Source organism: Neltuma alba, unplaced genomic scaffold, assembly GCF_004799145.2.
Source record: "Neltuma alba isolate B1F8T4 unplaced genomic scaffold, ASM479914v2 tig00010172_pilon, whole genome shotgun sequence".
Lineage (NCBI taxonomy): Eukaryota > Viridiplantae > Streptophyta > Magnoliopsida > Fabales > Fabaceae > Neltuma > Neltuma alba.
Window position 1 is genome coordinate 98,621 of NW_021635115.1, and position 69,466 is coordinate 168,086.

General features: G+C 32.6%; 1 protein-coding gene, 1 long non-coding RNA gene and 1 pseudogene across 2 annotated transcripts; 1 reads left to right on the forward strand and 2 right to left on the reverse strand.

Annotated features, from left to right (window-relative positions):
• Window positions 1-16,859: 16,859 nt before the first annotated feature.
• Window positions 16,860-17,459, reverse strand: LOC114754609 (espin-like). Its single transcript, XM_028943407.1, has one exon. It carries the CDS (start codon window positions 17,457-17,459, stop codon window positions 16,860-16,862), a length of 600 nt encoding a protein of 199 aa, XP_028799240.1.
• A 10,958-nt stretch (window positions 17,460-28,417) lies between these two features.
• LOC114754612 (uncharacterized) lies at window positions 28,418-55,933 on the forward strand. The gene is made up of 3 exons (XR_003741217.1): window positions 28,418-28,429; window positions 30,686-30,693; window positions 55,796-55,933. It is a non-coding gene; the product is annotated as an uncharacterized LOC114754612 (long non-coding RNA).
• On the reverse strand, window positions 52,642-56,359 carry LOC114754611 (linoleate 13S-lipoxygenase 3-1, chloroplastic-like; annotated as a pseudogene).
• Window positions 56,360-69,466: the final 13,107 nt, after the last annotated feature.

A 69,466-nucleotide genomic window follows, 5' to 3' on the forward strand; every position in this document is an offset into this window, starting at 1 on the left:
GCTTCTAGCTTTTGAATGAATCATGCTGACCAGGGGAGTTTCATTTGCTCTTTCTTTTGAAAATCTTATGTCAATAATTGAATATTGATAAATTCTGGAAATTTTCCAGATTAGGTGTAAGGTTCTCAAAACATTATCTATTTAGGGGAGTTGAATTTGAAGGTGTTTTGGAAAGGATAAAGAGAATCTGGGAACTCCTTTGTATGTATATGTTGTTAGGTTAGATATACAAAAAAGGGGGGGCAAAATATGTAAGAATGCTAAGGGGTTGTTATAGATGATCAACTAAATATAAAGATGCTAAAGTGGTGATTGGGATGCAACCGTTTGTGAATTAGTGAAGATAGGGAATTTGCTAATTAATGTTATATAGTTAGTGGAAGTTGGACAAGATTATAGGAAGTTTTAGTACTTATAAGAGGGGAAGAGAAAAACATATACCCAAAGGTTTTTAAGGTGAAATAAGGATAAATTGGAGCGTTTAAATAAGATATATGGTATTTAGAGTGAAACCTAAACAAATTAGATTCTTGGGTGTATGGGAACTAAGAATTTATATACTTAGGAAGCATTGGAATTAAGAATAATCACATTGATTATATAGTGAATACAAAAATACATATATGGCTTGGTTAATGTATGAAGTTTGAGATTTTCAGTTTTAAGGATAAGATTGATTGAGATTTAATTACGAAGTTTTTAAATTTAGTAGGTGTCTTGATTGGAATTAGCTTGATATAAGATTTCAAATTTATGGTTCAAAGGTATTTTGGAGGTATTTTAAAAGGGTTTTAAGAAAGGATTAAGATAGAACTTAGAAATGAATTACTACAATATGAAGTGATTTCCATGAGCTTAAGAGATGGGGATATAAAGCAGACAATTAGTTATAGAACGAATATAATGAGAAGTTTAGAGATTGAATGATTGGGTTTAGAATTAAAGTTGGTGGCTGCTTGGTGGCCAAAGAAGTTAAGCTAGGTATTCCTCTAAGGAAAGTTAAGATTAAAGAACGATGCTCAATTAGTTATGGAAAGTTATTTTGGAGGTACTTTCCATAACTGTAATATCCCAAATTTTAGACCTACAAGTACTAGAACTAGGCTAAAATAGGCGGGTTATTAAACCTCTTTTGGCAAGAGTTCCTAAAGTTCCCTAAAGGGTAAGAGGATTTTCATGTGCAAAACTGCAAAGTAAAGTTTTTTGAAACCACGAGATAAGTAAGTTAGAGACTTCAATGAAATCTTAAGGGCTCTAGTATGGTAATTGGAGATAATTAAGGGCCAAAGGTTGTGTTGGGAACCTCAGTGAGATGATACATAAGGCTAAACTGGAGTAGGGACCTAATCGTAAATTTGGAAAGGGCAGTGATGGAAAGTAGGCACAAAAATTTTAGAAAAATCTAAAAAAAAGGGGAAAGAAGGTTCTAAGGCCTGTATGAGGCTAAAAATAACAAAAATTTCCTTATAGCAGATTGATAAAGTTCCCAGGGTTTTGGCTAATTATAAATATTAGCATAAACTGAATTAGTTAAATTATAAGGAGGCCTCAAACAATTGGAGAAAAATAAGAAGTAAATGCTCGAGAGATTATCACAAGTATTAAAAATAATTTCGTCCTAGGTAGCAGAGAAATTGGCTTTAACAGAATTTAAAACTTATTTATGCACCATCCGAGGAAAGTCAAAATAAGCCGCCTATGGGTTGATTTTTGAGCTATGAAAAATTAATGAAATTCTCCCTGATGAAAAGGCAGTATTGGTACCTGGGGATAGATATTCCAAGTTATAGATTAGTAGAAAGAATTTGGTCAAATTTACTCTAAAATAAATATTATTAAATGTTTAATGGAGAGATAAAGAGGAAAGCACCTATCTCCCCATGTACATGCATATATAATGACATATGAAGTTATTTGTAACAAAAAAGGGTGTCAAAGCATGTCTCAAGTTACCCGATGAGTCAGGACCTAGAAATGTACTTGATGCGGTGTAAAATTGTGAAATAAGTGGAGGAATAGTCAAAGGAGAGAGGGAGAACGAATTTCTCCCCATTTTAATGTAAATTTGAGAAGGGGACATGGATGAAATTGTACAATTTGTTAACAAGCATGCTTGGAAGAAATGGAATTATATGATAAAATGTTATTTTATGATCACATGTGTATTAAGTAGAATAACACATGGCAAGTGTTTAAACAAGATGGCTTAGGATTTGTACATTTTGCAAGAGGCTTGAATAGAAGGTGAGAGATCAAGCCACAAGACCCTTGTAATTTCAAGCAACTTTAAGGGCAAAATAGGAAATCTAAGCAAAAAAATTTTCTATAAATACCCCCAACTCAAATAATTCGGCCAAAAATAGAAAAATAGGGAGGGAATGTTTTGCTCTTTAGTTGAAGGAAGAGGAAGAAGAAAGGACAAAGATCAGGCAACAACCAAGGTATATAGTACGATTCTAGCTCTTGATTCTAGTATTGCTTGTCTTTTTGGGCTTGATTTTGAGTTTTATGGAAGTTGAAAGTATGAAATCCCTAAGAGGAGGTGCTTCACGAAATTGATAAAGTAAGGACAAGAGGAAATTGATAGTAGAACTATGTTTAAAGGATAGAAAAGAACAAGAATCAAGTGGTTTTGTAGTGAGATTATAAAGAATCCAACCTTCCCTTAATCTTTATGTATTTTCGGTCATAGCTAGGATTTGAGTTAGGATTGGATTTTGATAATTTTGATACTTTCAATGTGTTTAGAATGAAAAATTGTGTGAGATAAAGGTTAAAAAATAAGCTTGGAAGCATTGGAATTGAAACTAAAATTTTACTCCAAAAACCCTAAGTATTTGGCCATCTCTAAATGAAGGGGAAGGAGTCATATTTTATTTGATTTGAGCTTGAAAATAGATTCCACATGCAAAATTGTGGGAAAATATCATGTGAAATTAATTTTAGAAATATTAAAATTAAAACTCAAAAGTTAGAGGTTAAAGTATTTTAAAGAGCAAAGTATAAATGTCATTGATTCTATGGCTCTAATAAATGAATAGCAATGATGTGTTAATGTGATTAGGGCCATGTAATATCAAGGAAGATGAATATCAGAGGTTTAACAAGAAACCTTGATGATTGGAAGAAGAAGGAAGCAAAAGAGGGCAAGAAGAAAGCTTAAAGTTACAAGTTAGTGAACTTACCCTATTTGTATGCTTGACATGTATACTTGTGTGCTGGTATTGCTTGATGATGATTTGAAATATGAATGATTAAATGTTGGTATACTTCTTGCATCTTCCATAGCCATGTGTGAATGAAACATTGAGCATAGAAGCATCTTATTTATTTATTTATAAGCATGAGAGCATGTATCAAGCATGTAATCCACCTAGCATTTACTCCTAAGAGGTGTTAATAAGTAAGCAAGAGGATATAAATGTTGGAGTATCTTGCATACATATTGGGCAATGCTCACTACTAAGATTCTTTTGAATCTTACCCTCCCTTAACTAACCCTAATAGGTGTTAATAAGTAAGCAAGAGGATATATAAAGTGGAAGCAAAGAAAAGAAGAGAAGAATCAAGAAAAATGTGCTTTATTATGTTATGTGAATTCTATGTTAATGTATATATAGATAATGCTAATGATATTATGTAATGATAAATGATGGTAATGGCATGAATGATGTAACATGTTAATATATGAGAATGAATTATGCAATGTTGGAATGATTATGGGTATGCAAGGAATAATCATGATATCTTACTTCAAAGTAAAAGAGATAAATGACTCTTAACATGTAGTAAAGTTGAGACGAAGCAAAAGTGAAGTAAATGAATGAATCTACTCTTGAACCTTTGTGACCAATTAGTACACATGTCAAGCTTTAAGAAAAGTGCTATATCACATGAAATGAATGTGTGTGCTAAGAGATATAATTGCTTAAAATTAGGATAGAAAAACTGAAAAGTATTGTTTGATCAAATAAATAGTATGCTTTCACATGATTTACTATATTAATTGGATGAGTAAATGAACTAATGAGTTTTTTTGTTCTATAGATAACTAAAAGAGCTTTAAATAGAGACTTGAATCACCACAATATGATTTTTTTTATAATTAGTCATAAATTTTTAAAATTGAAGGAAAAATTTGAAATTTACTACTATTGGAATTCCTTTAACAAATCATCCATTGGGGTCTTTATCATTTACTTTATTAGATGCTATGGAGGAGCATATATGCTCAGGTTTCCTTCGCTTCATATCACCTTGTAGGAACTAGTTCACTTGGAAGTCTCTGGTTAATAGTTTCCTTAGATTTGTCTCCCTTTACACAAGCCATAATAACTATTTTCCTACAGTTCTCTAAATATATAACTTAATATAACAATCCTAACACATCCCGAGCATATTATACAAAGCCAAAACCTTTTTTTTATATAAAAAATATAACACCTTAATTTATAACCTTATATGGAGCCAAAAGATGTCAAATAGAACCACATTGCATAGCCTTAGGCTTAGAGAACCATGCTTTGAAAAATCACTTTCTCGGGTTACTATTTACTTGGTAACCCTAAGATTTTAGCTAACTTTGAAATTCATAACTAATTCTAGAAAAATTAAAATAAGGTGGTTGTAAGTTTTATTTGAAGCTATTTCATTTCTTCACATGGAACAAATAGTCGCTAGTCCATTAATTATTCCATTCAAGCTCCATTTTGTTCTCAAAAAGCACTATTCATTTGGTAAATTTTTATTTTTCAGCTTTTTATGATAACTTCAAAAATTCATAACTTTTAGCACATAGCTCAAAATTAGGTGTTCTGCCACTCCATTTGAGGCATAGGATGTGCACTTTAAGATCACCGAATATCATGGCCAGATTCCATCATTTGGATAGAAAAGTCATAGCCTCAAACACAAGGTTTTCCAAGTACTTTTAATCCCTTTTAATTTCATTCCTTTATGGAATTTAGACCATAACCTTTATATTTACCCAGCACCAATCATGCTATCATGTTCTTATGCTTCATAATATCTCCCAAGAGTTAGGAGCATCATCCTATACAACATTAATCATAATATACATAACATTACATAATTCTAAGAAGTCATAATTACAAAACATATGAAAATGCATAATTGCATGGCATTTCATGCAAGCCTCTTCATGCATCCACATTCTCTTTTTCTCTTGAAGAGTCAATGCTTGGTGGTTTCATTTAAATATAAAAAGGGTAAAATTTCAAAGAAATTTTAGTAACAGAGAACAACAATCATAATATTAACAGTACAATGTTAATTCATGCTATGTGTAATCAATATTCTCATGCATTCATCTATATCATCATACCGTGGAGGGGGAGCACATAAATGCACTATTAAACAAATCAACTATACATATTATCAAGGCATAAATATACGGAGTTAAACACATTTTATTATAGCTAACTCAACCACATCATGACATAAAACCCATGGTAAAAACAACTAATGCAATTCAACACTACAATTGTAAGCTCTTGCTACCTCTTATCAAGCTTTGATCCTTAATTCCTTTTCCTTTTTCTTTATTCTTCTCTTGTCCAAGCTCAATGCCTATCAATTGCATAACAATGGCACCCTAAATTTCAACTCAAACAACTTCATTCAAACCTTAACCTAAAACTCTAACCCTGTATCCTTAATTTTAGGGTTCTTGCATATATTTCTTAATAGAACTTTCATTATGCTTTTCCTACATAATTTTTTTTAATAGAGAATTCATATTTGAACTTAGATTTATCAAAATCCAATTCCTTCCCCAATTTTTACTCTTGGTCGAGACTTTTATTTTCAATTTTAATGCTTCCAAACACATTTTCTCAACATAGTCCTACAAAATTTTACTAACATAAATCAAACCCTAGCTTTGTGATCCAAGTTTGACCAAATGGTATGCATAGGCGTCCTAAGTTGGAATCCTTTTTATAAACCATAATAAAATGCTAGTTTCCAACCATTTTCTATTAGGTGAAGGGGCAAAATTACCTATTATAATTTTAAGAAGAAGCATCAAGCACCATAATAAAATATTGGGCACAAAAATGTACATTGATATTTCAAAACGAAGCGAAAATACAATTTTTGTAATTCTTGCTAATGTCTGTTACTTTTTTGTGTGTGGGTCCCATCCAAACTCCATTTTTAAATGCTTTTATGAGGCAGTACCATCTCATTGTCACCCTTTCTCTCTCTCTTCCTCTCTTCCTAACACGTGACCACTTCCCCACCAACACACATTATGGTTTCCTCTTAACACCCTCCTTCTATCACCATTCTTTCTCTCTTTACGCTCTTTCTTCTATCACCATTTTCTTCTATCACCAATCTCTCTCTTATTAGTTTAGTTATTTTCTATTGGATTTGTGTGGTCTACATTAGGCAAGGGAATGATCGAAGTTGGTATCCTTGGTTATGCTGAAACATACCACTGTGATAGTAGGGACACCTAACTTGATGCTGTCACTCTCATTGACATCATCAATGAGGAAAACCAGCTTGATCCAATATCCTTAGAGTAAGCTAAGCTTATTCAATTTTGCTAGAAAATTAGTTAAGCTTAACAAGTATACTATTATTACCTTGTACATTTCATCAACTGGGAGCAAAGGTTCTACCTTCTTGGAAGCCCAGAAGAAGAGCACCCAAAGACCCTACAAGGCAAGCATGGAACACAACAAAAAAATGCTTAAACATGTTAAGTTGATTTAAAAAAGCTTTCAATGTAGACAAAGAGATAGTGAGGAACCTTTAGTCTTATGGTAGCCGAACAGACCAAATAATAACAGCTAAAGGGGGCAAGGTCTTAGTTTTAGTCCATAGTCTCAACAAAGATGAGAATAAAGCCATTTGCTTGTCGATGATGATAAAGATGATGATTGTTATTGGTTCCTTTTGCTCCTCAATGGCATTCTATTTTAGCCTATTCAAACACGTCTCTCTTTAAACCAGCCACTGACATTCACTTCTCTAGTTTAGCTTTGTGAAAATGATAATGAACAGTGCTCATCCCAGATCAAAGCATGCTCATGTGATGAAGCTCATTATTCTAATCATTCTTTCAATCTTCTCATTTGTATGGGTGTCGCTGTCGAATGAGAAATGGGTAAAAGAGAGAGATGCTGGACAATTATGAGAGAGAGGGAGAAAGGGTAAGAAGGAGAGAGATTTACCATGGTAGGAAAGAGTAGCTGACTTGGACAAAGTGGGTCCCAAAAAAGAAAAAAACTAACAGATGTTTAAGAGAATTAACAGAGATAGTAATTTTGCTCCATTTTGAAATGTTTGTATGTACTTTTGCACCCAACATTTTATTATGGTGCCCAGTGTTCTTTTTTGATATTATAATAGGTAGATTTGTCTCTTCACCCTTTTCTGTCCTCTAATTCCACTACCATCTTTAAATGATTCATATCAAGTTATGTGGCATTTTGGGTAGCATGGTTCTCTTAAGGTTTTAAACATTTTCAACTGTTCAAATTGATCCTAGATCATTTACTAATCAAGATAATTAAATCCTTAATGAGTGCTTTAACTTACCTTGGATGATTACTTGATAATTCTTGCTCTTCTTCTTCCTTTTTCCTCTTTTTTTTTTTTCAAATTCAAGAGCAAAACCTTTCCTCTCAATTTCTCAAATTTTTGAAATTTAATTTGAATTAGGGCGTATTTATGAACAAATTCTTGGCTTGGATTTCCTTTTTTGCCATTGAAAAACACTAAAATTCCATGTATACATGGCTCTTGATCAAACCTTCCATCATAAGATCATGCCATTTGTCCTCCCAACTTGCCACATGTCCTTTCACCTTGCCATTTGTCCTTCCACCTATCACACATGTGCTTAGAAAAGTAATTTTTTATTGAATAATTTTATTTCTTTCAAGTTTTCCCCTCAACATATTGTATAATTTCATCCATATCCTCTCCCTCATAATTGGCACCAAAATACGCAAAAAAAAACTGGGGGGAAATTTGTCACACCCTTGGGTTATTTCACTGCATAAGCTTACCATATTGATTAAATTTTTTCTAGATCTTGTTAAATCCAATAACTCTAAAAATTTATTTCTCTATTCTAATAAGTTTCTTTTATTGGCCTCTTATCTAATTTTTCTCAGGTCGAAATTCAACTTGTAACTCCTTCTATTCAATTTTGCTCAAAATTGGCTTTTTACAAATGTAATTTAGATTTAAATATTTTTTAAACTAGCTTTTGCACTTCCAGAGGTTAGGAAAAATTTTCAGCCTATAATAACCTCTTATCTAATTTTTTTATCATTTTTATCAGAATTAATGAGGCCTTTGTATAGTTAAAATAATTCATTTTGGCTAAATTTTTCTTAACTAGTAAAAAATACCTGTGATTACAAAAAATTCCAGAATAAATTATTTTTATTCTATTTTTACTTTTTAGGCCTCAAATACTATTTTAGACCCTTTATTCCATTTTTCATGAATTTTTAGAAATTTTTATAAATTTTGCGCATAATTTTCACTACTGTAATTTCTTGACCAAAACTTTTCAAAATGACAGTCCCATCCCTGCCTGGGTTTCACTTCAAAAATATTCTATGTCTTCCTCTACTACACTATCTAGCCTGCAATCATTTCTAAATTTCTCATTTACCAATTTAAAATTAACAGAATATGATAAAAGCCTATATCTTCATGATAATTATCATATATATGAGTTGAAACACCAAAGGCTAGAGGGTGAAATCCAATATGATTTGTATTATTTTATTTTCTTATTGTTTTTCTTTTGTCCTGTTTTCTTTTCCATTTTTCTTTTCTTTTCTATACCTAAGGAATGCCTTGATCTTATGGTTGGTATCACACAGGTGAACCTTAACACTGATGGCTAGAGCGTATAATCCCACATAAATTGGATTTTGTTGTATTATTTGTTGCTTTTCTTTTCTTTCCTTTTATTTTCTTCCCTTCCTTGTTTCTTCATCTTCTTCTTTCCTTCCATTATTTCTCATTAACCACTTTGTTCTTTTGTTTGTTACAATCACATCTCATTGTTCCTCTTTTTATCCTTTTTATTTTCTTTGTTACCTTTATCTCTTATAATCTGTATATTCATTTGTCTTTTTCGTTATTTTATTTGATTTTTGTTTCCCTCCCATATTTTGTCAATTTAATTTCATCCCTTTCATTATTATTTTCATGATCTAATTCCTTTGGTGTTCTAATAATATGTCTTATGGCATTTGTTGTTGCATATCAAGTATACAAGGATCTACAGTTATATACTTGTTTCTCATCATCTCCTAGAATTATCTCGTGTTAAATTGTATTGAATTTCATGAAATTACTTGCTTTTCCTTATTGGATTAAATGGTTGAATGAAGTTTTATTTATCTTGATCTACTTTTTGCCAACAAATAAATTTTGGAGAGAGAGAAAAGTTTCTTTTTTAAAAAATAATAAGTAATAAATTGTTTTCAAAAGAGTTTTATGCCATGTGAAGTTTTTAAAACCTCCTCAGGCAAATATAATTTAATTTTTTTGTGTGAGATTATTGGAATCTCCCTAAAAAGCTTAACCTCAAATGTTTCGGAAAGAAATGAATAATTTTCGAAATGATTTTATACCGTGTGAAGTTTTTGGAAGCTTCTCATCATTTTTCCATGTGAGATTATGGCAATCTCCTCAAAAGTTTAATATAAAATATTTTCAAAAACTTTCTTTTTCTTCAAATAAAGATAAAAAGATTGTTATTTAAAAAAAAAACAAACTGACAAAAATATTTTTTAGTAATTGAATAAATATTTTTTCTTTAAAAAAAAATCAACTAGGTGACACGCATTTTTATCTCCAAACTATGTTGGCCTTGATCCCCCTAAAGATACATAGGCCTTAGGTTTTATCCTAGGTCAAGTCTAATTATGTAAATAAATAAACTATTTTTTATTTTTCTTCTTGTAAATAAGGAAGTTTTTCATCTTTTATTTATTTCTTTGCTTTCTTGGGTAATTAAAATATTTTTAAAGGCCATATTATTTTTATAACATCTTAAGATAACTGTTCTTATGAACGAATACTGTGGGATGCCTAACATCTTCCACACAATTGACTTTCAAACCTTGTCATATTTTTGTAGACTGAGTTTTTCTCTTAAGGTTTCCAAAATTACCATCCTAAAATTTTGGTGGTGACTCCTTTTTATTTTCCTTTATGAGAAGACTGGGATTCAGACATGACGGTGTTGTTCTTGAGTCTAGGAAGAAACATGATATGTTTTCTTCTTCTACAATTCTTGGATTCGGGACCTTCTTAAATACTACTCCCTCCATCCTTTATTATAAGCAACAACCATCATCCCCCTCTTGTCCCTAAATATAAGTAACATTGCAAGTTGTCTTAAATTTTTTATAGCAAACTTCCTATTGTTAAGACTTATTTTAATAGTTAATATCTTTATTTTCCCCATATCATTTCTTAGATAATAAACATTCTGAAGATTATATTTTAAGATAATCTCTCTCCATAACATATTCTCTCTCTTTCATAATTTTTTTATTACAATAATTTCTTATTCTCTTTTTATACTCTCTCTCATTAATAAAGGTATTTTGAAAACAAAAAACTTTCAATGTTTACACATTTATTGTTTAAAATCAATTTTAACAAAAGGAACGGAGGGAGTATGAAAAGATTCAAGTATAATGCAATTTCTGTAATTATATATAGCAACGCTACTAGAAATAAAATGACCACATAGGATATGATCATAGGCTTGTGCTTCTCTTTAGATTGAAAGTCATGAGATAACGCAACATAGAAAGAAACTAGCACTGAGGTGAGGAAAGCAAGGAATGAAGGGAGATAAATTCCCAGAAAAGTAGTCAATAAAGGATAGATAATACTCCCTCCAACTCAAAATATAAGATAAAATTTATTAATTTATATTTATTAAGAAATTAGTTAAAATCAATTTAAAACAATAAATATGTAAGGTATATATTTTTTCTTAAATATTCCCTTATTAATGAAGAGAATAGATCAATGATGCAATAAATGAATGAAAGATAAAAGAGAATATATTTTAGGGATAAAATTGAAAAACTATATTAGATGCTTAAATAAAAATAAATATTATCTTATAAAAAATAAAGCCACTTCAACAAAATTTATTTTATATTTTGAACAAATCAATGAAAGTCTTGCTAGAAGCATGCAAAAAAGGCAGAACCAGTAACGACGGTCGATGCAGCAACGTAAGATCCACACGTGTCCTTCACTGATTCGTTGCAATCATTGATGAGATTCATGTGCCCGTCGGTGAAGGTCTCTCCTAGAGTCTCTCGCTTGCCAGGTTGGAAAATAAAGTGAGATGGCATACATTCTTTCACGTATTGTTTCCCCATAAAATAATAAATTTCATAACTAATGAACAAAATCCACTAGAAAAAAACTTCAGTTTATGTAAACGAATTTTAATTCAACAAAAACTTTTTAAAATTTCTCTCCCATATGTTGGGGGTTTTTATATGTCTCTCTTCCGAATCAGCTACATCTGATGTTTTTGTATCATACATTTATATTTTTCCCGTCCAAACGGTACAAACCATGTGATTATGTATATAATACCTCTTCTCCTTAATATAAAATTTAGTTAACTAATTTGAAGAAATTAAAAAAGTTACTAAATTATTTTAAAGTATTTATATACATCATTTTTTTCCAAACTAATTTGATTTACTTATAAATTAATATATAATCTAATTATACATATAAGTATTTTAAAGAGATCATATAATTTAGTAATTTAATAACTTTTTTAATCTCGTCAAATTAGTTAATTAGGCCTTTTATGCATTAAGGAAGGGAGGTAAAATATATACACACACACTTATATATGTGTGTGTGTGTGTATGAACTCAACTGTTAGCAACATTACAACGTCAAATAAACCACATCAGTGCTTCCAAAGCGCAGTAGTTATGTTGACAATAACATACACAGTAGGGCTCAAAAAGCGATCACACGCACTCACACTTGTTCCACAGATATTATTTAAAAAAAGAAAGCACTACGCTTGAGAAACTCGAACTGATCAAAAAGCATATATATATATATATATATATATTCTTGTTCCCCACATCTTTTTTTTTTTCCTTTATTTTTCCCCTAGTGAGATGAGCATTAGTTGAAAAGAAAAACAGAAAAACATGTAGTTCTCAGAGGTAGGTAGAGTTCCTTTTGTTGTACTCCAAGGAGGCTTTAGTATTTGTTTTCCTCCTTCTCCATGATTGATACATTAGACTGTTAATGATCTTGTTCAGAACATGAATCATGAAAGAAATGTGACAGTATCTTCTTCCATGATTCTTGGTTTCGGTACTTTCATAATTAACGAGGCTATGAGAAGATCCCAGTAGAATGGAATTTGTGTGAATAAATATAATCCTCCTGCCGGCAATATAATGATACTGTGACCAAGAATAGCTTGATACTTCTCTTCAGGGAGAAACTCAAGGGACAAAGCAGCATAGAAAGAGACCACCATGGAGACAAGGGAGGCACAAAATGAAAAGAAGCCCAAACAAAGCTTTAATGGCAGACTTCTGCGATAGCCTCTGGGTCGTTCATTTCCAGTGCTATAAATAGATAGAAAAGCAGCCAAAGAAGTGATTGAGAAGCAAAATGAAATTAACAGTGAGATAGAAAACGTGTGACCTAGTACTGTGCTGGGAGCTTCGTAGCATGCAGAAAAGGTCGCACCAGTCACTAGTGTGGCTGCAACAATGTAAGATCCACAAGTGTCCTTCACTGATTTGTTACTTTCCTTGATAAGCTTGTGGTGCTCATTGGCAAAGATCTCCCCTGGAGTCTTACCATTGTTGTTAGTCTGGGAATCGAAGTAAGGGGGCATGGCTTTTTTCACGTACTGCTTCAACGTAAAATACAAAATTTTACAAACAATGTGTTTGTTTGCAATTATTGAAGCGCAACAAGTTTGTATGATATAAACAAAATTGACACTTCTAACGTGCATTATTTGTTTAAAGGGTAAAACAGCTAGACATATTACTACGTACTTCATGTCCTTCTTATAAGATTCAATTAATCAAATACCGTGGCTTAAGAAATATGCTAATATTAATTAAAGTGTGTACTATTTTTCCAAATATCCCTTATTCATAAGAAGGTAGGTGAGAGAGAAAAACAATGAGAGAGAAGATGAAAAACATATATTAAAAAAAGATAATGCAGTTAATTAGAGGTAAAATTAGTAAAAATACATTCAATGTTGGGACAATCCCAAACTAGACTTCGTAAAAGGTGCTAGACTAATTCAAAATTAGGAACTTATTAAAAGGACTAGCAGAGTACGTCCAATTCTAAATATAAGAACTAGATAAGAAATTTACTTAAGTCCTAAATATAAAATATTTCAATCCACTTTACCTCTTAAATTAATAATTTTTTCTCAAAGTATCCCTATTGAATCCATTGATGAACATAGTAATAGAATTTCCGTGAATAGGTAGTTACAATATATATGATTAAAAAAGCATATTTTAGATAAACCAATACCCGTTTGTTATAAATAATGGATTTAATTAGTTTCTTTAATATTTATAAATTAGTTATTTAGTTTTTATATTAATAACTGAAGAGAGTAATAACTAAATTTTAAATACCTCAAACCACATGACTTCCCATTGCATTTGCATAACATATCCTCGTATTTCCCAGGTGGTATGTTTTGATAATTGTGCTGCCAAGTGCAATGCATTGTTTCCATCAGCATCCACCTTTTCCCTCAATACACGCCAAAGTTTGTGGCCTTTTATTGCCTCCAAGACTTGGCTTTGCCTCTCCGCTATTGCCACGTGTACTATGTTCCTTTTCTCTATAAGTAATTGATCATGGACAGACACTGGGATATCACGCAGGATTTTGTTCACCTGCTTGGTCAGACCGTTTTTAGCTGCGATCAGTAGTGCTGTTGTTATCTTGATTCTGTCTGCCAATTACCGTTAACTCAAAGGTTACGTTAATATAAAGGGAAAAAGGCGTATAATAGCCTTCCAAATATTTTTATGAAACTTTTGGGAACCATTTTGAAATTAAATCTTTTTTTTTACATAAAATGACCTAATTACTCTCAAGTAAAAGGAAAAATCCACCATCACCAGTTGCTGGCTGCTAGAGTTTCAAAGTGGTTGAACCTAGCCAAGGTTGAAATTTTTCCTTGTATGAGGACAATTAGATCATTTTTTAAAAAAAGGGGGAAATGACCAAAAAAAAAAAGAACCTGAAAATTGTGAAATCCCAATTTAAGCACCTAACACTTCAAAATCCTATGAGAAGAAGTGGTGCTTGATATGATGCTTTGCGAATTTAATTAAATGAATAAAATGCCTTATTTCAAAAAGTTTATTAATAAGTATTAAAGTGACAATGACAAGTGTTCAATAACAAATGACAAGAAATGTACTGGCCATAACAAGTTATTTATTAACAAGTTGTGAACTAATAATAACAAGAAATATAATAACAATTTTGAAAGAAGGGCATTTTAGTCATTTAACTATATTTACAAAATATCAAATTAGACACCACTTTCTTCCCTGGGGTTTTGAGGTGTTAGGTTCTTGAATTGGGATTTCACAATTTTCATGTTTTTTTTGTCTTTTTTTTCCAAAAAACAATTTTAACTCTAGAATGGTCCTTGGAAACTTCAAAGAAATTAAGATATTTGGAGAGATTATTTTGGGATTATCGTATTTCGGAGGTTTTTATATGTCTTTCTTCCAAACAGTAATACTTTTAAATTTTTCTGTGGGGTTATACCTTCCTGTATTTTCATATCTATGAGCGGATAATATTTCATGTTTACAATATTCTGCATTTCTTTGGCATTGTCATTTTCTCGATACCAAGGATCTTGCTTTACAAGTTCATCCATGATAAGGCCACACAGCGCGTGATTCTCTTTCAGCTTCCTAACAGAGCCTGACCAAGTATTTGCAGACACCAAAACATTAAATTACAGATTCAAAACTTGCACAGGAAGACAAAAAAGAAAGGATAAATTAGATAAAACATTTTCATATTTAGGACCATGAATAACCTTCAAAATTTAACAATGAACCCTCCTAAATTTTTATGCAGATAACCCCAAACTAATCAAATGTATACCCTGTTAAATTTTATTTTTGTATATACATATAACGCCTCAAATTTTGAATTATATGCACGATAAACTCTTTAAACTTTAAGCTATTTACAGATAAATAATAATGAACAAAACCAATAGTATGAAACGTATCTGCCCAAGTGTAGAAGTTTATAATGATTTGTTATATAATTTCAAATATTAGCTAGGGAGATCAATTATTTATGTGTGACATAAATTTCCGGATTTTTCATACTACCTTTGATCCTAATTATAAGACCTCGTTTGTAGTCTACAAAGGATATCTTATAATTAGAAGCGGAGGTTGTATAATTTACCCAAAATAATTGCAAAACAAAAAATGACAATGGTAATAGTAAAAGAAAAAACCAACTACAACAAAATCTTCATTAATAACAGACAAGATAATGTATATGTCACCTGGAGATTTATTGGAATGGACTTGGTTATTGCCTAGATTTGATGATTTATGATTCTCTTTAGACTTCGATCTCTCTACATAAAATTTTACTTAAAATAAATATGATTATCAATCCATACAGGTAGAATTTAAAAGGAAAAACTGCAGGTAGGCCGCGCGAATGGATAATGGTGAATTTAACATGTACAAGAATAAGCATCATAAATAGCAAACAAGAATATATGTCACCTGGATATTTATTGAACCCGCAACTTTTGTTACTGACTGGATTTGATGAATCGTCTAGATTCTCAACAAACTTTGGTCTCTCTCTCTACGCAAATAACTTTGAAAGGAAAAAAATGATGCTTATTAGAACATACTAACTTTAATTTGTACGCTTTAAAATGAGATGATTATACTTACAGTGGTAGAGCAATCTGTGCCACCATCTGAGGCGAATACCATTCTTAAAAGCAGAAGGAATCATGAGAAGCTCGTTCAGAGGTAATTGTCCATGGATATTGAAACAGCTGCCAATCTTTTGGACCTTATAAAGCTCTATGATTTGGTATGACAGTTCTAGCAAGCATTCCATTCCCCAAACACACACATATATTTTGTTAGTTTTTTGTTGATTAATTTGCAGCTAACCGGGGCTTTCTCAATTTTTAGGATGATTTAATATTTTGATTATTCAATTATACATTGCAATCAAATGTTATTAGATATACAGTTCCATACAAAATTTTATTCAAATAACAAACATTTTGGAGAAAGAAAATTGAACCATATTAAAGTGCAAAGTATTAATTCAACATAAAATAATTGCTAATTAGACATGTTCCTCCAAGCATTAGGCGGAGCTGAAGATTTAATTATCAAAAAGAATGAGTAACATCCCTGACTTATATATAGTTTGAATTTCATGCTCCCTCCAGTTCTAAACGTAAAAGTTGATAAAAGGAAATTTGTTTTAATCCTAGAAATCTATCTCCCAAATTCATAATCTTTTTCTTTAAATTCTTCCTATTTATTGCACATATTAATGGGTTTTCTACCAAGAAAGTAATTTCTCATGCAAATTATTATAAGGATATTTAGAGAAATCAATACTCGTCCTTTTACAAGTAACCAATTTAATTAATTTTCTTAATCTTTACAAGTTAATTATTTAGCTCCTATATTTATGATCAAATGAAATATTATATATTGAATATTCATTGTGACTAGGTGATGATAAAACGCAGCATAATTAAAATAAATTTACTGACCAAAGTGTTTTCTCCTAATGGTAAAGTGAAGTATAGTATCTCCATCATTTCTTTTCCAGATTGAGGCAGGCAACATTGGTTCCACCTCCATGCAAGTTGAATGCAGATAAAGGAAAGTCTGTTGGTGACCATTAAGAGCAGCCAAGAACAACGGCGTCTCTCCAACGTTGTTGCGCTCGAGAACCAATGGAGGACAGACACATGTAATGTGTCGACAAATCGCGATAGACCCTCGTGAGGCTGCACAATGCAAGGGAGTATCCCCTTTATCATCCTTGGCTTGAAGAGTCTGTGAAGCCCTACCATTTCCAGTATTGGCTATTTCATTAACCAGTTTCTCAACAATAGATTCTGGAGCTTCATTAGTGATAGCCCAATGCAAAGCTGTGTCGAACCGAGACTCGTCATAGTGTGAATCAGGGCTCTCATTTTTTGGCATAACCATATCTGCCATCTTCTTATCATGAACCAGTGGATGGTCTCTGAAAATATTTACAACTACATCCCACTTTTCTCTCATTAGGGCAATGTACAGTTTTTCCTCAAGACTCTCTTCCTGCCTTGCACTGGAACTACCAACATTGGTTCTCATTTCTCTATATATCTTATTTCAACTGAGGTCAGTCAAACCCTAAAAATTAGAAGAACAAAAGGAACAATCATGTTTGTGAAATGAGAAGTATGTACGGATTGGCAGAAGATAACACATAATGGAGAAATTCAGAAATTAGTACCAAAGGAGGGCTGGTTCGAAGTTAACAATGTTGTTGAATTGAAGGAATTAGTATGTAAAAGTTGATTCAAATTCTAAAGAATCAACTTATATACAGATAGGACATTGAATAGATAAAAGAATGAGTCAATTTTGCCGTCTCTTTTAATTTGGAAGAGGATTTGAATAGTGATAGATGCTAAGTTGAACATTGAAGATAGCTGAGTGATGATGAGCTGTAATTAGTTATACATTGTAAATGCTCGTTATAAACCATGCAATATAAAACTTAATTTAAGGTTTCAATATTTAGTTTGATCCCTTATTTTTATCTTATGCTTTGCTTCTATTCCATTACATTATTTTCTTAATAATTCAACTTTATTTTGGCTTCATTAGCCGCATTACTTAATTTTATTTAGTTACAATCCCCTATATTTTCCTAATATGGCGTTTTTGTTTCAAAAACTATCTTTTATGGAAAAGAAGTAATATTGTATTATAAAAATTATAAATTATTTTTCCTCTTTAACATTCTTGAATTGAAACAATTAAACAAAATCTTTTCGTGGCCCCTGTCAAAAAATTAATTTTGTTGGTCAATAACAAAAGAATTATTTATAACATTAGAAGCTACAACAGACAAAAGAATTATTTTGGCGGTTAGAAATTTCCAAAATGCGCCTCTAAAATCTTAAACCATTGTATTCACCCAAAAAAAAAAATCTTAAACCATTTTTGACAGTCAAAAAATACTCATGCCTGATTAGGATGTAAGTTGAGGGCTACTAAAAGTGATGAGTACAAATTATTTTCAACATTAGCAAATTTTCAATAATAGTTTATAAAGATATGCTCAACATTTTCCCTTTTTGTGTAAGCAAATAACTTTCTAGTTGATAAAATCATTCACAAGAGAGTGCAGCTACTGAACATTAACATCTACAGTCATATATAAATTATTGTAAATATAATTTATACATACTTTTGTATATATAATCACAAAAAAAACTCAATATACACAACTCCATCATATCAAATTAATCCAAATGTCAACAAATTCTCGAAGCCCAAACATTCCTAATAAGTGCAAATAAATGTTAGCTGTAGAGAACTTATCCACGTTCTATGTACGAAGAAGGGGAAAACATTCGAATTTGATCATATCAATAAATAGTATATATAATCCTTAACTTTAAAATGAATAGAACGTAGGCTATTTTAATAGAACATGGGCTATTTTAACGCTTCATTGTGACCGAATATTATTTCAGTCATAAAATATAACCACTATATTTTGGACAGAAAATATATACAGTATATTAATTATATAGGAGATGCGTGCGCATAGTGAAAATCGAACATATATTTCGTCAATGCCAAAACCTAGGAATTGCCAAGGGAACCAATTACAAAGAAGTTAGGGCTTATCCTCTATATCGTGCATGAGACAAAAGTAAAGCTGGAACATGCTAGCTTCAAGAAGACAAAGCTAACTCAGTGTATGTGATACTTCGACAACCTCCTAGATAAATTATACTACCTTCCTTCTTTAATACTACCTCTGCTCTTTAATATAAGAGATAATTGACCAATATAAGTAAGTTAAGAAAATTAGTTAAGTTAGTTATTTATACTAAATAAATGTGTTGTTTTTCCTAAAATACCCTTGTCAATCATGTGTATTAGAATAGAAATCCTTTAAAATTTGTAAATACAATGAGGACTACTATTGGGAAAAATGAATAAATATGGGAAACAAAGTGAATTGAGATATTATATTTAGAACCAAATTACATCTCTATCTAGTCCTTATATTTAGGATTGGAGGTAGTACAAGATAACATGGTGATAAATGATGATACATAGCGACCCATAAAACAGCCAAAAAAAAAAGATGATGATGGGAAAAGAACTAATTGATAAAAAGTAATCTTTCGCTCCTTAATACAAAACCTAATTGGAAAGTTGATATTAGTCATATATGTAAGATTTGTTTCACATGTTTATCAAACTTTTTCCAAATTAATCCTATTAATATTCTCCTAATAGTAATCGAGTAGAAAAGGAAGGGAGGGAACTAAGGAAGATGCTTGGAACCAAAATCTAAACTATTCAGATAGAGTCCTAATGGTCTAGATTTAGATTTAACTAAAAGAAATTATTTTTTGAAAAAAATTATAGTTAAGGATTATATTATTTTGGATTATGTACTTATTACAGAAAAATATTTTTTAAGAAACCAAAAATATTAAATATTAAATTTTAATGGTTGAGTTTGATGAGTATCGTGGTGCTCATCATTGTGATCAGCATTAAAACTCGTTCCAAAGATGCTCAGGGTATTTTAGAAGAAACATACCATATTGACTAATTTAACTAACATTTTTAATCTACTCAAATTAGTTAATTAGGTCTTACATTAAGGACCAGATCGAAGGAGCACTTGTGATGATTGAATAGTACAAACTTTGCTAATAAGCCAATAATTCACCTGAGTAAAAAATAAAGAAAATTAGGGGAAAAACCACATTGCTCTTACTTAAAACATTTATAAAAATGAAGTTAAAGGTTTCATATCCCAAATTTTGAACCTAGAAGCTTAAGAATAAGCCTAAATTAAGTAGGCTATACTAAGCCAAATTTAGTAGAAATTTCAAAAATGCCATAAAAAGATGAAAGGGAAAATGGGAAAGAAAGACCTCTGAATATATGAAATTGTGAAATGGGTTCCTAAATTAACTTAATTGCCTTAAGAGACCAGGTCTTAAATTGTAAATATAAAATGATGGTAAAAAGACGAAAATGCCCTTCTTTTTCTCTTTCTTCCTTCTCCCATCTTTGTCCCTTTCCTTCTTTTCTTTAGCTCCCTCTCTTTGTCCTTCTTTTTCCTCTAGTTCTATAATAATTGCCCAACACACCATATCTTCTCTAAGCTTGTGATTAGAATAACTATGATGATTGTATTATAGTGACAGCTTTAGTGGCTTCATCTATATATTTGCTTTAATGGTTTATTACCAAAAAGTGGAGGGTTTAGTTGAGTTAATTTAAGCTTGTTCCTATGGTGTGCATGGCTCTGGGTAATTCTACCATCTTTCTTACATCTGCAGCCTCATCCAAACTTTTCATCTAAAGCACATAAGCTTGACAACAAGACTTTAAAGGTTGAAATTGAAGAAGCTACCTAGCAAGCCCTTCCCTTGTAGTTATATCTCCATGCATCCTACATGCCATGGCCATATTCCATTACTTTTTTCTTTCTAAGTGGTTACAGTTATTTTGAGGTGCAATTGTCACCAAATCTTGCAAAAACTAGTTGCTATCAAAGCACCTCTGGCTTTTTGTTATTTGGTTACCATTGTTGTAATTCCGCTTAGTAATGTTGTAACTATAGAATTGTGGCTATGATGGCAACAACATGATATAACGATATAAAAATGTTGGTCTTTTATTTATGGGTACAACAACGTTAATATTTTATATTTATTAGTTCTAAATTGTAACAATACAGATCTATTTAATGTTCTGAAGTTAATAAAAAACCGAGTCACAGACTTGTAATTTTGCTTATCAAACTTGTTATTTGGCTTATCACTCTTGTCATTTGGAAATAAAATGTGGAAGTAATGGCAACTTATCATGAAACTTAACTTCATGAGAAACTTAATTATAGAACTGTTGTTTCGCAAGCCACTCTTATTATTTTGCTTACTGCTCTTGTCATTTGGCAATAAAATTGAAACTAATGGCAACTTTCCATCAAACTTGATTTTATGAGAAACCCAATCACAAAACTGTTATTTCACTTACCAAACTTGTTATTTGGCTTACCACTCTTGTCATTTGGAAGTGAAATGTAAAAATAATGAAAACTTTTCATGAAACTTAATTTTATGAGAAACCCAGTCACAGAATTGTTATTTTGCTACCAAACTTGTTATTTGATTTACCACTCTTGTCATTTGGTAGTGAAATGTGAAAATAATGGAAACTCCCCATGAAACTTAATTTTATGAGAAACCCAATCACGGAATTGTTATTTCGCTTATTAAACTTGTCATTTGGTTTACCACTCTTGTCATTTGGTAGTAAAATATGGAAATAATAAAAATTTTTCATGAAACTTAATTTCATTAGAAACCCAGTCACATGATAGTTATTTTGCTTACCAAACATGTTATTTGGCTTACTACTCTTGTCATTTGACGGGGAAATGTGAAAATAACGAAAACTTTTCATAAAACTTAGTTTTATAAAAAATCAGTCATAGAATCGTTATTTCGCTTACCAAACTTGTTATTTGGCTTGCCACTCTTGTCATTTGACAGTGAAATATGAAAATAATGACAGCTTTTCATGAAACTTAATTTTATAGAAACCTAATTACAAAATTATTATTTCGCTTACCAAACTTGTTATTTAGCTTACTACTCTTGTCATTTAACAGTGAAATGTGGAAATAATAGAAATTTTTCATGAAATAATTTCATTAGAAACCCAATCACAGGCTATAACAACTGTTACATTGAAAATAACAACATTCTTATTGCTAATAAATAAAAACCAGTATGGCTATGACAACAACTATTTTTACAATACAAACAAAATATTCTTCTCTCTCTCTCTCTCCCGTAAGGATATTACATATAATCGAGTTTGAACTTAGAAATTTTTCACTTTTTTGTTCAAGCACAATAAGGGTCTTAACAGAATAATAATGATGGCCACCAAGATGATGATGATCCTTTTGCTAGTATAATGGATGATGCTTCTCTATTCTATGTAAATGATGACTTCTTATCTTCCAAATTTCTCATGCATGTCATTTTGTTCATGTTCATCTTCTCCCCTGGAAGTCATAGTCAAAACATATCACATGGGACATCATATGCCCATAGTCTGTAGTTACAACACTTGATGGGAAATAACAATAATGTTATCACTGATAACAAAAACTAGTATGTGTATGACAACTATTTTTTGCAATATTCACATGGAAGAACTGTAAATCACGTTGTCATAATGTACAAAGCTACATAAGCAAACTTCGTAAATAACAAGTTAAGGCATGGAAATAACAAGTTATATTTTTGAAATAATAGTTAAGTTTTGGAGCAAACAAGTTAAGTACAATATTAGAAATTACAATTTAGTAGGTATTCGAAATAACAACTTTGCACTTGGAAATAGCAAGTTTACTTCTACAAATAAAAGTTAACTATTGGAAAGAATAAGTTCATTAGTTTTGCAAACAACAACTCCATAGTTGGAAATAACAACTTCTATGATTGAAATGACAAGTTAAGTACTGGAAATAACAACTTAACTTTGGTGATTATAATTAACTTCTCTTGACAGATCTTTTCAAACTTGACAGATGCAAACATATAATGTTCTTTCTCTTGACAAGTCTTTTATCTTGACAGATGTAAACTAAAATATCCTACCTTTAACCTCTCAGAGTACGCGTTTGGAAGCGTTATGGTTCAAGCGATTCACAAAACAAGCCCGTAGATTGAACTATGTGATTGGTTCTCGGGTTACTGTTTATTGGTAAATTTTGTATTTTGAGTCCAACTTTGGGCAATCATAACTCTTAGCACCTACATCCGTTTTAAGTGATCTACCACTTATTTTAAAACCCAGGATTTGTACTTTAATCATGCCAAATTTCATGGGTAAAGTCACTCATTTGCCATACTTCTACTCTGTCACTATTTTGTTGCTTAATTAGGGATAGCCTGTCCCCTGACTTGCACTAACAATTCATGATCAAGACTTTCCATACATAATACCATTCCATTCATACACTAACCATTCCCATACATTATCATAGCTAATTACACAAGCCAACATCATCATTTATCATCACATACCATCAATGGCACATTTACAACATACATTGGTATATACAGTGTACAACGAATACAACAAATTTCCTCAAATCTTTTCTTCTTTCCTTGCTTCCCTGTCATGTATCGTTCGCTTGATCATATCACCTATTATGGTTAGTTAAGGGAGGGTGAGATTTAGGAGAAATAAGTAGCAAACATTGCCATTTATGCATGCAAGATAGATGCAAGTGTATGACATGCTTCTGTGCACATAACTTTATCATTTATGCATGGTGAAATGCCATGAAAAGTAAGCCAATTCATTCATATTCACATAACATAATGCCAAGGCATGCTTAACTAAACATAGCAATCATAATTCAGCAGCATAACTTAGTCACATCATGGCATTCATAGCATATACACACATACACATCAAGCACATAAGAAAGGTAAGTTCGCTACCTTGTATCATAAGTTTTCTCTTGCTCTTCAACTTGCTCCCTTTTGCTTCCAACCATTAAGGTTGCTTGTTCAACCACATCCAAACCTTCTCTTGGATGCATCAAGGTCCTAATCACAGCCACAAGGGTCACATTACTCATTAGGACCAAGAATTACACAACATGAAAGACTTGTGTCCTTAAACTTAATCTCTTTTTCCTTAATTTATAATGTAATGTTCTAGCATTGTAAAAATTGTTCTCTTAGGCCAATCCTGCACAAATTTACCCAAGGAATCCAAGTATAAGCTTAGATCCATCAAAATCCAGCACCTTCCCTTGGTCCTAGGCCAAAACCGGAATTTGCCACTTAATTTCTAGTTTTGAAACCAATGCTTCCAACTTCATTCTTTCATCTTATCCCTACAAAATTTTTCATTTTAAACACATTGGAAGCATCAAAATCATCAAAATCACATCCTAGGCACAAGAACTAGGTTTGACTGAAACATTTTCTCAAGTTACTGATAAACCTTGTCGCTAGGTAATCAAAGTTTTACTAGGGAAATGCAGCAAGTGAGGCACTACCTAAGTCATTCTTCTCAAGGAGCCTTAAGTTGTATTTCAATTCTTGACAATTCACTTTTAATTATCAAATTACCAAGATGAAAGCTCGAGTTTCAGAAAACAGAAATTGAAACAAGAAACAAATCTAATGAAAGGTAAAATGCCAAAGAAGATTCAGATAAGAGATTGTAGTTCCCCTAGCAATTTATCCAACCTTCCTTGTTCAATCTTATAATTTGGAGTCTCTTAATGTCAATTAAATAGATAGATTCAGCTACTGCTCAAATCTCTCTTAACACAGATCAGAAACAACTATCTTACTAGATTCATTGTTTTGGTCTGTGAGAAGGAAAATCAATTGACAAGAACACTTGAGAAGCGAGTTGCAATTCTCTAAGAATGATCACAACTGTGAATCATCAATTTATTCAACCAAAATTCAGATTTACAGAACAACAGTCCAAGTAAAAACAAATTAGATTTACACATCAACAGAGAATCCTCTATTCAACTGAATTAAAGGACACAACTCACATTTGAATGTTCAATCAGATCTAAATTCCAAGAAACATAAATCTAACCATCCAACCTTCATTCTAACCACAATTGTTCAACTGAAACAAATGAACCTTAGAATAGAAAGTGGAAAATAGATCTGAAACGACTCCCTGTTCAGCTCTATGAACTCAGGTCATCTTCATTGCTAGGAAAACTTGGAAATTCAGCTACTCATACTCTAAAAGATTCATGGTTGATCGGTGGAAATTGATGAATTTGGACGAAAATGGAAGAAGGAATTAAGAGAAGGCGGAGAGAACAAGAAAATCGTGTCTGGAGATGAATGAGAAACTGGAATCTGCTATCTGGTTTAAAGCGCACGACTCTGCATTTAAATCTGGAATTTTTCGTCATCCGCCGCGACGCCTGGCCTGTACGGTGCCATTTTGATTAGTGATCTTGAGTTTCATGTAAATACCAATCTGCCGTGGCGCCTCTGTCCATCCGCCGCGGCGCTTTTTACCGAGAATCCCCTTGGAAATCCACCGTGGCGCCTTCCCAAATCCGCCGTGGCGCCTCAAACAGAACTGAAACTTCCTGAAATTCTCACCAAAGCAGGGATCAAAAGTACACACATATAAAATCATATAAAAACATGTAAAAACACCTGCAAAACCTCACAATTCCTCTTACCAACTCTTATACACAATGGAAGCTAATTAAGCCCAAAGTATGCAAATATAGATGGCAAAAGCATGAGTTTAGGGTTAGAAATGTATGCAAATAATGAGACTTATCAGTTACACAATCATGAAATTCAACCAACTTCAGCATAAAACCACTTGATTTCTGTTCCTTTCAAGCCTTTGAACATTATTCTAACATCAATTTCATCTTTCCTACTCTTAAGAATTTTGTGCAGCATAACCCCCTAGGGTTTTAAGCTCCCAAATATTATTAAAATCCATAACCAAGTTCAATAACAATAAGGGTGGTGAAAATTACATAAAAAACCATAAACATACTTTGTTTTAGAGCTTGATCTTGCATGGGACCACTTGGCCTTTCTTTCTCCCTCTTCTTTCTCTCTCTAAAAACCATTTTCCCAGAGCTTCCCCAAGGTTTTCTCTAGGTTGGAAGAAAATGTGGGAGGGGAGGGGGTATTTATAGAAAGCAAGACTGAATCTGCGCTGTTGATCTTAAAAATGTGTGGCTTGATCTGGATCGTCAATTTTCTCTTTTAATCTTATGGTGACAAGTGTCTTATGACATCATGCTTACCTCATCATGATGACATAATGCTTACATCATCAATTCAAATGCTTTTTATCCAACTGTACACATGTCTTGCATCTGACTGTACATGTGTCTTACATCCAGCCATACACATAATACTTTCTTTTCCCATCTAACCGTACACTTGTCTCCTCCATATTCCTACATCATTTTGGTATTAAAATAGAGAGAAAATTAATATAAAATCCATGCAAAATACGACCCTCAGGTATTCCTCCACCTATCTTGCCATTCTACACCATATAAGGTACTTTTTCGGCCACTGACTTACTCGGGGACCACTAGGACATGTTCTAGCACCATTTTCTCACTTCAAATAAATTCACATGGCATTATATAACATGTCCAAAGAGGGAGTGATGCTCTTCCTTTATTCTTCCATTAAAATAATTAATAATATTTATTTCGAAGTGAACTTGACCAAATTCTTTCTACCTGTCTACAACTCCGAGAATCTATTTCTAGGTACCAATACTATTTATTCATCACGAGAAATTTCTCTAATTTTTCTTAAGTCAAAAGTCAACTTCTAGACATTTGACTTTGACTTTTCCTAGATAGTATGTAAATAGGCTTTAAATTTCATTAAAGCCAACCTCTTTGCTTTCTGAGGATGGAATTATTTTTAAAACCTGTGATAATTCCTCAAGTATTTCCTCCTATTTTCTTCCAATTATCTGAGGCCTTCCTATACTTTAAATAATTCATTTTAATAATATTCAAAATCAGTCAAAACTTTGGGAATTCCACAAATTCCTTCCAGGAGCATTTTCGTCATTATTAGTCTCACACGGGCCTCTGAACCCTATTCCTATTTTTCTAAAAAAATTTTGAAGTGTTCAGGCCTTAACCTACCATTTCCCATTTTCTGGGATTTTTCTAGGATTTTCGGGCATAATTTCCATTTATGCCCTTATCAACCCAAAACTTTACAAAATTATGATTTTTCCCTTGATTTGGCTTAACATCAAAATTCACTTCATTGAGGCCTCCAGCATAACCTTTGGCCTACATTTATCTCTATTTCCCATTCCTAGGCCTCGAGACTTCTTCTAGGTCTCTAACTTCCTCTTTTTTCAATCCCAGAAAACTTTTCCTTTGCAATTTAGTCCCTAGAAATCCTGTTGTTCTTCTACGAAATCTGTGAGACCTCTGCCAAAAAAGGTCTAGTAGCCTACCTATTTCATGCTAATTTTGGTACTTCTAGATCCGAAATTCAGGATGTGACATAAACATCTCAACTTGTTCAAACTTGACACACCTATTGGCAATATTTTGATCTAGTAACAAATCATCAGTCTAAGGGCAAAAGTTTTCATTCTTATCATTAGATGTGAGAAGGGGAGTTACAATACTAGTATCGACTCAACATATAATAACCAAAGTTGTGGTGCCATGCGTCTAAAAAACTTCCTCTATTATTGAAAAGGCTTTCTTTCTTACTGTCATTTGTTCTATGGCAAAGTCATGAGTACCCTAGATATTAAATTGACATGCCATAGTAAGATTATCAAATCCAAAACCCACATAATATAGGAACAGAAGGTCGAAGAAGAAATAGAGGAAGGATGAATCAAGATGTAGAGAAAAAATAATAACTCTCTATGAGTCATCCTCTCCATATTAATCTTCCCTCTTGAAGAAACATTTCTTTTGTGCTTCTTCTTTTTAGCCTTCTTTCCTTGCTCGTCTACCAACGTCCAAATCACCACTAGAATCAAAACTTTCTGCGATACGCCAGTGATGCTTTTGTCTTTCTGAGATGGATGTGATCAGAGGGGGAGGAGGAGACAATGGCAGTTGTGGTGTATCCTTAGCCATAAGACCAAAATGAGAAACAAAGGAAGTGATGGAAGCATACAGACATTAAATTTCAGAAGGAAGATGATATGAGAAGAAGAAGGACATTTTGGTCTTTTCTTTAACATTTCATAATTTCAATTTAAGACCCAGTCTCCAGAGATAATTAAGTTAATTCAAGAACCCATTTCACCATTTCATATATTCAGGGGTCTTTTTTCCATTTTTCCAAGATGAAATGAATTTTAGTGACTAAATCACAAATTAAAAGTTTTTCTGGGAGTATGCTGAGAAAGTCCCAAAGGTGAAAGAGAATTGGGACTTAAATGTAAAGGAAGAAAGATCCAAGTTAGAGAAGAAGATGAAAAGTATATAGGAACGAAATCATAATTACTGAAATTTATTAGGGGTATTGAGTGTAAATAAATACTAGGAAATTATATAAGAGTGCCTAAAAGTAGAAAGTGATCTAGAAAATATTTTATCCTTGAAATGGTTTAGAAAATATTTCAAAACCTTCAAGATACATTGAAGAGGATTTCATGGATGTCAAGTTGTGCCATAATCAAAAGTGTAATTTCTAAAAGTTTCAAATTTTAAGTATAATTATGAAACTTTTATTCAAAAAATTAAAAAAAAATCAAGAAAATTCAGGAAAAAAATAGTAAGAGGCCTTTTAGTGATATTTAAGGCCTAAAAGAGGAATTAAAGTGAAAAATATCCCAAAGTTTATTAGGTGCCTATAGCCCAATTAAATTGAGAGCCAATAAAGCCCAAAATGATACCATCCACCAAGAAGAAAGAGGAAGAGAAGTTACCATAATTAAATGTGAAAAATGATACCATCCACCAAGAATGTTTATTACTGAGATTTCTCCAAAGCTTACCTCTCTCTAATGAATAACCACGCTAGGTTATGTGCCTCTAAAGAAAAAGAAAAGGCAACGTGCAAGGGTAAGTTGAAAAGGAATAAACTTCCTGTATCATTATTTTGTTAGAAGTTGAAAAATGTATAAATAATCCTATGAATTGTATAAATTCATGATGTGACCTTAGAGTATTTAACTAATGTGCTAAGATGGATAGTAATCAATGGCGAGTCAGAGAATAGCCTTGAAACCATGAAATTAGCCTATGCGTTCATGACTGCCCAGTTTAGGCTCTTTATAGAGCATAGTGATTTCAATGTTTAATGTGCAGTAAACAACGTCCTATGCTCATGAGAATTGGTATGTAAAAAAGTAGACATATAGATCTTTTCAACAAGTCTTAAGTCAATCAGGTTAATTAGAGATTGTAGCTTGAGTTATGAGGTTTTGATGTTGATGCCTGATTTTTGTTTGAAAAATAGAGCAAGTTGAGACAAGTAATAAACTATATTGATTGGCATGGTTTAAGACTATAATTATTTTTTTTGTCATGTAAAGGACCTAATAAGCTTTCAAAAATATTTTAGAACACCCTCATACATATTTTCTATAATTAACTATGAATTTTTAAAAGGAAAAAAGCTTTTCATAGTTTCGTCTCAATAAAAATTATGAAACTTCATCATAGTCCCAACTCCCAGGCCTATAACTGAAAATTAGCTTTGATGTCCATTTATAGAAATGCCCCTTACTTAGTGAAAAATTCCACTCGTTCACTATGCATGTTTTTTAAGTTGATGTTGAAGCCACTATGAGCGAACTCTGTAGCAACTCATGCCTAAGTTAGAGAAAATATCGACTGACGGATGACAAATTGTTTGAAACAGTGGGAAAGATAAAATTTAAACCCAAGAACTCTTGGCTCCTCATAACTTTTTAAAGCTGTTGAGCTATCAATTACTACCTCCGGTCTTAATTATAAGACCTCGTTTATAGTCTATGAACGAGATCTTATAAGTATGACTAGAGGTAGTAATTCTCTTTAATAGCATAATGCAAAATAATTCATAACTCCTTCAAATGTATAGCAATATTACAGCATCAAGTAAGTCAAAATCCCAACAATTAAGAGTAACATATAGGATACAAATAAGAACATTACACACTCTTGGTACTTCTTCCACACATTTAGGAAGAAAAACTACACTAATATTGATAAGCTCCCCAAAGCATAGACACACACACACATATTCTTCTTCCTCAAATCTACTTACTTTTTTAATGATGGACAAATAGATAGAGTTCCCGTACAATATTGTACTTCGAGAAGGCTTAAGTACTTCTGTTTGCTCTTTCACCATCTCATATATTAGGCCAGTTATGATCCTATTGTTCAATCCTCAAGTCTTGGCAGAAAAGTGATATGTTATCTTCTTCCACAATTATTAGATTTGGTACCTTTGTAAATGAGCAAATACGTACACCAAAGATACTAGTAATAGAATGATCCCATAGGATATGATAGGCTTATACTTCTCTTTAGGTTCAAAGTCATGGGATAGTGTAGCATAGAAAGAAACCAACATTGAGATGAGTGATTCCGGGAATGAAAAAATTCCCAAACAAAGCTTTAATGGCAAACTTTGACGAAAACCTTTGGGTTGTACCTTTCTAGAGAGATAAATGGCTAGAAAGTGGCTAATGAAGACATGAAGAAGAGAAAGGAAATTAAGAGATAGAAAATGTATGGCTAAATCTATCAATGTCCTGAAAGTATGCAGAAAAGCTAGAACCAGTAACAAAGGTGGTTGCCACAATGTAAGATGTGGACGTGTCCTTCACTGAGTCGTTGCATTCATTAATGAGCTTCATGTGTTCATTGGTGAAGATCTCCCTTGGAGTCTCACCCTTTTTATTGGATTGGGAAATGAAGTAAGATGGCATATTTTCTTTCACATACTGTTTCAACATAAAATAATAAATTTCAGAAGTAATGCACAAATCTCAATCAAAGATGTATGTTCCAGTAAATGAAGGAGAAAGTAGTTATATGATAAGGATGCTAGCAAAACTTTGTTAAATATGGATATGGCAGTCTAAACTAAAGATGATCAGATTCATTATATAAATTATGAATAATACAATTAATCTTGTAACAAGCCGCCATGAAAGAATGCAAATATCAACATTGCAATGTCCTAAAGGACATTATAAACCTATTATTTATCACACTTTGTATTCTCTAGTGTAAATCTTCCTCTTCTATCTTAAGATTAGGGTTTTGGATTATTATCTTATATCTATTATCCGGCTAGGGTTTTATAATTAGCCTTAGGGTTTTTTTATTGTAAGAGAATTTGTTGATTGAGTAAAAGTTGAACCTATTTTTCTCTGGAAAGAAGAAGAAGGATAGTGAGAGAGAAAGGGCCAAGAGGCAGAAACAATGCTCAACTTTTATTAAACTAGTTAACAAGATTAAGAGGACCTTCAAGTTATTTATAAAACCCTAGATGTGTTAATTTAAAAATAAATAAAATCTAAAAAGATAAAATTTAACTCAAGTTGCTTATATCTTTCAGGTCAATTTCTCCAAGCACTCTTACTATTTAGTTATTGTTAGTTATTAAAATACATATTTGCACTTGTAAATTCACCTATAAATACTTGTAACTTTTGTATAATCTCTTATAATGCAAATTAGAATTAGTCATTTTTCAAATAGATATAGTTGTTATTTTGATATTGTTAGTTGGTAAAATGTGTGTGTATTTATAAGTTCACATATGAAATATGGACACTTGTTACTTTACTATTATTAGTTGTTAAAATGTGTATGTGCACTTGTAAATACACCTAAGAACTTGACCTAATAAATACAAGTAATAATTTGACCTAATTTTTGTTCAATATAAAGAAATCCATAAAAGATAATAATATGAAAATCTGCTAAATCCTAATTAATATAAAAATATTGCTCCTAATAAAATAACCACTAATATCTAAAACAACTCTAATTTTCTCTAAACATATTCTATCAGTTTTTAGCTTTATACATATTATTAGGTTCACTAGATTAGATAGTAATTTTGTGAACATTTTAAAATAATATTAGTGAAAAAAATATTGTACAAAGCAAAATATTAATTTTCTAGAACGTTAAAACTAAAACTAAGAGAAAATTTTTGCTTCTTCTAATATGCATGAATTGATTATAAGATGGAAGAGCTAGAATTTTAAGGAGTGATGAAATAAGAACTACATATTATATAAATACCTCAAACCACATGACTTCCCACTGCATTTGCATAACAAATCCACGTATCCCCCTTGCTATATATTTTGATTGCTTGGCTACCAAATGCATGCATTATTTCCATCAACATCCAACTTTTCCCCTTAGTAAAAGCCAATCTTTGCATTTCTTTACTTCCTCTAATACATGGCTTTGCCTTTCCTCTATGGCCACATGTACTATATTCTTCTTCTCCTCAAGTAATTGGTCATGGATAGACACAGAAATATCATCTAGGATCTTCTTCACCTGTCCTGTCAGACCATTTTGAGCTCCTATTAACAGTATAGTTGGTCTTTTGATTCTACCTGCTATGTGCCAATAACTGATCAAGCTAATATTACTATTATATACTACTTCCGGTCCTTAATACAAGAGATATACAACCAATTTAAAGATATTAAGAAAATTAGTTAAGTACAACAAATATGTGTTGACTTTTCAAAACTACTCTCTTTAATCATATGTATTAAAATTGACTCTTGATGGAAAACCCTTATAAACAATAAGATATTTTAGAAAAAAGTATTATAAATTTTAGAATCAAAGTGGATTGAGATCTTATATTTAAAACAAAATTCAATATCCAATTAGCTCTTGTATTAAGAATGAGAAGTAGTATCTACAAAGAATTAAAAATCCTTTGATTATTATAAACATGTGTGTGTGTGTGTTTGTGTGTGTTTAAAATGGTGTTTACCTTCTTGTGTAATCATATCCATGAGGGGTTAAAACTTCATGTTCACAATATTCTTCATATCCTTCGCCTTTTCATTTTCCCAACACCAAGGATCTTGTCTCACAAGTTCGTCCATGATACGGCACACACGATTCTCGTTTAGTTTCCCAAGGTGGCCTTATCAAACGTTTGTGGGCACCAAAAGCATTAAGGGCATAAAGAAGACAAAAAAAAAAAGCGAAAAAAAAAAGAAAAGGGGCAAAAAAAGGGAGACATCATCTATTAACTGTAATGTCCATGCGTTGCATGAAAATATTCTAATTCTTAAAACCAATAAGTATATATACCAAAGATGGTAGTGAAACATCCATATTCCAAAAACACAATACTTAGGTTAACACTATCCATATTCATTATTACCATGGTAATAAAAGAGTGAAACAAAAATTTTTCTTATAAATCAAGATAACCATGATAGAAAAAGGAAACGACCTGCATACAGTGACTATCATGGTTATAAAGGAAAGTGAGTATCAATAACTGAAGTGGAATCATATAATCTCACAGAATGAAGATATCACCATTCCGTCTATTACTTGTTATCAGCTTAACCATGTTAGAAAGGGATGCTACCTAGCTAACAGGGTTATAAAAATTCATGCATTCCTGTTAGATGTAGTATGTCACAACCAATACAGATATCATAAAAGAAAAGGACCTCAAGCCATAACCTCCATTAGATCCACTTATTAGAAACCACACCCAAGTCTTGCAAACTTGCTATCAAAATGTAGTACAGTCTTAGGGCCTCCGACCTACTAACCAACAATTGTTCCAACTCAAAGGTCATAAATGAAAACAATGAAAGTAACATTACTGAAACCAAAAATAAAACCAAATGAGTAAAAAATGTCCTGGGTGGCAAATAACTTAAAACTTAAACATAACTACTAACAGAGGATGACTTCTCGTAAAAGTAGTCTCACACCTCAGAAACTTTTCCTACTGCACCTCCTCTGCTACTCTCACCTGAAAAAATAGTAAGAACCAATAGGATGAGACAATGGTCTCAGTAACTCAGTTCCTACTCACCTCACCTACCAACACCACCTATAAGGTGCCAGGTGGGACTAATAGTTTTAAATCAATGAGAAAACACAACATCTAATAGTAGCAATTTACATGTTAAAACAAATAGCGACATAGGATTTCCTTAATCAAGTAATTACACAATTTATATTATTTTCCATTAATCAAATAATACTTGTTCCTCCTTATCTCCTCCTTATTCCCATTGAATGAACCCATGGCCAGGTCGTGCACCCAAGGGACCATAGGTTCCTCCAGTAGGAGATGTTGCCCAGGTATAAACCACTGGAGTGTCACAAGCTGAGGGGATACTGCCCTAGCATTAGAAGGGGCTAGTCATAGAGCGCCATATGGTGGCCGCGTCACATGGTCACAAAAATATAACTCCCATCTCAAACCTCCTCCCAAAATATTAATTAATATAACTCATTAACCATTTATATTGTTTGCAACTAATCACAAACCTTATCACACATTTGCTCACAATATACCAATTACACAGCATGGATTCTAACAATACATATAAGCAATATATAGACTATCTTTCCAATCATACTATTACACAACAATTTCTATCATAAAGTTTCCTTCAAGTAACAAATAGTCCCACGAGACAATTTTGTAAAACAGTCATTTGACATATTAGAGACTAATTAAAGATAATATTGTCAGATTTCTCAAAACTCATAGATCTCACCGACAAGCGAGGCAGGTAGAAAGAGAGATACTTGGCACCCTAGCAATTACTCTCACAAAAACAGACTTAGGTTTCAGAATTGAGGGAGTCCCACCGGTAATTGAATCTATGAATAATGAAAAATACATTATACTCTATCATAGTCTAAAATGCTAATCCTAAATTTTTGAGTCCTAAAGTCACCAGTTTGGCTATTCATTTTTACCCTAGAACCTATGGCTTTTTGAGAGGAAAATTCTTATGAACTCAATAAATTAATTTTACCGAATTCTTAGGCTAAAATTTAATTGCAATTTTATACACTTGAAATAAATAAAGAGGTTGAAACTGTGTTCTATGCAAAAAAAAAACCCAATATTATATATATATATTCATATGATTATTTATATATTTATACCTAAAAATAAAAATAAAATAAATAGAATAATATGATGTGTGTGTGTGTGCACACGCGTCTCTATGTGTGTAATTATTGTGGGAACGTGTGTACAAGGCCGAAAGGTTGCTGGGCAATATTATGCGTGTGGGGACATGTGTATATCTGCGTGTGTGTGTATAAAGGTGCTTCACATGGTACACAAATGGGGAAAGGACAAGACGTGTTGGAGCTAAATATATATAAAAAAAATTATAACTAGAAGAAAAGAGACTAAGTATGAGTACGTGAGTGTCTTGTGTTAGGCGTACAGTTAAGGAAAAGGGACGAAAAGGATCCAGGGGAAAAAGTAGAGAGAAAATAAGATAGAGGCCATTGAAGAAAAGTAACAAGCAAAGCAAGAGGAGGTAGCTAGTGACGACAGCCAAGAGAGAAGTAATGGGCAAGCAAAATAAATTGGGTGTAAGGTTTGGGTGCTTATATACAATTTTTAAGGCCAATAAAATATAAACTAGCTTATTCCATATTGGCATTTTTTTTCATAAAGGAGAGAAAATCTTCTTTAATATAAACAGTATATCATATTTTAGAAAAATATGATACATTTCAAAATCAATCAGATTTTCTTAAATATTATACATGCTCATATAGGTATATTATATATACATGTCCCTAAATTTATACTTCATTATTATTTTATTTTATTTTATTTACTTTTAAATTTATGTCTATAATCTTTTAGTATTATCTTACGTTGTAAAATATACATAGTTATATTTAATTATTTATGAATATCACTTTTTACTCAATTTTCCTTTAAAATATATACACAAACACAATTTATTTAATAATTTATTTTATAATAAGTCTCCAATTGTCTATACTTAAACTCTCTTATTCAACCTTTATAGTATTCCTTTGTGTATGAAATCAAATCTTATGACCTAACGGGTACTAGCGACACTCTAAGTTTGATAAGAAAATGGGGATGTTACAGGTAGCGGATCACGCCATGAAGAGATGGGGACTAAAATTTAAATGGTACGGTGACTCTCCTATTTGTGTGTTGTGCAATGTGGAAGATGAATTTGTGAAACACTTTTTTTCACTTGCAACTTGCTAGGGAGTTATGAATGTTGCAAGGGATTATTGAACCCGCAAACTCTCACTTATAGAGAATTATTTGTTTCATTAGGCTACAAAGCCATTCATGGGAATAGACATTATTGCACTTTCATTCAAGCAAAGTTGGCTCCAGAGTTTACTTCACCATTGTTACTATTGTAGCTTTTAGAGTGTTCCAAAATGACCATTCTTTTAACTAAATTGCAAATTATGATAGTAATCAAGGCTAAAATTACCATTAAAGTTTGGTCATGTCTTCCTGTAGGAAATTAATACTATATAGTTGAGATAAATTTTCATAGGGATTGCAAATTGTGTAGGATACTATTCTTGACTTTTTTGGGGAAGCGACTTAGGTGTATTTTGGCATGGACTTCATAGAAGCTTGTTGCCTATTCATCTATTCCCCTCATTTGTGTGTACGTCTTGTTTGGTTTTCTTGAAACAAAATGGCATTTAAAACAAAAAATAAATTTTTCATGTTGATTTTTTAAAATACATTTCATTATATTTATATTATATTTAAAAATATTTAATATGCCAATGTTCTTATTTCAATTTTTTAAAAAACTACTAAGGACTTTATTTATCTTATCTTCACTATCAATTTTTCATGCGTCAATTTTCATGTATTTCATATTTTATTGTTTTGTATTTTTTTTGAATTTATATATTAATTTATTTTTATATTATTAATTAATAAATCTTAAATTATTCTTAACTTCACTATAGTTTATCTTTTCTAATAAGTGCATTAAAATAACTGCGTCAAAATAGTTTTTTGTTTTTTTCATGCTATTCAAATTATTTCTATTTTTAATATATGAATATAAATATATAGGCAATTTGTGTTGAATATAAAAATAAATTTTTGGGTCATTTGGGCTGCAGTTCAGAACTTTACATTGGGTGGTAGCAGCGTTGGGAGGTTTTAACTGTGAATGTTAACTATGGTGCAAACTTTTGAACGGCTAGTTGTCTTAGCAATAAGGCTACCCATCACATTGAGATGGGGTCTTAAGTTTAAACCTAACATTGATATGTTTGCGAGTGTGTGTTTAAATTGTGTTAAATAAAAAAAATATATATGGTGCAAACTTCCTGGATGTAACCAAAAAAGGAAAAAGAAAACACATACACAAACATACTAAGAAATAATATAAAACATAATTGAAAGTGAATTACTTAGACATGCAAAATAATAGAAGATGTCCTCTAATATTGAAAAAAAAAATCCAATTCATTTAATTAGGCCTGGTATAGTAAAGATTATGGCTGAACCGTGAGTAACTTGTTTAAGATGAAGAGGAAAGAAATAAAAGATATGTGAATTTCATGTCAAAATGTATTAATATGAGATTATACTTACAGTGGTAAAGCAGTTTCTGCCAACATCTGAGAAGAATGCCATTCTTAAAAGCAGAAGGAATCATGACAATTTGATTCAAGGGCAAATGTCCCTCAGTATTGAAAGAGCTCCCAATCTTTTGGTCTTTATAAGGCTCAATTATTCGGTATCACAGATCTAGCAAACAACTCAGTTTCAGGTACATCATATGTTAGAGTTCTGTGTTCCTTTGAAGCTAGCAAGCTCAATTGTAAATCATGCTGCTTCTTTATAGCATAGTTGTTAAATTTTTCTGAATATATAAAAACCAAGAAAACTTGTTGGAAACAAAAGAAATTGACTTGTCAAACGATGAAATATTAATTTAGGCTGAATTATATATTAATTAGATGCACAGATACGGTGAGATGATGCCTATTCATAATTTATATCCTCTCTCTCAGCTCCTAAAAGTAAAATAAAGTAGTAGAGTGGTTTGCTTTGGTCCTACATGTAAAATTTTAGTCTACTTTATTTCTTAAATTTATAATTTATGTTCCTAAACTCTTTCTATTGATTCCACATATTAAGAGAAGTTTTCTTAATCAAGGAGTAGTTTCCTATACAAATGATTAAAATGGATAATTTAAGAAAAGCAACACATGCTATTTAGAAATAGTTAACTAACTTAACTAATCTCTTTAAATTAATTATCTGTGTCCAAGATTAAAGGAGTAACTAATATGTACAACACTTGTTTTTAACTGTAAAAGGTAGCATAATAACAAGTACTGGCCAAAGTGTTTTCTCCTAATGATGCCGTGAAGTACGGTATCTCCATTTGTTCTTTTCCATATTGAGGACGGTAACAATGGTTGTTTCTCCTTGAAAACTGAATGAACAACTTTTCCTCAGGACTCTTGCTGGATTGCACCAGAAGAACTACTGCTATTGTTGGTACTCATTTTTCTTTGCTTCACTTAGATAGGAATCAAATCAAACTACTTATGTTGTTTGTGTGAAACAAGGAGTACAGAAGATAACAAATTTGGAAATTAGTCAGCAATTAGTCAGACGACAACATTATTATCACCTAATTTTCTGGGCTGGTTCAAAGAGAGTTAATTGTGAAGATGCAGCTTCAGGTCAATAATGGTGAATAGGAGGACTAGGGTGGCCCCTAAGTGTGACTCGAAATTCTGATGATCCAATGAATTGGGGTCTGGGGCCTCTATTATATACATACAGGTTTAAACAACTTTTTTGTTTTTTTGTCTTTTTTAATTCGGGTAGAGAGGGCATACACTGTGGAAGGTATCAATTTTTGGCCGTCTGGTAGAATCTAACTGGCAAATGATGCAAAGTTAATAATTGAATATTAGCATAAAGTGATGGAAAATTTTTAAAATTAGTAATATCTGATTCTTAATATAAGAGTTAGATAACTAATCTAAATATATTAAGAAAATTATTTAAGCTGATTATTTGTAATAAATGTGTATTGAACTTCCTAATCCACACTCTTTGATAATGTGTATTGGATTAGAAACTAACCCTTTGTGAGAACTTCTTACAATTAATATGGATATTTTGAAGAAAAAATTATGAGTTTTGAAGACAAAGTGAGTTCAAGTTTATATTTAGGGCCAAATCTAATTTCTAACTAACTCTTATATTAAGAACCAGAGATAGAAGTATTCTGGTGATCAAGTATATGCAATGAAAAGATAATATAAAGCCCAATACACTTGTTATCCCTCATCATCATTTACCTTTAGTGCTTGTTTGGTTCGATTACATGCGTCAAGATCTGCTGCGCTTTGTTTATTCTAGGCTTAGTTGTTCAAAAGGGATGGAATTATGAGATTTTGATATCTTTAAATTAAAAGAGTCATCTAAATTACATAATTGTTCCTGAAGAATAGGGATTACACGGCGATACATGTATACCTTATTGAGGTTTTGTGTGAATAGGGAAAAAATCGTTGATGTGATTTTTAATCACTGTCTTCTGAAACATCCTTCCTTTAACCCTTCAGAATACGTGTTTGAAAAAGTTATGGTTCAAGCAAATCACGAAACAAGCCCATAAATTGAAAATTTGCAATATGGTTCTTGGGTTATTGTTCACTGGTTAAATTTCAGATTTTTAGTCCAACTTTAAAAAATCATAATTAATTCTAAAAAATCGTATGGAGGTGGTTCAAATTTTTACTTGAAGCTCTTTCAATGATCTTTAAGGAAAAAATATCAAAATAGATTTATATCAAGACAATTCATACAGCTTAATACATAAAGATCACTATTCATTTGGTAAATTCAAGAACTTCCAAACTTCTTGACTCAACTTTGGAAATTCGTATCTTAGTATACACATCCAATTGAAGTGATCTACCTCTCGTTTTAAAGCTTGGAATGTGTGCTATATGCCTGCCAATTTTGTGGCTTAATTCATTCATGTGATAGGTTAAACTGGAGCTGGAAGCTGACAGCTTCAAGACCTACGTTTTATCCCTTAACCAAATCTTACTTTAATTCTCCCTTAACCAAATCTTACTTTAATTCTTTTTTATTGTTTTGGCATGCATAACTTGGTCTTATTCTTTCCCATTCATTCTCATACATTTCTATTCATGCCATAAACATTCTAAACAAATACATTGCATCATTGGCATTTATATACATAATTTACATAATAGGAGAATTATACATAAATCCTTAACCAATCATTAACATCAATAATTCTCCACTTTCTTCTCCTTTCTTCTCATGTTCTCCCTCATGCAATTATTGTCCATCATTGATTGACCTAAATGGTTGGTTAGAGAGGGGTGAGATTTCAGAGAATCTCAATAGCAAACGATAACCACCTAGACATATATGGCAAGCTTGGCATTTATAACATGCTTGCAACTTAACATATTTGTAACATAATGACATGTTTGGAAATCATCATGCATTTATCATAAAACACATAGGTATATGGCATATTTCAAACACATTCACAATCACAATACATGAGTTCATAAAATCATATAAACATAGAAACATGTCATACATGCAAGCAAATAACAAGCACATAAGAGTAAGGTAAAGTTTGCTACCTTGCACCATAAGTTTTCTCTTGTTCTTCAACTTGCTCCCTAAGCTTCCCAACCATCTAGCTTTTGGTCAACCACATCCAAGCCTCCTCTTGGATGTCTCAAGGTCCTAATCACAGCCACAAGAGTCACATTACTTATTAGGACCAAGAACTAGACAACATGGAAGACTTATGCCCTTAAACTTAATCTCTTTTTTTTTAATTTATAATATAGTGTTCTGGCTTTGTAAAAATTGTTCCCTTAGCCCAATCCTACACAATTTTGCCTGAGGAATCCAAATATGAGCTTAGATTCATAAAATCCAACTCCTTCCCCTGGTTTTAGGCCAAAACCGAAATCTGCCACTTAAATTCTAGTTTTGATTCTAATGCTTCCAATTTCATTCTTTCATCTTATTCCTACACAATATTCCATTCTAAATCCGTTGGAAGCCTTAGAATCAATAAAATTACATCCTAGGCACAAGAACCAGTCAAACCATGGCATCCTCTTTGGTTCCAAAGTCATGGAATTCAATTAATATGAAGCTAGAATCATTTGATTTTTTTTCCTTTCAAGCCTTTAAATATTATTATAACATCAATCCATCTTTTCCTTAACTTAGAAATTTTGTGCAGCATACCCCCTTAGGGTTTCAAGCTCCCAAAAACCATTAAAATCCATAACCAAGCTCAACAACAACAAGGGTAGTGAAAACTACATCAAAAATCATGAGCATACCTTGTTTTAGAGCTTGATCTTGCATAGGATTACTTGACCTTTCTCTCCCCTTCTTATTTCTCTCTCTAGAATTCATTTTGTAAGAGTTTTTCCAAGGTTTCAAGAGCCTTGGATGACACGAGGGGAAGGATATTTATAGAAAACAAGATTGAATCTTAGCCGTTGATCTTAAAAATATGTGGCTTAATCTGGACCGTCCATTTTTCTCCTTTATCTTGTGGTGACAAGTGTCCTAATGACATCATGCTTACCTCATCATGCTTACATCATCGAGTCACATGCCTTTAATCCAACCGTACATGTGTCCTCCATCCAACTATACACATGTCTCTTCCATCTAACCATATACTTGTTTTTCATCTAATCATATACTTGTCTCTTCTATCTTTCTTCATCATTTTGGCATTAAAATAGGGAGAAAATTAATATAAAATTCGTGCAAAATACAACCCTTAGGTATTCCTCCACCTATCTTGCCATTCTGCACCATATATGGTACTTTTTCGGATCCTGACTTACCCGGGACCACTGAGACATACTCTGACACCATTTTCTCATCTCAAATAAATCCACATATGGCGCCATCTTAAAGGAGCATAGAAGAAAATAATTAGCTCTACTGACAGGCTACTTAGCTTTGTTGAGTCATGCAGTAGAGATTTCACTATAACGGGTAGACAAAGGATTGTCTAAAATGTACCCGTACTGCGTTCTGATTTTTATACTGTCCATAAATATCTCCTAATAACTCAGCATGCTAACTCAGAGGTGTCATAATTGCACTTGGTGACTCAGCATGCTGACTCAGTGCCGTTAGAATGGCCTTTAGATTTTTTTTTTTTTTTAGTTTTGTCTCCTATTTAGGGGACAAAAATTATTTAATATTTGACTGGAGAATTTTTATTCAATCCAGAACTCCAAAAATTCATCTAAAAATACCATAAAATTCCTCAGATTTTAGAGAAAATCTATGAATTTTCTTGAGCCATAACTCAAGCTGTAGCTATTTCTTTTTGAATTTCCCGTAAATTGCTCTTTTTCGGCATAACTGGTTTTTAAATATTCTTAAAGCCCTTTCGCTAGCCTTCTAGGAATAAGACTAATTTTATAAATTTTTGTAGTCTCTTAACTCATGAATTCCCATTTTTGCTTATATTTCTGAGGCCTCTTCATGGCTCAAATAATTAAATTTAGCTTTATACCTCAAAATGAGTCATAATCTTTAAAATTTATTTAAAGTCAACCCATGGGCATTTTTGTCATTTTTAGCCTTATACGAGCCTCTGAACCTTATTCCTATTTTTTTGGAAATTTTTTTGAGGTATTCAAGCCTTAACCTACCATTTCTCATTTTTCAGGATTTTTCTGGGATTTTCGAGCATAATTTATATTTTTGTCCTTAACAGCCCAAAACTTTGCAAAATTATGATTTTACCCCTAGTTTGGCTTAACCCTATAATTCATCTCATTTCTCATTCTTGGGTATCGAGACTTTATCTGAGTCTCTAACTTTCTCTTTCTTCAATCCTAGCAAACTTTCCATTTACGATTTAGTCCTTAGAAATCCCTCTGTCCCTCCAGGGAACCTCTGGGACCTTTGCCAAAAGGGGTCTGATAGCCTGCCCATTTAAGGTAATTTTAGTATTTCTAAACCCAAAATTCGGGATGTGACATCTTTATTATCAATTAAAACTTTGTTTTAATCCTAATCCACAGAAGGTAAAATTAAGACTTTAAATTGTTGTTTCATTATTTCCGTGTCATTCTCGATCTAACAAGAATGGAATCACGCTCTGTAGGATTTGAACCTACGACATCGAGTTTTAGAGACTCGCATTCTACCGAATTGAACTAAGAGCGCTTTATTTTCATAAAAGATTTTTATGTGACCCCAATTCATCTTGCATGCATATACTATCATAATTTATATATATATATATATAATATAGAATTCTCATCATATATATATATTGATAGAATATCCATCTATTTCTATTGAGTATGTATATGTATGTCTACTTTTTTAACCGGTCTCAATTGATCCCTTGTTACTGCTCATATAAGTAAGCTCTTTTTTAGTGACAAACATTATTAATTTTTTTTTCAAATTAAGTCTAGTTATTATTTTATTTTAATTTGAGATATATTAAAGTTAAAACTCCTAAATTTTTAATTCAAGTTATAGAAACACAAGTTATATAAGAATAAAAATACTCTCTTATCAAGTATATATAATCTAAAAATATTGATGCATAATATAAATCAATTTTTATCTAAAGTCTAAATTAACTCAATTTTTAAGGTTTGATTAAAAAAATCATTGTCTAGAACCAATAAATAAAATCATTTTATGAATTCAATTTTAAAAGGATAATGATAACAGAATATTTAAAATATCATTAAAAATGTAAAAAAAAAAATCAATCATATTAATATTATATAAATAATGTTAAGAAAGGCCTAAATAGGCTGACCCTCAACCCTACATGACTGACCTATTTAAGCTTTCTGCCCTTTATGGCTAGTCTTTTTATGCTTGTTTTTAATTTGAGAGGCAAAATTATAAGCCTGATTTTCATAGTTTTAGGGCTTAAATAGGTTAGCCCGATTTCTCAGTTTTAACTCTTTGTGCATCTAGGAGGACATGATGACAAAAAGATAGAAGTTCAATCCTAGGTTATATTTGGTATATGGATGAAATTTTTTTAAAAACATAAAATAAGATCGATGAAAATTTTCTTAATACTTATTGAAGTTATCAACAAATTTATGCTTCTTTCATTTAAAGGGAAAGTAGGCCCTTTTCATTAAGACCAAGAAAATATGCTTAATTATGTAAAACAAGATTTTTATTAGCAAATCTACCCTAGGATGTAAAATATTTTGACCAAAATTTTGATTTAAAATATTATTTTTTTTAATCTTTTAAAAGATAAGTATTACTCTTTTAGTAATGTAGGACCTAGTTAGGAGGTGAGAACTTAATTCATTTTATCTTTAATAGTTATCATTTTTTTCTAAACTAATCTATCTAACTTAAAGAAGCACATTTGGACGATTTCTTTCTTGTTTAAAGCAACTTTTGGCCCATTTAACTTATAGGCCGAAAGCTGCTTAAACCGTGCAATTGGAAGAAGCATCTCAGGTCATGCTTTTGCCTTTTCAACCATGCTTTATAACATGGAGGAGAGAGAATGTGAGACCCAAGAGTTGTTTGATTGTTTTTGTCCCTAGTTAGAGGGTCACTTATTCATGTTATCAAAGTGACGATGTGGTATAGAATTAGCATCGTTCATTTCAATCATTTCCTATTATTATTATTTTTATTTTTTCTTAAAGGTATGACATTATGTTCATATGATACACATATATTTAATAAAATTCATCTTCATTCATTTTACAGCTCAATTTATTTTTTTAATTATAATCTAAACAACTCTACTTTTACAAACTTGCTTATTTAGAAAATAACTAGGCTTTACTTTTAAGAATTTTACTATTCCTTCTGATTCTTATTATAAGTTTCAAATAAGTAATTTGTGGATAATAAAAAAATAGTTAAAATTAATTAAAAGTAATAAATAGATTATAAATATACTTTTGATTTTAAATATGCTCTTATAATAAATGAGAAAAGGTATAAAAGAAAATGTATGAAGAAATAGAACTAGAGAGTATAGCATAAGAGAGATAATAAATTATTTACATATATTATTTAATATCATGTCTTTTTTGGTTATTTTACAACTAAACTTTCTTTTTTAATAATAGGGATAATTAATCCACAGCTCCTTATAGTTTCCACTAATTTTGAATCAGGTCCTTATAGTTTTTTTTTCTTTTTATCAGGTCCTTATACTTTCACCTGTTTTTAATTAGGTCCTTGTATTTCTTTTTCTTTTTATCAAGTCCTTATAAGTTCACCTTATTTTTAATTAAGTCCCTGAATTTTTTATTCTTTATTTTATAAATTCTAATAGACCTATTATATAAACATAAAATAGTATATATTATTTAATATTAGTTTATAAAAAATAATATTCTAAAGATATTGAATTATTATAATGATTTTAATTTCTTCAGCAAAAAAATTAATTGTTCTAAAAAATTTTCCTGAATTAATTAATTCCATTAATTTTTTATTACATAATTATTAATTTAATTTAATTATTAATATTTTATATTTCAATATTAATCTATTTAATTAAGCTTATATTTAATTAATAAATAAAAATTAAAACTATATGGACCTAATTAAAAATTTAGTGAAATTATAAAGCTTAATTAAAAGGAAAAAAAATACAAAGACCTAATTAAAAAAAAGTAAAAGTATAAGGACCTAATAAAAAGAAAAAAAACTATAGGGACCTGATTTAAAATTCGTTGAAACTATAAGGACTTGCGGATTAATTAACCCTTAATAATAATCCAAACAACTCTATTTTTACAAATTAGCTTATTTAAAAAAACTAATACAAATATAAATCATATTACTCTATTTAACTTTTACATAGTCTAACTTTTTGAAAAATCAAATTAAAAATAAGCTACTTTCTCAACTACCAATCTAAACAAGCACATAGTCTAATATTACACATTATTAGTTTAGGAAAATTAAGTCACATATGTTAAGTAATTGATTTATTTATTTTTTTCTTCCCTTTTTTCATTCAACTCTTCATCAATCCGTTTGAGTTACCCGCTCCGAGTCTTGTCCCTGCTTTGAATAATAGTCAAAATAATGAGGAAGAATTGTTATAAAATCTTAATCAACGAATCTCAATAATAACATAACAGTTTGTATTAACGAGTTGTAGAGTAAGAAATAATAACTGCTTATTTGTCATTAAAATTTACTAATAATTATTTTTCTGATGAGATCTCGTTATAAACTTATAATTCTCACTAGCCACGCTAGAACCGGATTTTTTTATGTCCCTTTAGAACATACGGCTAAGATCACTTCGTCTTTTTGCAGCCTCAGCGCCCAGCCTGAGACGATAGGTCTCATTTGGGCCTGAACATCATCATCACCCAGTGGGAATTGGATCAGATCCAAAGATTAGCCACATAAATGGGCAATACTGACTTTATTTCAATATGAAGAGGCCCATTACATATGGTCTTTGTTTCTGGTTTTTTTTTTTGGGGGGGGGGGTATATATATAAATATATATATATTTGCGGGCGCGCTATGACGATGAATTTTATTCGGTTGAGATTTAAAAACTTCTTGGTAAATATTCTCCTGATTTTCTTTTCTCATGCGAAACCAAACTACTTTTTGTTAAATTATCTAGGAAGCTTAGCTCGTTTTCTTTTAATTCTATTTACCTTGTTAATCCTATGGTCATAGTGGTGGACACTTTATGGGCTTTTTTTTGCATTTAGTATTTTGGGGTTGTACTACTAGCTACATCCATGATGTATAAATATGATCCGGCCTTACAGTTTTCAATATGGTGCTATCTTTTTTTCCTTTTTTTTTGTTTTCCCTACGCACAGGTACCCTTGGAGTAGAAACAGTCATATTTAAGGCACTGACAAGAATTAAATGTGGACACCTCTCTTAATAAGGATTTGAATCTTGGTTTGCATGTTATAGCCCTTTTCACTAGATTCAATCCTCATTGGTCATACGGTGTTATCTTAATTTTCCCTTATTCCATCTTATTTCTTATTCTTTTAGGCCTAATACTTAATTCTAGACACTCTCCAAGATCATTGCCAACACAACAAGTCCTAAAATAAAAATTGGGATATTAAAGTGAACACTACTAGAGCCATTGGAGCAAACATGTGCCTTGCCAAGTTGCCACAACCAGTATGAGTTCAAATCCTGAGGGGTTAGGACTAGTTTGGATAAATGATTTGGATGTGGAAGACTGAGCTTAATTGCTATAAGCTTCAAAGTTCATGGGCGGGTCAACCAGAAGATGGTACAAGTAGCATAAGCTTTGAGATCAATGAGGATTGAATCCAATATGAGTGTTTATGCCTTTGATAAATAGGACACTACTAAAAAAAAGATTTTAGGCGAATGACTTTTAACGGCGACAAAAAAAGTCACCCTAAAAAGTTGACTTTCAGCGACAACACTAAAAAGTCACCGCTAAAAGTATGACTTTCAGTGGCGACAAAAATGTCGCTAAAAGTATCTTTTACCAGTGACATTTTCATCACTGCTGAAAGTGTACGTTTCAATAGTGACTTTTTGTGTCACCGTTGAATGTGAGACCTTCAGTGGTGTTACATTTACCATCACCACTGAAGGGCTCACTTTGAACGGTGACTTTCTAGCTTTTAGCAACAACATTCTAGTGTTGATGAAATGTCGCAGTTGAAAGTTGACTTTAAGTGGCGACTATTAGTGTCGCCATTGAAAGTCCTTCCGTTCTCCAATCACGCTCAGACTTTTAGTAGGGACTCTAGAAAGTCACTCCTGAAGGTTTGACTTTCAGCAGTGACTTTCTAATGTCGCAGTTGAAAGTATAATATAATAATATATATTTTATTTCATAATAGTAATAAACAAATTCAATCCAACTCAACGGCAAGAAGATTGGACACAAAAGGAGGTGGTCACGAGTTCAAACTTTGAAGAAGACACATTTAAGTCGAGGAGTGACATGGCATGAGATCGGTGATGTGGTAACAACATGGAGGTGGCCGGCGATGACAAGGCGACCAACTGGTGGGGATTTGGCTGCCACAAGCGATAATGTGGCAACCAATCAGTGGGGATGTGGCAGCAAGCGACAATGATGTGGCATCAGTAAAACTAATTTTTCTTGGGCATCACTTTCAGCAGCAAAAAAAAGAATGTTGTTGAAAGTATCTTTCAATGGTGACAAACGTCGCCACTGAAAGTATGTTACCTCTGAAAGTGGCTTTTAGCGACGACTAAAAACTTTTTGTTGTGACATTTAAGTTTAAATGTCGTTTAAGTTTTTTACATTACAGGTATTGGAAGAGAAAAAATTATTCACATTGGTTTGTGTGTGATGTATGTGATGATGTTTATATCCCACTAGGAAAAAAATAAGTAAATATTGTAGCTTATTACTCAACAAATTTGAAAAAACAAAGGAAGATTTAAAGGAGGAAAATTATGCCTGTTGTGCAGAGATTCCGTGTATATAAAATGTGCTCCTATTTGAAAATTGACTCTTGGGGACCAAATGAAGATGGATCCAAATTAGCACTGCTTGGAGGAAAAGTCTACACAAATTTCAGATGTGAAACAAATTAGCATGCATCTTTGTCCTTCATCTACTCCAATACAACGTTTTTGCACACCTTTGGCTCCATTTATTCCTTCATTAAATTGAAAACACACCTATTAATATGTTTTTTAATTGTATACTGTTGTCGCTGAAAATTGACAACAATGATGTTGCTGAAAGTAACTTTTTAATAGTACAGACACGTCTTGTTGTAAGCTTCAAAATGTTAAGGCATCGTAGGCATCATTGATCTCATTCTCAACGTGTTTACTGTTATATTCTTCATAGTTATTGTGGCAGTTATTGTCACCGACATCGGCTTCCGAGCAAGGCCTCTTATGGACTCACCTATAGAAAATGTTGATTGTAGTACGTAAGACAGTTTGTGGCACCACCTTTCTTTGCGTACGTTTGGATCGATGATTTCAATGGAAAACGTGCATTTGAATGACGCAAATCCACATTGTTGACAGATGAATGTTCAAACAAATGTTTGGGTGAGCGTTTTGCAAATGAGCTTTTAGGTGAAAAGATAGCCTAACGCTAAAGCTAATTTTTTGAGCTTTTGCCATCACAAGCATGGAGAGGAAAAAGATAGTAATGGAAAAAGACAAAATTACTCATAACAAACCCAATAATTTGATACTACATATTTTAAATATACGAGTTAGATAATTTAAGGATATTAATAAAATTAAGTTAGTCATTTACAATAAATTGATATTGTCTTGCTTAAAATATTCTTATTAATCATGTGCATTAAGGCTACCCATTAATGAAAACTCCTTATTATGTATAATCACTGTAAGGATTACATGGGGGCAAAATAGATAAATATTGGAGATAAAATGGATTGAGATATTATATTTAGTATATTTTTATAATTTAATTTTAATATTTCTTTTAAAATTATCACATTATGTACATAATTAGTTAACAAAATTTGTGTCCTTTTCGGTAATTTTACATCTAAACTTACTTTTCTACACTTCATCCAAGCGAGTTTAAGTTTGTCAAACAGACTTTTCTACAAATGTCAATCCAAATATAAATCGCATTGCACTAATTGAATTTTATCTTAACTCACGTTTATAAAAGTCAGATGAAACAAAAGCCAATTCTGCTACTGCCAATCTAAAAACACCCTTTATCTTTGTTCATTTCTTGTTTGAACTGAGCAATAGAAAGTAGGAGAGTGTAACAAGTATGAAGAAAGAGTTGAATTCCAAAAGATTAGCTGATTAAAAGCAGAAACCCCTTAAATTCTTAAACCACACGTTACACTTATAAGGCTTCCGAATGTGAAGGTCATAATAAAGAGATAAAATGGTCCTTTTGAAGCAACCGAATGAAAATGCTTCCACAATATATGGCAGCCCATAATTTCTACTGACATGGTTATTTTGGGAAAATTCCTGTGGGCATTCTGTTTTACATTTACGCTATGAATGTGCACGTGCACGCCCACACGCCCACACGATATATATGCAAGAAAATTAATTTTCTGTTACGAAACTAATGTGTTTATGACCTGCCGTCAATATTTTAAATTTTACACATTTATTTGATGATGGATCAAAGATCTAAAATTGCTGGCCAAAAAAAGATCAAAAATCTAAAATTAATTGAAGGTTAAAAATACACACTAGTAACTGGTCCTCATTCAATGCTCATCATAGCGATAGGTATCGTGTGCTTATTACTATGATGCAATCTAAATCTTATCTAAAATCTTATATGGATGATTCAGATTTAAAATTTTTAATACGCAATTTTTTCAATGATAAATTTATTTTTTGAAGAAGTGTTAGTTATAATATTATTTTTATTTTAAACTCTCCATCTCTTAATATAAAAAATTTAAATTCAGCTTGAACCACTCAAAATTGATTTGAATGGTTCAAATTAAGATGAGCACTCCATGCCTATGATGAGCATGGGATGTGCTTCGGCTTCAAATTAAAGATTTATTTCAAAAGTTCTTGTGGTGGCTAATAAGCTGACATACTTCATTTGCAATACTGTTAATTTATTTATGCCTTAAATTCGATTTATTGTTAGACATTATAAGCACATACCATTACGGCATTAAGATACAACAAAGTGAGATCATAAAAGCATCTCATTTAATTAATAAAGAAAAAAGAAAAAACACACACACACACATGCACAGAGGACGTCAGATGTTAGGACCACGGTTGCTGTACATGGTCATGGCCTCACGGCATTGGTCCCACATTAGTCTTGGGTTTCAAACTTTTAGTTCAGATACAGTCCCTAGTGACAATTCGCTCTAATAATACAAAATTAGTTTCTTCATGTGATTCATATATAAGTGGGGGCTTGGTTTCGGATCATTGTGATAATATCTAAACGGTCCAAAATTAATTTCATTAGATTTTCCAAATTCCCAGTTTTTAAAATATAATTTTCATGTAATATATATTTCAAAAAAGTAAAAATTGAAAGATTCTTTTGCTTCCATTTTGTATTGTTGAAATAGAAATAATGAAAATATAATAATAAAATCAAATCAACTCTATACCATCCAATCTTAACATGAATATATCATTATATCAAGCCATTTCCTTCATATATCGCTAGGTTCGATCCAAATACACTGACCATTTCTTTGCCTACATATGTGTGTGTGTATATCTATACACACACACGCGCGCAAAGATGTAAGTTCTGGCTATTTTCAATGTTTAATTTATAGAAAACGTTGAGTTGACAAATATTTTTGAGCTTTTATTGCATTGTTTTGTCGCTATCATTTACTTGTTAGCCGTTCGCACATGCATCGTTACGTTGCTGATAAGAATTCAACTCGCTCAATAAGAGGTTTGTCATTTTCTCACTTCCCACATGGGCAGGTTTCATTTATTGTTCCTGCACGATATTACATGGAAAAATATATAAACAACTAGTTATGTAAAAATAGTTATTTTAGCTTAATCAAGATATCTTCAAATTTTCCATTTATGTGTTAATATAATTATTTGTCATTAAATTTGCTCTCATTTTGGTTTTACTCCCTTAAGTTTCAAATTATAGGTTTTTGTCCATCAAGTTTATTTTCATTTAAAACATTGGACCCTATAATTTAATAAAAATCTGGATCATTTCCCCTTGAGAGACCAAGACCTAAGATTTGAAACTTAAGCAATCAAAATTAAAATGAGGACAAATTTGAGGGACTAAAGATGATATTAACCCCTCAATTTATTTATATACTTGAGACAATATAATTCTTTCCAAAAAATCACTGATGACTCCTTAATACAGGTATTTGAGATATTTTTAGGAGGTATTTCACGAGTCATCATTGCATTTTAAGTAGGAATTGTTTAAATGTTAAGGAATATTTGAGTTTTGAGTTTTGTGCATTTGGGAGATTTAACAGTGAAAGTGTCCTGAAATTTAGTGAATATTAATTCAACTTAGACCGATAAACTCATCACTAGGTTTTGCGTTGTTTATACCATCAATGAAGCTTGTGAAGCAAGAGAAAGTTGTTGGAAAGCCCACTAGTCTTTTAAAATTTCTCCTTTTTTGGCCTTATTTTTCTCTTCTAATAATGAGGACCATTTTTTTCCTAAAAATTTCATAATTAATAATCTCTATCACCACTTTTCCTTAACTTTGCTTAATTATACTAAAAAGACCTAAAATTACTAAATAATTCCTTGCAATCTAGTCGTGCGAACTTTTATTTTATTCTGTTAGTTTTTTTCCCCTCTCCGTTCATAATTTCATATGTGATTGAAGAACTGACTATTCAACTTATAGATTTTTTTTTTACTTTTACTTGAGTAACTTAATCCATCGCTTTTGAGATTTAGATAGATTCAATTCTTTGAATGAATAAATTGATTTTGATGATTCACAAAACTTTTGTCAATAAAATTATGGTGTATTTAGATATTGCATTTAGCTTCAAATTGAACCACAAAAATTGAAACAATATATGATTTCATTTACCGTTTATGACAGTATACAACAATATAATAGTGTCTCAAAGACGCTATTCGTCATTCTTTCCTTTACAGGCATGTCATGTACACATGCCTAATTTCAATTGCTTAAATAGACATAAAGCTTGGCTACTTTCCTAACCAAACTGTAAACTTGTAATTGACCAAGTTGAGGACAAATAAAAAAACATTTTCCTAAGTAAATTCTTCAAACTATTTTATGTTTATATGCTTATACTATTAGCCACTCCTCTGCAAGTGACTCCGGGACCAGAACTAGCCATGAGCAACTCATATGGTGGAATTCCAGCCCCACATCTATTTCTCAAATTTGGGTCTTTATTTCTCTTCTCAATCTCCTTTTCTATTCTTTTTAATTCCACTGAGAACCTATAGAAGGCCTCTATGATTTCAGGGTCGCTAGAACAATCTGAAAGATCCTTCCTTTCTCCCAAATACTCTTCCTCTGCGGAATGTTGTGAAAGAATATTGACCACAGCCAAAAACTTTGTGGTCTGAAACAAGTCAGGCATTGAGCTCAAAAGGTACCCTTGTGGGTCCTTCATGAACTCTTTGTACTCTTGGTCATCTTCTTTAGGCAACAACTTTTTCATCAGTGGAGGACGCATTGGGACGTACCCTCCATAAGGGTACTGCCCAAAGTTCACTGCAGAATGTTGAACTGATGCAATCCAAATCAAGTTGTGAGAATAAAAATGAGGTCGCTAGGAGTTGTGAGTTTAGGCCACCAATTTGCATTTCTATGATCAGCATGGCCCAAATTTACGACCTCACCATACCAAGCCTGAAGCTCATTATCTGATTGAACCATGAGCCCGTCACGATAATAGTAGGTCACATAGGTCCTAACCCAATTCTCTATTGCAAACCAAATAGGAAGGCCATCATTTGCGTAAGGATAGTCTTCAACGAGCAATTTCAGTCCATAGGGTTTGGTCTGATCAGGTTCAGCTAATCCTCTACATGATGAACAGTTCATTTAGTTAATCTTTTTGTTTAGCATAACATTACAAATTGCGATTAAGAAATTAAATGTGATATTAAAATTCAAACCTTCTGATAAGATCTTTAGGAAGGGCTTCCATGTCAAATCGCCACCAATCTTTGTAGGCAGCAGAAACAATGTGGTTGCAGTATTTACCACAAGAGAAATCAGATTCAATAATGCCTCCCGAATTGATGAGAGCGTCACGAGCTAAGGCATTTATTTGCAAGGTGCCTTTCATATGAGGCTTTAGAAGTTTGAAAATTGGGTGCATCGTACTCAGTTGCCTATGAGCTGCTATAATAAAAGGTTCCATACATGCATGTGTCCTCAACCTGTATGTTCCAAGATGATTCCAAAGTTTAATTACCCATTAAAATTTGATTCATTCATTAGTTTGAACCTTAAATATCTCAAGGAAGAATAGGTTTATAGGATTACTTACCAGTGTTGGACAAGTTGGTGGACACCGGAATCGTTAGAGCAAACGTGTGCTTTGCCAAGTTGCCATAACCAATAAGAGTCGGAATCCTCTGGAGGGGTGAGGACTTGTTTAGAAAAACGATTTGGATATCCGTGTGGAAGACTAAGTTCAATTGCTATAGGCTTTAAAGTTCCTAGTCGTGTCAAGAAGAATATGGTTCGGGTGGCATAAGCGTTCCGATCTTCTTGGGCATTTATGCCTTTGAGAAATGGAATATAAGCATCATGAAAATCCAATACGAATAACTTTTTCTCTTCCAATGCCTATAGAAAAGAAAAATAAAACGATATTTAGATCGAATGTCTGACAAAATAATAAGAAGAAAAAGTAATTACAGTTGCTTGTTAAGAATTCCACACATTCAATTGTAAGTTTTCTGAACCTAATTTTTATAAAAAAGGAATTTTCAGGGGAAAAAATGATACCTCTTCTACTGACATTCCATGGAGTTGAGGTAAAATATGTTCGTCTTTGAGAGCAGACTCTTGAGGACCATATATGGATGGATCCAAATCGCTCTTTGGAGGAAAGGTCTACAAAATTTTAGAGGTAAGAAGTTAGGATACATTTTTAATTACTCTGTTGTTTTTGACGTTTTTTTAACTAGATAAAAAAATTCTTTAGACTATTCTACTCACTTCAAGCCTTTTTATGCTTAATGGGTTCATTCCAGCCAATGTCTGACGGCCAAGTTCCTCATCTCTTATACAAAAGCCACTGTTGTTTCCTGCAATTATTGATAATTGCGTACTAAATTAAGACATAAGACAATTCAAAAGTCTAGTATGAAGTAAAATTTATAGAATTAAATATACAGAAATAACAATACATACCTCTGATAATGTTTGGGGTACTAAATTTGAAGTAATCATCCAAACGAGCTTGGATCTTATTGCTCACACCTTCACACTTCGATTCATGCCATGTCTTTCCATTGTAAATGTTTGTAACATCTGAAATTTGTTTGAAATCTCCACATTTTGTGACACAAGTTTTGAAGAAAGGGAGAAGATTGCGAGTTATTCCTTTTGTCCTTTCCACATCGAGAGCTTCCATTCTAATGCCATCAAATACTTCATCTCTAGGCACATATGTTTCATTGGATGCATTTACCGATGTCTCAGCTTTCTGGTCTGTTTTATTCATGACGTCCCAAATAAATGATAAGAAATTATCAATAAAATTTTATTTTGCAACCATCAATATAAACATAAATCATAACAAAAAACCTGTCCTCTCTTTGGTCTTACATATAAGAATTAATTAGGAAGTTTACTTTGATTCTAATTTAATGTAAAACTCTAATTCACTTTGTCTCCTAAATTCATAATATCCTTGTCGATTACACATATCAAAAAGGGTTTTTACCAAGATAGTTTTAATACAAATAATTAAAACGAGCATTCTGAAAAAACCAACACTGTAATTACTGGTATGGTTAGAGGGAAACTTTATTTTTCATAATTAAATCATGAAAAGCATTGAAGCCAGGGTTAGGATTGAGTACTCACCATAAACACATGGAGTACGACCAGTTCGGCATCGCCTAGGATAAGGGAATTGATGATGGCCACCAAATATAGGCCTTGAGTCTTGTCCTGTTTGTCTGGATTCCCCAAATCATTGTACACATCATAGTCATAAATCCTATCACCATGCTTTCTTATTCCTTTTCCATCTCCCCTTGCCTGCCTTAGCTCTTGTTTTCTTAGCTCTCTTAGACCCACCGGAGTCTCCCAAGGTAAATGAGCCTGTTTAAAAGATGCAAGATCAACCCATAAGTCTCAAGTTGATATATAGCAAGAAAGAAATTAGAACATCATATTACAACGTGCACTTATATATTACCTTGTTAATGAAGAAAATTCTCTTCTCTGGATGAAGTTTCTCAGGTTGAATCCAGGAATTGCAGGGAAAATGAAGAATGCCTTCAATCACAATGTTTTCCAAAAAGAATTCTTTTTCATATTTGTTTACCACAGTGATTGCTCCTGGTAACCCAAAATCTGGATCTATATCAAATTCTACTCTATAAGTGGTCCTGGGAGCCCCCACCTTCACGTCCCTCATCCACTTCAGTACGGCGTTTCTGCTCACCTTTGGCTCCATCGTTCCTTCATTTTCACACAGTAAAAATTAAGAAATTAGAACTAATATTAAGATGATTTGTAATTACTAATAAGAGATAATTGAATTAAACAAAGAAAGAAAAACTTACTTGGGTCTATTTCAGTACTCATTAACTGCATAACCATGCCCTTCTCAGACATGTTTTTGCGGAAAGATTCAAAATGCTGAAGCATCATGGACATCATCTCATTCTCTACATTTTTACTATTCTTGATATTTACTGCGGCGGTTACCGTCACATTCGCCGTCTCCGATGCCGGCTTCCAAGCACTAAGGTCTCTCCTGGACTCAGAATCCTGAGTAAAAGTTGAGAGTGGCAGGACAGTTTGTTGCATCAACTTCTTCTTCTGTTCCTTTGTTGTTTGAACTGAGCAATAGAAAGTGGGAGACAAGTAAATTCTATGCTTCCTGCAGCAGCGTTTCAAGTGAAATGGCCCTTTGGAAGCATCAAAACGAAATGCTTCCACCATAGGTTGACCCATAATCTCTTTTGTGAAGGTCATGTTGGAGAAGTTTTTGTGTGTATTTCTCTTCTTCGCGATTTCTGTGACTATGTATAGGGTTAAGACTTGAGTTCCTGAAGCTTTGAAGTAGCTAGGGAAGTGAACTAGACTTGCATTTATAGCCAACCAAAAGAGAGAAGTTTCCACGTATGTATGAGTCAAACGCGTTTCAATGTAACGTAACGTACGGATATTTCTTGAATCCATCTAAAGAATATGAATAACGTGATGCATGTGGGAACAATATTTTGTACTTCAAAACGTCAATTTATAAACTTTTTCTTTTATTTTTATCATCGAATTAATTATAAAGGTTTAAATTTCAGTTTACTCGCAAGATATGCTAATATAGACGTATATCAAACGAGGAGTACTATAAAAGTGTCTTGGCAACATGATTGGGGTTCATTTTGTTTTTCACACTCATGTACCATTCAATTATATTAAAAATTTTATGTTTATGATTTTGATTATAACTTGAAGCATCTTGATTTCCTTTTAAACTATAGCAGTATCAATTTGGGTTACAACAAAATAAACATAAAGCGTGTCAACCTCATTAGTTAATTGGTCAACAAAATAAAAAGAGGGAAAAAGGACAATAAAATAAAATATTATTTTTTATAGTCAAATATAAATAACTTTACATATTTTAATTAAATTAGGTTATTTTATTTATCTCCTTTGAACTTTGATGCCAACTCGAAATGTAACTTTTCGGGGTCTTGAGGCAAGTCGCCTAGTGGGTCTACATTAACAGACCAATCACAACTACCCATGTTATTTTATTTAGTGTATGGATATTGTTGAGCAATTCTAATGGCGAGCGAGATTGAAAGAGAATATCAAGAAGCCACGTTTAATCATGGACATTTGTGGAAATATAGGATAGCTTTAAAACAATAATCAACTAATTTTAAAAAGTTTACTTTTTAAAGTCAAGAAACCAAAATAAAAGCTTGTATAAAATTAAAAGACTAAAAGTATACTTTAGCTTAATTTTAATTTTTTATGATTTAACTACATCGCATAAATACTACAGTTCTATTTTATATGCTCCAATGAAAACTCCAAAGTATTGTTTTAAATGCTTGAGGTATTTCACTCGCAAATTAAAAAGGGCTTAGTGATGCATGAATAAAATTCAGCTCATTGAATTAAGGTACCACGCAGGCCAGCCTCGCTCACGCGTGTGTGAAAGACACGCGCACCCCCGTTGGATAACCCCAAAAAACGAGGGAAGAGGGAGGGGGGGGGGGGCGTAAATTATGACCCATATGGGTCCATGGGATCAGTCTCTAACGAGTTTTAATTATTTTCAGATTCTTTTGGTGGTTCCGAATTAAAAATTAGAAAAATTACATTCAGGTCCAAATAAGAAATTTTATTACCGCAAGTCTATTGCAATGTTCAAATTAATTTTGAGTTTCGAGAACATGTGGTCACTCCGCAAGTGCGTAGAATCGATGTAGTAATGAATCCTAGAGTATTCTAGAGTCATGACCATAATAAATATCTAGAATTGTATAGTCTAAATATTTATGTCTATTTTTCTATATCTATGTTCTCTCTTCACCTCTCGGTCCATTAAGATTAGCCATAAATTTGATTCAATGGTAATCAATTATAAAATCAACATGAAGAACAAAAGAAGTAGATATAATTGAAAAAACTAAAATATATTCATAAAAAGAAATTCAGAAAAGAGTTAAAAAAAAAAAAACAAAAGAAACTAACTTTCCCGGTGGGCTACATCCTTTCCCCAATTGTGAATTTAGAGAAACATAAAGATATTCAAAAATATTATCATTCTAAAATTCCCAACCATGATGAACAATCACAAGAAATTAAGGAAATTAATATAAGAATTTGACTCAACTTCAATACTTTGAGAACTTCTTACTCTTGATAGCTCCAAGTTGTGATTGGATGTCTTAGAGTAGTTCCTGAGGCTTTTATTTATATTTGAAGTTTTTCTGGTCCTTTAAGACTCTTAAAAGATAAAAATATGTATTACATGAGTTTAAATCCTGTCACTGAATTTTAGAATAAATTATGATTAAGAGCCCTGCTCTCTTGCAGAGAATATTTCGCTTAAGGACCCAAATCTCATCTCCAGCATCCGCGCCGCGTCTGTCACATGTGGCTTCCTTCTTGTACTTCGGGGACAATCACAGCTAATGACCCCAAATCTCTGTGTTTTGCATTGAATATAATTACAGTTAAGATCCCATCCTTTAAAATCTCTTATTTTATTTTATATTTTCTGCAAAAATATGAATGACATAAGAAGATTTTGTTGAAAAATATATTTATATCTTTATATTTAGATCTAGAAAGAGAATATATAAAATAAATTAAATAGATATAAAATATCTATAAATTCAGTCTAATATAACCTAAAATCTGTATCTATTTAATTATAAAATTTGCATTTATCAACTTCCCCCACACTTAAACTTTTGCAATCCTCTTGAAAATAAATAGACAAATTGAATTTAATAAAAAATTGCAAAAACTAAAATAAATACAACCTAGGGACCAAGTGTGCAATCCAAGTCATCAATCATATGTAAAGAAATCCATATTAAGATATAGAACTTGGCAAGATTGAATTCAAGAGAGATAGCCACAAAGGGGTATAAAGTGTATCACTCAGCTCACTAGCATGGGGTTATTCTTCACTCAGTTTGCTTATTCAGTTGCTCTACTATAGGCTTGTAATAATTCTAATTCTCTACCACCAAATTACATATGCACTCTAAAATAAAGAGGCCTTTGAGGCTTGTATTGTACAAGGTGTGGATGCAAGTTCTCAAGAATGCATAGAATGGATGGGTATGATTAATGTAAATCAATTTGGAGTAGAAAAATGTGTGTAGTATTCAATGATATGTGATCTTTTTATCAAGCAAATAGGGTGTAAGACCCTTTTTTCCCCCCCCCAAATCTTTCTTTCTGTTTCTTTCTCTTTAACCTCCTTACACCCTAACTATACAAGTATATATGCGATCATGAAGATACAATACTGCACAACGAAAATTTCTTAGTGATAATGCTCCAAGAAGGGTGGGTTAAATTAAATTATGCATTCCTGTAAAAAAGGGTATATAATAAATAATCAAATAAAAGACCAACAAGCTTAAAGGGATGACAAAGGATATATTCATTAAAGGGTAGGTTATTTGATCTGACTAGCTAATAAAATGAATACCTTAATCATATTAAGATTTGCACATGAGTGAGGTAGCAGTGAAAAGAACTAGAACAAGCTTTGAAGAGCATGTTGAAACAAGTGAAAATCACACTATAATTGAATGTTTAGGCTCAAAAATCCTTCTGACAAGGCTATACTATATCACCTAATTCAATAAAGCTAAACAATGCATCATCATATGAATTGTGTGAAGTGTCACATCGGCTGGAGAGGAGAATGAAGCATGCCTTATGAAATATCCTTCTTTTAGCCCTTCAAAGTATACATTTGGAAGCGTTACGTGTTACACCTTACTTCTATTATACCTTAGAGTCCATTTAGAACCATTTCTGACCACTTTGGCTGGCCTTAAGCTCATAAAAAGATAACTAGGATGTTGATTTACGGAACTACTATTTACTATGCATTTTTCATATTAGAGGTCTGATTTGACCATGTCATTACGCATTGGGGTCAAATGCAAGAAATTTATAACCGAATCCAAGAGATGCAGTATAGCAGTGCAATCCAGGTCGTGTTCACTTTTGGGAGCCTTTATTGATGACCTAAGCTAACTAAATGCAATGAAGCATACCTTATGAAACATCCTTCCTTTAGCCCTTCAGAGTATGCATTTGGAAGCATTACGTGTTACACCTTACTTCTATTATACCTTAGAGTCCATTTTGTTAGTTGCAGACTCACCCAAGAAGGGGGTGAATTAGGTGAGTTATAAAAATTTTGTGAAATTAAAACAATAAACTAACGGAAACAGAGAGTGTGAGTTAGAGAGATTTTACCATAGAAAAATGGACACAGAATTTATACTGGTTCGGTCTCAACCACTTGACCTACGTCCAGTCCTCAAAACACCTCTGAGTATTCCACTATGTTCCAAGATTGATCGGGCTCTTGGTGCCGCAGTACAGTAATTGATACTCTCAATCACTCCCCCTTACTACCCGTAAGGTTACAAACCCACTCAAGAGTCCACACTCTTGAGTTTCACACAAGATGTGATTAATGATAAAGATACAAACTCTCTTACAGAGTGAATAAATGATAATCACTGAAGCTCGGTATATGGAAGAATAGAGTATTGAATGTAACAGTAAATAATCAACAGAGGGTAGTTCATGTATTTAATCTGTTCATTTAATGCTTCTTCGCGCCTTTTATAGTTGAGGTTGTTTAGTAACCGTTAGACGGAAGAGCTTCTAGCCGTTGAGAGTTCGGTTGCGTGTTTTCCCAATTGCAACAGTTTCTGCCATTAATGCTTCTGATAAGGTAGGTTACAGGCTACTTAGATAACCATTGGAGAGCCGTTGGTTTTTCTTCATAATCTACAATAATACATTAATTCAATAAGTTTTTCTTTGCAGAGTAAGATCAAAAGCAGAACTGAACAAATGATAAAATGAACATTCATAGTTTACAAGTAGAATCAATCAGTTGTTAAATGTGCTGAGTAATAACCAGACATGCTTGATCGAAGTACTGATCGATTAGTGGTTGATCGATCAGGTTATCGATTATTTAGAGTAAGAGCTTTTGAAATAGATAACTAAGTTTATCGATCAATTGATGGATTAATGATTTATCAATCAAGTGATCGATAAAATGAAACAGTGACTTTATACTGATATGCAGAGAAAAAGAAAATCAAGGTCGCTTTTGATTTTGAATCTCTTTAAATAGAGAATTAAGACAAACATGAAGGCTAAGAAAAGCTCAAATGAAATAGATGATAAATTTTGAGAAACATCATGACTGGTTGAAGTTTAGACTGAAATCGCTCCATGATCGAACAAGTGATCGAACACTTGTTGATCGATCAAGTTATCGATAAACAAAGTGTTATAGAACAGAATTTAAAGCAATAATTTTTGAACACATTATCGATAAATAGATGATGGATAACCTTATCGATAAACAATAAGCAAAAGTATATTCAGTGAAAACACAGGCTATGTAGGTTAATCAAATAGGTAATCGATTAATGAATGATCGATCAAGTGATCGATAAGGAGGTTTAATCCCGTAAAGTCAAAGAACTGATTTGTCAATGATGTTATGTGAAAAACAAGGTAGACATGTAAGTGCGATGATCGATCATATTATCGATAGTCTGATTATCGATCTGGTGATCGAAGAACCATGATTTAAGAGCAATATATTGATGATCGATCATATGATCGATAATTTGCTGATCAATCAGTTGATCGATAATCTATTGAAATAAGTACTTGGAGAGAGTGTTATGAAGTAATGTTCGATCATATTATCGATAAATGGTGACTAAGGCAAAACATAGAATGAGTAGAGCGCATTACCATTTATCTGTCTTCTCATCGATCATGTTATCAATAAATGCCTATCAAATTTGTATTCCTTTATCTAACTGATGTTTGATCATCTTGATTATCGATCAAGTGATCGATAATTTACTCCAGAATTTTATACAAAACTAAGTTAACAATGATCGATCAATTAATCGATCAACACATTATCTAACAAGTTATCGATCAAAGTTTCTACTAAGTTATTTGATTGTACAGAGATATTATCTCTCAGCTTATCGATAAGTCCTTGATTGATCAGATGATCGATCAACATATTGAAACGCATATTACTTACTTTGTTATCATCAAAACCTTAATCCTAACATTTCCCCCCTTTTTGATGATGACAAAACATAGGTGAGGAATATTAATTATGTAGTATCAGATAACAGTAAAATCAAAACAACAAAGACTCTTGACAAATCAAAATGAGACAGAAAGGCAGCACAAAAGAAACTTTAACTGATAAACATGAGCTGTCATATCAGTAAGTAATAAATTACACAACTGTGAGAAACTAACATACATAACAAAAACTAAATAAAAAAGACTTAAACAACAGAATTGAACAGCAGAATCCTTCTCCCCCTTTTTATCAGCATCAGATGAAGAAGGGGAAGTAGTAGACACAGTAGGCATGAGCAGTAGAATAGGAAGAGGTGGAAGGTGAGAAAGTGGAGAGAATGGTGGAAAATGTAGAGAAGGGACTAGTTAGGGAACAGTGATAAGGCCTAAAGTGGTAGAAGGAGTGGGAGAGGTAGGGGGTATAGATGGTGAAGTGGAAATCGGAGAAGTGGGTATAGGAGAGGTAGATGGTGTAGGCTCATGGTGAGGAGGAGATGGGGGATGAGATAGTAAGTCCTCAAAAGCTAAAAGTAGTGCTGGGGGCAGAGAAGTTGTTACAGAGAGAGGCCACTATCCCTTTGAGCTCTCAGATCTCTCTGTCAACATGGTCGAATCTCTGAGAAACCTCCTTTTCCAAAACCATCATTGCTTGTCGATGAAGATCTAGGATTTTGGAAATGCCCTCAAATTTTCTGTCTGAGACTTCTCTATAGTCTTTGGCTGTGGTGTAAAACCCTCCTCTCAAATTCTTGGAGTTTTGCTTGGAACATCTCCTTGATTGATCTCTCCAGAAATGATGGTCCAGGGGTACGAGAGGGAGCTATAGTGGATTCGGCCTCATTCTGGGTTTTAGAGGTGCTAGTAGTTGGTTGTTTCCCTTTATCCTTCTGAATCTTCTTCTGTAAAGGTTTGAAGGGTACAAGGATCCTCATTTTGTTGAGCTGGGTGATGCCAAAAGCAGGAACTTTGGTCTTGAGTTCTCCCAGCTCAAAAAGGGGCAATGTTATTTGCCTGTAGGATGTATGTGGCCAATTGAGGGTAGGGGATTGGTGTAGACTTGGATTTGTTAAGAACAAAATCCTTCATCTCATTATAGATCCAATCCCCAATGTTGATCTTATCCCCGCTGATAATCCTAGCCAGCAGCAAATAATCATCTTAAGTTAAATGTGAAAAGCTCCTGGATTTGTTGATCATGCTCCTCGAATAGATATAGTGGATTATTCTATAATAATCACACATTTGCTTATATGGAAAGTTTAGCTCTCTGGGGTAGTCATTACTCTGCATCAAAATCTTATAAGCTTTTATATCATTCATATCTCCCCCTCTCACAGATTCTTGGGTTCCCAGCCACTCATTCAGCTTAGCACTAGTAATATGGAAGGTTCGTCCTCTAAGTTTGACCTTTAAATAATCTTCTATCAGATTGTCTTACTCATCATATTCTTCTACTGATTCCATATTACAGTAGAATCTCTTAACTACTTTAAGACAATATTCTCCACCAATAATCAACCAATTCGAATAATATTCCAGGGTGTCACTCGAGTCCAAATTAATTTGTTTATTTTTCTTTAAACTCTCCATATCCACAGACACAACAGAACAGAATCTTTAATTTACAAAATCTGTCTTAAACTTAGCCGAATTCACATCTTTATCTAGGTTTCCAATCAACAGCTCAGAAAAATCAGATGGAATACCTTCAGTAGGAATCTGTCGTGACACACCTTTATTGGCTCTCTGTTTTCTCTGTCTTGGTTGCCTAGGAATGGGAACTCTCAAGGTGGTCTACACAGCTTTTTGAATTGAGGCTCCTTCATCTGACTCAGTTTCCAATTCCTCAGTGACTACTGGTAGCTTGGATTTGGACCGGGGAGATTTTCTTTGAGGAGTGGGTTGCTCTTCGGCCCGACTCTCTTGGATTTTAAGGACTCCTCTCTTCTTTGATGATTCTTCCCTCACTTTCAGTCTATACCTCTTCTTAGTACCCGAGGGAGTAATGTCGCTTGATTGAGTTCATTTCTCAGTGCTTTCTTCCCTCTCAACGTTTAGCTGCTTCACTCTCACCATTTTTGAGGTACCGAAGGATTTTTGAGGAATTAATCGGTTGAAGGAGTGTATTTCAAGTTCAGTGGAGATCGAGTAAGTGGCAGAGATGGATTCGAGTGGAAGGGAGCCAGAAATTTAATAGATACAGTGATTTCAGACCATTACATGAAACAGGGGATCAGTTTTGTTTGAGCTAGGGTTCGATAACTGATGGGGGGTTTTCAAAAATTGAACGTTATAAACTTCAAAACTATTGATCATGTTATCGATCAACGGATGATCGATCATGTGTTCGATAAATATGAAGAACACACAAGAACACTGAAGACAATTATTGATCAAGTTTTGAACAAGCAATTATCGAACATGTTATAGATAAAATTGATAGAGGAAATGCGTACCTGGTCTGTTTTATCAATCATATGATCGATTAAAAGTTATCGATCAGCTTATCGATTAATGCTACCAAAGTTGAACGAAGTGTCTCAAAAAACTTGTCGCTCTTGATGGATGTTTTGATCGATAATCCACTTATCGATAAGCTTATCGATAATCATCATTCTGAATTTCTTCTTTCTCCTCACATGTTGCATTTATCGATCAGGTGATCGATAAATTTTCCTTTTATGGCATCATGATTATCGATGTCTTGTTCAATTATTCCATACTCTGTTTACCTCTATTTTTCTTCAATAAAATAGAGCTTCCTACAAAACAAATTTCTATCCACTCCGATACTTAAGTTAGTCATTTAATCATCAAAACATTAAATCTAAAGATTCAAATTTGAGAGATAATATGAGATTTCTTACAACTTATAGGGATTTACCATTCCCAATTCTCTTCTAAAGTAGTTCAATTTCTGTTGATCTAGAGGCTTCGTGAAAATGAATTCTACTTTTACATCTTTCTTTTGAACATGATCTCAAATGAAATGATGTCGAACGTCAATATGCTTAGTGCGGGCATGATAGACTGGATTGTTGGACAGACTAATCGTACTCGTGTTATCACATAGGATTGGAATCTCTCTCAAGTTGATTCCTAGATCCTGTAGTTGTTGTCTTAACCATAGAATCTGAGCACAACAGCTAGCAGTGGCAACATATTCTGATTCTGTTGAGGAAATTGCCACAGTATTCTACTTTTGCTTGACCACGAGACAAGGCACCCTTTGAAGAATTGACACTGTCCACTGGTCCTCTTCTGTCCGTCTTATATCCTCCATGATCTGCATCTGAGTATTCCATTAGATATTCTGCTCCCTTCTTTGGATACCAGATTCCCAAATTCTGAGTTCTGACAAGATATCTGAGAATTCTCTTGATGGCTTCTTCATATGATTCTTTTGGGGCTGATTGATATCTTGTGCACATTCCCACACTGAATTGAATATCTGGCCTGCTAGCAGTGAGATAGAGTAATGAGCCAATCATTCCTCTATATCTGGTCAGATTCACGTCCTTGCTCTTTTCGTTTGCATCTAACGAGATGGTTGAGCTCATAGGAGTTTTTACACTTTTGGCATTTTCTAATTCATATTTCTTTAGTAACTCCTTCAAATACTTTGTCTAGGATATAAATATGCCATTTTTCTTCTGCTTGATTTGTAATCCCAGAAAAAAATTCAGTTCCCCCATCATCGATATTTCGAACTCTCCCTGCATTAGCTTAGCAAACTCTTGACAAAGATCTTCATTAGTAGCTTTGAAAATAATATCATCCACACAAATTTGAACAATCAAAAGATCTTCCTACTTCTTTAATGAAAAAGTAGCATCCACTTTGCCTCTTTCAAATCCTTTTTCTATTAGAAAATTTCTAAGCATCGTTCGTATCAGGCTCTAGGAGCTTGTTTTAAACCATATAAAGTCTTTTTCAGTTTATAAACGTGATCAGGAAAGTTTGAGTCTTCAAAATTAGGAGGTTTTGTTCGATAAAAGCTTCTTCTAAAATATATCCTTTCAAAAATGCACTTTTAATATCCATTTGATATAATTTGAAATCTTTTATGCAAGCAAATGCTAAGAGTACTCGTATGGCCTCCAATCTAGTCACTGGAGCATAGGTTTCCTCATAATCAATGCCTTCTTCCTAATTTTATCCTTTAGCTACTACAATCTGGCTTTGTTTCTGACGATTTGCCCAGATTCATCGAGCTTATTTTTGAATACCCATTTGGTGCCTATGACCGGATGATCATTAGGTCTGGGGGTACCAATTTCCAAACTTGATTTCTCTCAAAATGGTTAAGCTCTTCCTGTATTGCAACCATCCAGAATTCATCGGATAGGGCCTCGTCAACATTGGTAGGTTCAATATGTGAGATGAATGTAGAGAAGCGCACTTTATTGAACACTTGTCTCCGGGTTTGACCCCTTTATTGACTTTACCAATGACTTGTTCCAGAGGATGGTCTCGGTTATGTCTCTAAGCTTTAGGGCTCCAAAATTTCTGGTGAAGAAGGTTCATTTAAATCATTTTTGTTTTCTAAACATTCTTCTGAAGGTAATTGTTGTTGAAAATTTGTTTAAATCCAGTTTTTGAAAATTTTGAACGATCTCAGCATCATCATTTAGAGGTTTTGAAATCGGCTCAGTTTTAGCAAATACAACATGTATTGATTCTTCAATTGTAAAAGTACATTTGTTGAAAACCCTATAAGCTTTACTACGATTAGAGTAACCAAGAAATAAACCTTCATCAGCTTTAGGATCAAATTTACTGAGATTCTCTTTGTTGTTGTTGTGAATGTAGCACTTACTCCCGAAGATCTTTAGATGAGCTAGGGTTAGGCTTTTTCTTCCTTTGTATAGCTCATATGGTGTTTTCCTAAGCAATGTTCTAATGTAAGCTTTATTGGAGATGTAGCAAGCCGTGCTCATTGCTTCTGCCCAGAATACTTGTGAAATTTCTTTCTCATTCAGCATTGCCCTTGCCATTTCTGTGAGCACTCTGTTTTTCCATTTAACACACCATTTTGTTGAGGAGTTCTTGGTGCTAAAAAGTTGTGATCAATTCCATGCTCATCACAGTAGTCTGCGAATTTGTTGTTTTCAAATTCTCTGCTTGTGATCAGACTTGATTGACACAATGGAAATACCTTTTCATTTTGGACCTTTTTGACAAAAACAATGAATGCATTATTAAACGTTTCATCTTTAGAGGAGAAGAAACAAAGTCCAAGTGAATCGAATAGTCATCAACTATCACAAGAGTCTACAGATTTTCACCGAAACTTTTCACTCTTGACGGACCAACCAAATCCATATAAAGCATTTGGAGTGGCCTTTCGGTACTGTCTTCTTTGATTTAAATGAAGACTTTGTTTGTTTACCCTTTTGATAGGCATCACAAATAATATCATGTTGTACCTGAATTTTCGGTAAACCAACAACCAAATCCCTTTTTGTTAATTTGAAAGTTGATTCATGTTAATATGTGCAAGATGTTTATGCCAAACCCAACTTTCCTCCTTTTGCTAATAAAAAACAATTTTCAGAAGATTTTGAGTTAATTTGGAGTGTATAACAGTTACGGTCCTTGGAGCTCTCAGCTTTATATCTTCACTCTTCTTTCTTCAATGCAAGTCGTCTTTGCTTATGACTAAGCATTCTTCTGAATTGAAGATCACCCAGTTGTTTTTGTCGGTACTCTGACTAACGCTGAGTAGATTGTGACACAGACCTTCCATGTAGTACACATCTTCAACCTTCATTCCTTTGTTACTTTCTATTTCTCTAATTCCAGCAATTCTTCTAGATTGATTTCCATTAAAGCGACTTTGCCTCCTTCTCTTGGTTTGAGTGATGTGAATTTCTCAGTGTCACCAGTCATATGTCTGAGCATCCACTATCAATGTACCATTTATTCGTTCGGGACGCTTTGAGGCAGACTTGCAACAACATAATCATGTTGTAGGTACCCATACCTTTTTGGGTCCTTTTGGTTAGTATGAGTTGTCCTAGGCACATAAGTACATTTGGGCATCCATTTTAATGTCCCGTAAATTCCTTTCTTCCTGTGATAACAAGAAAAGTTGTATGACCTTTACGGTTGCAATAAGAACATAGTGCAAAAGGATTAGAGGAATAAATAGTATTTCTAAAGAAGGTAAGATACGATCGACCACTACTCTTCTTCTTCTCTCTTCGTCTTATCTTGAACAGGGTCATATCCTATTCCAGTTTTATCCATTGAATATCGTTGAGTCCTAAAATCACTTTGAGCATTCCACTACCCTTAGTGAATTTCTCCAAGGTTTCGTGAGATCCTCGGCTTTCTTTTTGTTCTGTTCACATTCCTACATACTGGAGGTGGAACTTCATTGTCTTTCGGCTTTGTTTGTTGTTCCTCCAGAAATTTATTCTTTTCTTGGAGCTTACCAACTCCTTTGCATTCTACTCTAATTCTAAATTAATGCATTGTATTCAGATTGTGTAATCATCATAGAAGGGTTCAGAAGTGATTACCTTATCTATCTCTGATTCTTCATCTTCCTGGCACAACAAGACCATGTTGGCAGTTTCTTCGTCGTCACTTTCTTCTTCGTTCTTCTTTTGAAGAACTATCTCTCCAGATTGACGTGACAAAGGCTTCTCTTCTTTCTAAAACTTTCTTTCTTCTTTTCTTTGTCCTTCATTTTAGACAGCTGGGGACACTCTGCTTTGATGTGGTCCCGGCTTTTTGCACATCAAAGCAGAAAATTAGTTCTTTTGGCTCATTCTGAGATGTGGAGACTCTGCGTTTTGACTGGAACTTTCTTCCGGTTTGCTCTTGTAGAATTTCTTGAATTTTTCTGACAATAAGACCCATTTCGTCATCTCTAGGTTTTTTCGTTGTCATCTTCACTCTCTTGAGTTCTGAGAGCAATACTTTGCAGTTTTTCTCATTCATCTCCTTTT

Bases quoted from the DNA above. Each gene is read 5' to 3' on its own strand.
- LOC114754609 (XM_028943407.1), bottom strand. From the start codon at position 17,459: ATGAGAACCAATGTTGGTAGTTCCAGTGCAAGGCAGGAAGAGAGTCTT.